This window comes from Dermochelys coriacea, chromosome 8 (assembly GCF_009764565.3).
Source record: "Dermochelys coriacea isolate rDerCor1 chromosome 8, rDerCor1.pri.v4, whole genome shotgun sequence".
In the NCBI taxonomy this organism is placed as follows: Eukaryota; Metazoa; Chordata; order Testudines; family Dermochelyidae; genus Dermochelys; species Dermochelys coriacea.
In genome coordinates this window covers 5,496,585-5,568,673 of record NC_050075.1, presented here as the reverse complement: position 1 = coordinate 5,568,673, position 72,089 = coordinate 5,496,585, and positions in this window count along the sequence as shown.

The window sequence follows — 72,089 nt, the reverse complement described above, 5'->3', positions numbered from 1 at the left end:
GTTCAGTTAATCACAGGCATTAACTGCGATTAATTGACAGCCTTAATGGGGATGGCAGCACTGCCCTGCCTCCCATGGGTTTTGGGAGGAGAGATGCATTATAGTTTGTGAAGCACTTTAAGAGTTATCCCATAAACCCATTTTTAGATGGAAGCATTTGCTTTGCTTGGGCAGTGCACTGAACACACCCTTTTTTAACCCAAGCCCTTTTGGTGTTCCACCACATGCAGTGTGGATACATGTGGAACTGGGTTGAAGCACATTACGGAATACAGTACAGCATGCTGATAGTGTGTGTTTACACACTTCACTCACTGTACAACCCACTAAAGTAACTATTTTGTTTAAAGCGGGTGTGGATAAAAATGTTCCATGCTGCCTGTTTTTATGGCAATAAAAGGCAGCTTTCACAGGAGGGGGAAAACACCCTCCAAAAAAGCTAATTTTGCCACAAAAATCTGTTCTCATTTGAAATATGATAAAATTCCTCCATAAAGTCACAAAAATCTACTACGGCAAATCTATGAAATTTCATAATTTTTTCCCAGGTATAGAATTTAATCTTTTTACATAGATACAAACAAATCATAGAATAGCAAAAATGGTTAGTTTCACATAGCTTGGGCTAAAAAGTCTTTCCCCCTTATTAACTTCCAGAATAACAAACTCTTCTTAAAATTCTTTGGAAAACCAACTGAAAGAAAATTGTTCCCTCCCACAGGAATGAGTTCAGGCCTTATTTTCTCTTGGAAATCCAGAGTGTGAAAAACAAGCAAGTAAACAATACATAGAAAAAGAAAAAAGCTCTTGCCAATACTGTGTGCTGAACCTCTGTACATGACCTCACCTAAGATATTCAGTATTTTGTTCAGTGACAGCAGAGGTGTTTTTAATCTCAGTAATGAAAAGAAACTGAGTTGAAAGGGGCAAGAATGTCAGGAAATTAGCAGTGAGATAGTGAGTCAACAGCTCGTGGGCAGTGTTACACTCAGATTCTTCTCTGAAAAATTTCTCACCAACTCTTTGTTTCTCACCACTGCTGATACCTGGAATGTAGCAGAAATGGTGGGGGAGTTTGCACAGATTTGCCACCCGCATATTAGCCACTGTGCTGTCTAACTCCTTTCTGAGCCAATCCATGTTGTGGTAGTCTGGAATCATATTGAGCTGAAGGGACTTGAAAGAGATGCTCTTTATTCAATGACTAGTTCCATCAGCTTCTGCATAACCAACCATGGCTTCCGCAGCATCCTCCCAAGCCAGTTAAAGATACAGTTCCCTGCACCATACATTAAATACTGGCCAGCAGGTGATGGCTACCCACAAAAAGTTTAGAAGAAAACAAAAGTTTTCATGAAAAACTTTCTTCAAAATATTTGCTTTTCTTAAATTAAAAAAAATTAACATTTTGGGGGTGTTTCCAACAAATGAAATATTTCAAACTTTCCGTTGGTGGAAATTTTTTAAAAAAATGGTTTTACAATGAAAATCCTAATAATTTCATTGAAACACATGTCCTGCAGAAATATTCTGTTTCCCCCAAAAGCCAATTTTTGTAGAAAAATCATTTCAAGTAAAGGATGTTGACCAGCTTGATCTACCACTGCTACCCACTGATGTTCATGACAGTGGGAAATATTTTCAGAAAAACTGCCTTTGAGTTCAATGTTTTGGATTCTGGCTTTCCTTTGCACCCTTATGATTTCCTTCTGATCTCACTTATCCCAGTTTTGCACCAATGTAGTCCAGTGACTTCAGAGGAGTTACTGCTGATTTACATTGGTGTAAGTGAGAAGAGATTCAGGCCCACTATGCTTATGCTAATAGAACTGTGTCCTAAAACACAGATTCTTTTCAGAGGAACCAAGAACAAGAACTTTTCTGTTTAAGAAGCAACTTCTCAGAGAAGCTTTAACATTCAATACAAATAAGAAGTTAATACCTTTTGCTATTCCAAAGAATTAAAAGCGTATTTGTTAAAATAAAAGTTATTTAATCAGTTATAACTGTGTCAAGTGCTCATTTCCTGAGACAATCCCAAAGCCAAATTGCTTCTAAAGAGACCTTTAACCTTCAGCTCATTTATCAGAAGACAGGGCTCAAACTGTTCATTTCAGGATTCAGGCTTATGCCAGCAGATAAATACAACAGCTGGTAATTGAAGTCACATATTCAAATTACCTGGAATCCAAAAAGGAACAGTATATCCTTTGTACACATGGGTCAGGTGTTTTCTGTGAGGGGATCTGATGGATTTTATTAACAGGGCAGTTGGCAATCGTGGACAAAAGAAAACAAATCAAGTTGAAAAGAGATTGAGAAGATCCGACGCAAGTTTCTGGGAGTGTCCGATTAAAAATCCTTGCAATGCATGATTAAAGGGCTGTGGTTAGAGAACACAGTAGGAATAGCTGTGGTAAATGGTTTACTTGCATTCAGCTTTTTTTGTGAACTTTTCTGATAGTAAACTCATTTGGCAGATATTTGACCAAAGAGGGAAAAAAAACAAAACAGGAAAAACGTTTATGATTTGTAAAAACAATTTCCACCCACACCCTCAAATTTTCATCCAGAGATAGTTGAAATTTTTCATTCAGGTAAATAAATGGGGACATTTCCTACCTGCTTTCTTCCCCAGCCCGCTTTATCAATTTGCTAGAACACCACAGGAAACAAACACGGAACAGGGGTGAACACAGCAAATTTATATGAACATTAAAATGAATATTCATGGAAATATTTGTTTCCAGTATTCGCCCAGCTCAGGTTCCACCATCATATTATGTCTAAACACAGGGGTGGAAAAGTACGGAGAAGTGAAAAACAGAAGGGTTTGAATATCTGGATTAAGTTAGTGCCTTCTGTAGAGTAGCTATCTGTAGTGGGGGAGTCACCCTGCTTTGGCCCTGAAAGGGTTAAAAGCCAGCCCTTGCAGAGGGCCGGGGCTGAGAGCCAATAAGAAAAGGCTGGCAGGCAGCCAATCAGGGCCAGGCTGGGCCCTATAAAAGAGCTGCTGGGCCAGAAGGGAGGCAGTCTCTCTCCAGCCTTGGAGGGAGAAGGGCCTAACTGCCGAGGCGAGGCGAGGCGAGGCGAGGCGAGGCGAGGCGAGGCGAGGCCAGCTCCAGCTCCAGCTCCAGCTCCAGCTCCAGCTCCAGCTCCAGCTCCAGCTCGGCAATTCCCCAGGCTGAGGCCTTGTTTAAGGCCTAAAAGGGTATCGGGCTGAAGAGGTGTAACCCGGGGACAGGCAGAGGCAGCTGGTCTGACCCCCTTGCGAATGATGAGTGGCCATTACAGACAGCAGTTTGCCCCAGTGAGAGGGGACTAGATGACAACTGGCAGTAGCCACTGCAAAAGGTGGGTATAGGGGGTTGGGGGTTCCCCTGGGAGGAGAGACCTGGATTGTGGGGGTACTGCTGTGTGCAGAACCCCAAGGGAAAGGGGCACTGGGGTCTGGGAGGGACATGGGGCCTGTGGCAGATGAGACACCAACCAGCAGGAGGTGCTTGGAGTGCTGGAAAAGAGCTAATTCCCAGACAACCAGCAAGAGGCACCATGGTGATGCTGCAATCTGCTACGCTATCCTATACCTTTTGGCAAATCTGGTATTATAGAATTTTCTAATGGTACTAAGCTGGGTCTGAATTCACTCATCTGGCCCAGCTACAGCTTGTTGGTCTTGTCTGCTCACAAGACTTCTCAGAATTGCCCAAAAGCTTTGCTGAAAAATTAGAAAACACAAACATTTGTCCTTCAGAAGAACAGGCACCTTCTCAGTGAGTTAAAGGGCCATTAACTTCAGGTCAACTCCCTGGAGAGCATGACTGACTTAAAAGATTTTTATAAAGACAGTAATATCATAATCTCACCTCTTCAAAAGCTCTCGAGTGAAATAACTGCTCAAAGAAGAAACACCTCTAGCAAAGGAAAGAGCTATCATTTCACTTGTCTTAAAATGGGCCAAAGACTAAAAATATCCAACAGCCAGTCTTCTTTCCTTACTAAACATTGATTACTAAGCGGATAACCACAGAGTGAATAAAATCTTTACCTCTTTCAAGAACTGAGATCAACAACTTCTTCTTTGTATGACCATCGTGCTTAGGAATCCTGGTTATGGACCATGACCAGCGATGAGCTGCCAAAAACTGAAGAACCGGTTCCTTCAGTCACTCTGGGTCTTCGGTGGCACTGAAGGACCCACCGCCGAAGACCCAGAGTGCTGCCAGGTGAGTAAAAATTACCTAAAGTTAACCATGTGCTTAAGTGTGTTCTTGTTACAGTATTCAAAAGCTTTCTAGTTGCCTCACAGGACACTGTGTGGTTCCTTGTATTCTTTAACAACCGGTTCTAAACCGGCTTCAAAATTTAACAATCGGTAGTGCGAACTGGCTCCAGCTCACCACTGACCATGACCCCATTGTGCTAGATGCTGTACAAACACGGAACAAAAGGCCTGGTTTCCTTGCCAGTTAGAGACACGCCTGGAAGGTTTTGTATATTTTATGGGAGGTGAAAGATGACGACTCTACGGATGATGTGGACTATATCCTTAGATGCCAAAAAGGCTTCCACAAGGACTGATGATGGGATAATGATACCTCAGTGTAGAAATAGTTTTGGATTAAAATTCAGGAATATAATTAAAAGAATATAATTCCACCTGTGCAAGCAACCCAGCCCCAACTGGAGCTGGAGCCTGAGTTTGCAATTGGGCCCTTATACACCTAAACTAGAATCCGCACTGGTATTTCCCAGGATCTCCTATTTTTGATATGGAGCGATGTACTGTCCTTAATAAAAATATCTGCAAGAGTGCCAGGACCTTATTCTGATCTCACTTAATTGGGTGTAAGCCACTGAACTCAGTTGTCAGAGTAGCAGCCGTGTTAGTCTGTATTCGCAAAAAGAAAAGGAGTACTTGTGGCACCTTAGAGACTAACAAATTTATTAGAGCATAAGCTTTCGTGAGCTACAGCTCACTTCATCGGATGCATCCGATGAAGTGAGCTGTAGCTCACGAAAGCTTATGCTCTAATAAATTTGTTAGTCTCTAAGGTGCCACAAGTACTCCTTTTCTTTTTGTGAACTCAGTTGTGTTACAGTCCTGGAAAACTAGTGTAAATGTGATCATAACCACATGTATTAACATTTTCCAGTTCACTTTGAATAATCTTAAATCCGGTATTTTGCTGTCTTGTGCAAACTTTTTTTTCCCCTCTGTTCGTGGAAAATGCCCATTTGCTGGGGATAGAAGGATCTTGGAGCTGCAACATCACTTAAGTTTTTACAAGCAATCAATGTCTTAAATGGCTTCAATTACCCAATGTCTGACGAATGGGAAAACGGAGTGGAGAGTGCCACACAGACAGAATAGCAGCAACAGGCGCTGCTTGCCAGTTCAACTTTTCCCTTTTTGTTTAATTGATGAGTCACTTGCAGTATCTAGCCAAATGGCCGTTCAGAAACTATCTAGTGCTTTGGGCTCCACCTGGTGGAAAGAAGAATACTTCTGATAACGTTGTAGAGCACTGGTGCCCAGGCTCAGGGCCACACACCTTGTTGCACAAAGGCCAAGGGGCCACAGCCTACACTGTCTGGCATGTTCTGCTGCCACTCAGGCAGGGCAAAGTGAGCAGAAACCACCCAACAGTCCTGTGCGTGGGTATGTCCCCAGCTGGCACAGAAGAGGCATATATTGCACTTATGGTATATTACACAGCTCCTCGGTGGTGAGGAGTGGCTGGTGCACGATCTGCTGTGGCTGCCCCCAGCTGGTGTATGGTCACTTAGAGACTACAGCTAGCCTGTGCAAGTTAGAGCAGCCCCCAGGGCTGGAGCGGAGAATCAGATTGTCAAGCTCAGCTTCTCCTGTTTCTTGGAGCTGCCCGGGGTGGCTATCTGGGGGAGGGACTCGGGGGGGGGGTGGGGGAAGCATCTTTTACTGGGCTGTCCCCAAGGCTCAGGCAGAGCCAATCAAGCGCCTGCTTGGCCCTCCATAGGAATCCCACAACAATACAGAAGTTAGTCCAATAAAAGATATTGCTTCATCCACCTCGTCTCCCACAACCTGGCAGGCAAGTAGACAAGGGAGTAGCTGGAGCGGCTTTCTCCTCTGCAATGCAGCAGTTGGCCAGTGGGGGTGCTGCTGAGCAGCTGCAGCACCAAAGGAAGAGCAGTTGTTGAGTGCTTCTCTGGGGGTCCCACCAGAGCTGCTCTGGGGAAGCAGTGGGCAGGCAGCTCCCCCACAGTGATGGGACTGAGAATCCCAGAGGGCAGCTCAGGGAGCACATCTTCAGTTCATTCTCAAATGCACATTTCCTCCGATTAGCATGACCATCTGTCCTGTTTTTCAAGGGACAGTTCCATTTTTAGGGGACTTTTTCTTATATTGGCGCCTATTACCCAACACCCCCTGTGCCCTTTTTTCTCAGTTGCTATGTGGTAACCCTACCACTGATACACAGCCACCCTCCAGGGACACAGTTTGCACTTCCTTGTGTAGACTATAGAGCCTGTGCAATGAACACCCACCCATTACTTAGCCTAATGCTGGGTGTTCTCCCCATTTGTAGGGCAGAGGAGCACAAAGCAGAGCCTTTGGGTGCTTGGCCCTAATAAGGTAATGCCATCTCTGGAGCCTGCTCTCCCCTTCTCCTTACATCATGGAAGACCCACTGATTATGCCCCGTGTGCTTCAGGGTCCCAGGGTTAGGAGCAGGTGATGGGGATGACCATCCCCTGTGGCCTCATCATCTGCCTCATCCCAACACCAGGGGAATTCACAGTGGGAGTTAATGCCTCACTTCCCTGAGGTGGATTATGGGGAAGCTGTCAAACAGGGCACATAGGAGCCCTGCCACAACAAGAAGCACTAAGTCTTCATGTGGATGGTCAAATTTCTGACTGACCTGAAAAGATTCCTAGGTCTCGCTACCACAGGAACAACGAGGAGTAAACTCCAGGAGTAACCTGCCCCACAGGGTGCCTTTCAGCAAGCTTGCCTGATGGGGAGAGAGAGAGTTTCTTTATGACAGAAACCTGACCCACCACATTCAGAACTCACCATCAACTCGTTCTGTACAGTATAGGCTATGGAGCAGCCATCAGCTGACAATTGTCTTTGGCGAATACCAACCAAGGCATGATCGGAGGCTGTAAAAGACTCTTGGTCTGGTTTCCAGTGCTCTAGAGTGGCAAAACAATAACCTCACGACCTTCGAAGATGATGGGCATTTAAGGCAGATGCTCGATAAAGTAGGATTCCCCCTTGGGGACAATGCTTGTAAATGAAGCTGTAGTAAGAATGCAGCCACCAGATGTCACAGTAGGCTAAGTTATTAAATGCCCAAGATTCAGATCACACAAACACAACTCCCCTTGTTTTGAATAGGCCCAACAACCATGTGTCTGAAGGCAATGCTGGGACCCTGTGTCTTGTTTTCAAGCAGTGATGAACACAAAAGGTGGGAAAGTTGGGTCAGCGTCTAGGCCGCTGGATATTTTGGTCATGTGAGTCTCTAAAATACAGATTTTGATCTAAGCCCGACTAAGGGACCAACAAAAAGAGTCGAGTTAAATGACAGAAGGAGACAAAGACAGGACGTGGCCATTCACTCTCGGTAATTGCCTATGCCAATGGGGAGTTACAGCAGCTACAGGAACTCCTCACTTAACGTTGTAGTTATGTTCCTGAAAAATGCAACTTTAAGCGAAACGATGTTAAGTGAATCCAGTTTCCCCATAAGACTTAGTGCAAATGAGGAAGTTAGGTTCCAGGGAAATTTTTTTCACCAGACAAAAGACTATTATTTATTTATATATATACATGCACACACGCACGCACGCACGCACACACACACACACACACACACACACACACACACAGAGTATACGTTTTAAACAAACAATTTAATACTGGTACACAGGGATGATGATTGTGAAGCTTGGTTAAAGTGGAGGAGTCAGAGGGTGGGATATTTCCCAGGGAATGCCTTAATGCTAAATGATGAACTAGCAATTGGCTGAGCCCCCAAGGGTTAACTCTCACACTCTACAAGGCAGTAGGAATGGAGGGAGGGCAGACAGAGACACACACCCTGTGTGTGTTTGAGAGGTACTGATGCGCATTTCACCTTTAAGTATGAAGAGTGGGGTCAGAAGTACACTACCTGGTTAACTAGATCAGCAAGCTGAGACCTACCCACAGCTGCAGCTGCTGCCTAAGGCAGCAGCTCCCTCAAGCCGTGTGTGTCCCCTAGTCTATGGAAGATGGGGTTAGCGGGGTGCAGGAGCAGGGGAGAGGGAGACACCCTGACATTAGCCCTCCTCTTCTTCCGCTCCCCCTCCCCCCCAGCAAGCAGGAGTCTCGGGGGAGCAGCTCCAAGGCAGAGCGCAGGAGCAGCAAATGGCAGTGGGGGGAGGACAGCTGAACGGCCGGCAATTAGTAGCCTGCTGGGCGGGTGCTGCACAGGGGACTTAGGAGAGCAGGGAGCTGATGGGAGGTTGCTGGCCCACCCTGGTTCCAAGCCCCCACCAGCTCGCTGCAACGGGCTGCTCTTCCTGCAAGCAGTGGACAAAGCAGGCGGCTGCTAAACGACGTAGAAGGGAGCATTGCACAACTTTAAACAAGCATGTTCCCTAAATGATCAGCAACAAAACAACGTTAACCGGTACGACTTTAAGTGAAGAGTTCCTGTACTTAGTTTCCTGTCCTGTGCAAATGCCTGTTTGCACAGATCAGTGTAGGGTGCCCCCATCCAAAACAACAGGCAGACATACATTCTTGGTCCTGCACCCATTGCCCAAAAGCAGGAAAATTTGGCCATAAAAACCTACTCGTTCACAATCACACCTTTGTGGCCATGGATCAATACCACCACCACCTCTTGGCAAGTCTTTAGGGCTTTATATGTTCAAAGTCTCTTGTCAATGTTAATAAAATAATCTTTACACCATCCCTCTGAGTGAGGTAAGCAAATATTATTGTCCCCCTTTTACAAGTGCGGAAACTGAAACACAGAGAAAGAGCTGCTCAAGCCCACCCCACAAGAATCATAGATGAGTGACTGAGATCACCGGCGTCGCTCCTGGCTTTTGGCCTTACACTCTGTGCTTGCAGCAATGCTTCCTAGGAGAGTTCCTGTCACATGTACTCCCATAAACACAACCAGGCATGCACCATCTCTTTCTTTCTGTTTCACAGCCACCTCCTACCCTCGCTTCTTATATAAAGGGGGAAATTCTGTTCTGGGTGCATCACAGAACTTGCAGCCCATAGGCAGGGGAACAGTAGCAGCTTTAAGGTGCTGTTGGGCCCGGGGCACCTCCAGGAATGAGGTGGCACCCAACATAATTTAGACAGCCATGGAAGTCTGTCTGAGTTATGGCAGCCCCCAGGGGAATTTACACTGGTTCAACCCTTTTAGCTGGCATAAAGAGGCCAAAGCAGGGGTAGGAAGTATCTCACTCCTACTTCCATTCACACTGCTGCTGAGGATTATGGTGTTTCACTTTCTGCTCCCAAGAAATGGTTTCTCCGGTAACATACTCACCAATTTCATTATATAATATATTTAAGTGCTAAATAGAAATGTTTTAGCATCTCTCCCTTGTCAGGGTTGTTTTAGCTTGACCTGGACTTCCTTCTCTGTGTTAATTTGCTCCATTCTTTATAAGATGTTTAGCAATCTTATAAGTGATTTTTCTCTATTATTTCTGATTCTTTTGCTTGGGTTGAAACCTGTTAACAAGCAGGATGTCAGGCAAAGGGGCATTCGTTATTGTTGTTCATGCCCAATTATGCAAACGAGCAGTGGATTATCATTATAGACCTGTCCAGCTGTCATGTCGGATAATTTCTTCTACCTTTTTGGGGATTTCAGTAATGATATTACCATGCAAGGAGAAACAGCCCTGGCACACTGGTGCATTTTCTTATTTCAACCTCATTATTGGTAGACACTGACTTTTGGTCATTCCAGTAAATCATATTTGGGGGTGGGATGGCAGATGGTGCCCTGCCTAACCCACTGACGGTAAATCTATTTTAGTCTATTCTTACCATTCACCCAGACATTGTTTATGGCAAGTATGAGAGATGCTCCAGTTTGGTCCTGATTTGCAATCCATTGTATTAGCTCTTCTACACAAAACATATATGAAATGGCAAAGATTTTTTTCCCAACCAAGTTTTTTCTTCCCCAGCCCCTCCCCAATTTCATAAAACCTCTCTTCCTTTTGAGCATCAGAGGACACTGCTCTTCCAAAAGCTGGACCAGAAAGCTTGAAAAAAAAGTCCTTGTAGAATCTGATCTTTACCTGCTGTACACTGAAGTCAATGAAGTGGTGCCAAGATGCACCAGTGAAGGGTCTGTGTCCAAATCCACACCTGCAATTTTGTGCACATACAGTTTTATGCCTGGAATCAGGGAGTCAGTCATGCACCTTCCCGGCTGGCAAGTGTACACTGGTGTGCTGAATACAAGATTTCATCTGCATTTAAAATTTTAGGTGCCAATTTTGAATTTGGGTTACATTCTCTTTTAAAAGGCAGTGCACATGGTGAACTAAATTTTACTGAAAGTACCAGTGTCACTTATTCAATGCACACAACCTTTTCCTTTTGTGGTTGATTTTTGAACGCAGTTTAAATTTACAGTGAAACCCCATTTATCTGATCTAATTGGGACCGGGCTCTGAGTCCTGGCCAGTAGGTCTCAGGCTGTCAGCCCTGGGCAGCTGGTGGTCTGGTTAATACAGAGAGCTGGATAATGGAAGCTCAGATAAATGAGGTTCTATTGTATTTCAATAAAGCATTGTCTTCAACTGATACTATATATATAGGGAAACTAAAGTTCAGCATTTAATTTTAATCATGGAAAAACATGGATTTTATGGTTTTTATCAAAGATTTTTTTTTAAATCACAGAAAAGTAGGATCCCTGCTTATATCTACTTTCCCAGACACAACAAACTGCCTGGAGCTGCCTTCATCAATCCCAAATGGTCACACTCACCACCATCACTCTTCATTCTGCAAACATCCCATGAGGAACCGTTACCATCTTCAAAAGAAGTGTTTTCACTAGCCAGTCACCTGCTGCCAACAACTTCTACTTTGTCAGACAGCTACCAGCAATTCTGTCAGACATATCTGTTGTAATCCCCAAGTGGCACCAGTTTTAATGGAATGTCAGCATACATTTGCCACACGGGATTTCCCAAGATTGACCCAGCAATGCCAGGTCTTTTGATATGTTGTGGTTTATGTTATCAGGAGACTATATGACTTTTTCACCCCTTCTTGCTGGGAGTTCCTCCTGCAATTGAGCATCATCACTTACCAATGGGAAATGATCACAGCTTGTTCTGAACTTTGACAGAAGTCATACAACATCTCACAACCATCAAGGAATGAATACATGTTCTCTCTATACCTATCTGGACAGCCTCATAGTTGACCAATTCCTTTAATGGTCTTGCCTTCACTCCTAAAGTGGAGCCATCCTAGAGAATATACAATATGTTGTAGATATAATGCAGAGTAGATGATTTTTGGTGTATAATTCTATGTTAGAAGAAGCTTATTGTAAAGTCAAAAAGTTAGGAAACGACAGGATTAAGGTTGCCCGTATATCCTTAATTTAGCCTCCTCGTGTGTATGCATTATGATACATTCTGGAGTTACATGATCACATACGTTTGCCACAGTGTGTTCTAGTAGACTTGAACCTTAGCCCAGGGCACTCACCTAGAATGTAGTAGATCATCAGCTATTCTGAAGTCGGGGGTCTCTCTCTCTCTCTCTCTCTCTCACACACAGACACACACACACACACACACACACACACACACAGACACACACTCTTTTGGTTTTGTTTCTACCAATTGAAAAGAAATATCAAAACCTCCATTTTTTACAAAACTGAATTCTTGTTTTCCAGCCAACCGTAACCAGGACTAGGTTGGGTGTAGGAGTCACTGCTCTGGGGTGTGTGTAATACTCAGGCAGCCAGACACACCAGCCAGGCTGCATTGCAGTATTGATCGTTGTCTGTGCACACAAGTATTTTGTCAGTGTCTGCACTTTCTGACACCTCGTGATTCTGCTTTTTAGAGAAATCACAGGTGTCATATACTTGTTAGATGGATACTACAGCGATGGATGCTATAGTAAATTCTAACACAGACTGATCTTAATGGAGTGATGGTGAGATACACCAGATGAAGATCTGGCCTTTAGTTTCTAATCACCCAGTGGGGGTTTCTCTTGCTGCGTGACTGACAGATTCTCCAAGCCCATGACTTTCATTGCTAGAGGTCAGAATCCAAAGCCGTTAATACTTATCAACTCTTTAGCATCTTTCTTTCCCTGATCTCTGTAACCCTTTCACATTGACTGCAGAATGGTTTCTCCAAAATGAAGAAATCATTTTTTTCTATAGAGATTGTTTTCTTGTGTATAAGGGACATGTGGGTGCTGGGGAAATATATGGCTGGACCACTTTGTAATCCCCTCCCTGCCTGCATGTGCAGAGATAAAACTGCTGCCACAAACTGATTTTCTCTGCTGATTCATTCACAACATCATGCAGGCTCTGGATTGTAATTACTTTGTCATAATTATATCACTTGAGTGGCACAAAAGCGTGCTTGTATCTGATAGGATAAAATAGTTCAATTAATTTTTAACAGAGGGAAACGCTGGTAAATGCTTGTCATAGCCCTACCAAAGACAAAGAAATCTGTTAATGTTAGATTATTGATTTCTGTTCACTCCTGGCTTTGTTAATTTTAATTCTTGCATTACAACAATCATTTTTCATGCAGTTTGGAGCTTCTAACCCAGTGCAGTGCATAAAAAAGGCTTTAGTGGATTATCAGTTGAAGGGTAAGATGGACCTAATGGCAAGAGGTGCAAAGTGTGGGCCCGACTCCTGAGCTGGTGGAAATCAGACCAGATCTGCTGAGATCAGTGATGCAATGGAGATTTACATCAGTGGAGGATTTGGACCTCTGTACTAATGGAAGTAAAAGGTTGGTGGGTGAGAGTGGACAGGGAATAGATTGTTGCTATCTCCTTCTAGGCATTTCTTCTTTACAAATCTAAACGGGTGGCTGCAAAATTAAAATTTATATGTGAGGCAAGGGAATCCTAGAGTGAAATAGAAGGTAAGTGCTTCAGAACTGTCTTTTAATGACAACGGTTCTCAATTTTCCAGTTCAACACTTTTCATCATTTGTTTTCCTTGGGTTTATTTCTATCAAGTTCTCAAGGGGAAAATCCCACATTGTGTGTCATGATGGTTTTTCCTTGAGTGACCTCAGTATTTGGTGTGTTCTGTGCTTCCAGATAATTCACTGCCCTCAAAAATCTCAAAGAAAGGTGGATGACTAACAAGGTTGGGGGTAAGTTAATTTCTTTGTCATCAGAAAACTTTCCACTGTGTTACCATGGTTACAAGGCATTTCACTATACCAGAGTGGTAATTGGTCAAAATTTTCCATAACTGATCTGAAAGAGCTTAATAAAGAGTGGGGGATAAAGGTTAGAGATTAAGATTAGGAGCTAAATTTAGGGCCAAAGCATCTCCTGTTTTAAAATCATATGAAATGTAAAACATGACATTAAAACAGAGCTATTTTGAGATCATCAGCAACCATCGGCTCTCAGGGTATATCTTCATCTTCATTGCAGAGTTTACCGAGGTTAGCCAAGGCTGGGTGAGAGCATCCACACTGCTATGTGATGCTCAAGTCATACCCATCAAGCTCTGGCACTGCAGTAACCCGAGTTAGGAGCTAGGATTTCTCATAGTCCCTAGCTCTTCACTTGGTAAAAAGTCAGGCATATATGTCCCCACAAAGGATTGTGGGAAAGCACTGGAAGACTATCCACACCCATGCTCTGCAATCCAGTTTACAGCCTGCATCCACACTGCAAAGAAGGTGGATTAAAGCCTGTGTTAAAGTGAAATCTGGGCTCTAGACTGTATCCTCAGCTGGGCAAACAAGCCCAGGTTTAAAGCACATATAAACATGGATAAAGGCTTGTGTGTGTAGACGTTAAGGGGGCTTGGGTAAAATTCAGATAAGAGCTTAACTCTGCAGTGAAGACATACCCTCAGGGCATGTTTGATTAATCGTAGCTAGGATGCATGACTAGTGATAGAGAGACATCAAAATATTCAGTGATGCTGTTTGATTAGGTGTCCAAAAAATCTCATGAAAATATGTTTTCTAGATTCTCAGAATGTGATCTAAAACCCATTGAAGTCAATGGAAAGATGGTCACCATCAGGTCCTACAAAGGTGGGCAATTTGGACAGCCATTATGTCCACCTCTGTGTGTGTACACCTCCTAGCACAATGATCTCTGAGAACTACTATAGGCAAGATTTTGAGACTTCTTTTGTTCAGGCAGCGCACAAGAACAGCTTTTCAGCATTCTGTCTATCTTAGGTTTCAGAGTAGCAGCCGTGTTAGTATGTATTCGCAAAAAGAAAAGGAGTACTTGTGGCACCTTAGAGACTAACAAATTTATTAGAGCATAAGCTTTCGTGAGCTACAGCTCACTTCATCGGATGCATTTGGTGGAAAAAACAGAGGAGAGATTTATATACACACACACAGAGAACATGAAACAATGGGTTTATCATACACACTGTAAGGAGAGTGATCACTTAAGATAAGCCATCACCAACAGCGGGGGGGGGAAGGAGGAAAACCTTTCATGGTGACAAGCAGGTAGGCTAATTCCAGCAGTTAACAAGAATATCAGAGGAACAGTGGGGGGTGGGGTGGGAGGGAGAAATACCATGGGGAAATAGTTTTACTTTGTGTAATGACTCATCCATTCCCAGTCTCTATTCAAGCCCAAGTTAATTGTATCCAGTTTGCAAATTAATTCCAATTCAGCAGTCTCTCGTTGGAGTCTGTTTTTGAAGCTTTTTTGTTGAAGTATAGCTAAACTACTATATGCCACAAGGGGCCACAACAATGGTTCCCGTAACCCACCCAGCAATATTGTTAATCTATCCAACTATACTCTTAGCCCAGCGGAAGAAACTGTCCTATCTCGGGGCCTCTCCTTTTGCCCCTCCACCCCCACGAACATGATACAGTTCTGTGGTGACCTAGAATCCTATTTTCGACGTCTCAGACTCAAGGAATATTTCCAACACACCTCTGACCAACATATTAACCCACAGAGACCTTCCTGCCAACACTACAAAAAGAAGGATTCTAGGTGGACTCCTCCTGAAGGTCAAAACAGCAGCCTGGTTTTCTACATAGACTGCTTCCGCCGACGTGCACAAGCTGAAATTGTGGAAAAGCAGCACCGCTTACCCCATAACCTCAGCCATGCAGAACACAGTGCCATCCACAGCCTCAGAAACAACTCTGACATCATAATCAAAAAGGCTGACAAAGGAGGTGCTGTCGTCATCATGAATAGGTCAGAGTATGAACAAGAGGCTACTAGGCAGCTCTCCAACACCACTTTCTACAAGCCATTACCCTCTGATCCCACTGAGAGTTACCAAAAGAAACTACAGCATTTGCTCAAGAAACTCCCTGAAAAAGCACAAGAACAAATCCGCACAGACACACCCCTGGAGCCAGGACCTGGGGTATTCTATCTGCTACCCAAGATCCATAAACCTGGAAATCCTGGACGCCCCATCATCTCAGGCATTGGCACCCTGACAGCAGGATTGTCTGGCTATGTAGACTCCCTCCTCAGGCCCTTCGTTACCAGCACTCCCAGCTATCTTCGAGACACCACCGATTTCCTGAGGAAACTACAGTCCATTGGTGATCTTCCTAAAAACACCATCCTAGCCACTATGGATGTAGAAGCCTCTACACCAACATTCCACACAAAGATGGACTACAAGCCGTCAGGAACAGTATCCCCGATACTGTCACGGCTAACCTGGTGGCAGAACTTTGTGACTTTGTCCTGACCCATAACTATTTCACATTTGGTGACAATGTATACCTTCAAATCAGCGGCACTGCGATGGGTACCCGCATGGCCCCACAGTATGCCAACATTTTTATGGCTGACTTAGAACAACGCTTCCTCAGCTCTCGTTCCCTAATGCCCCTACTCTACTTGCGCTACATTGATGACATCTTCATCATCTGGACCCATGGAAAAGAAGCTCTTGAGGAATTCCACCATGATTTCAACAATTTCCATCCCACCATCATAGAATCATAGAATCAGAGAATATCAGGGTTGGAAGGGACCCCAGAAGGTCATCTAGTCCAACCCCCTGCTCAAAGCAGGACCAAGTCCCAGTTAAATCATCCTAGCCAGGGCTTTGTCAAGCCTGACCTTAAAAACCTCTAAGGAAGGAGATTCTACCACCTCCCTAGGTAACGCATTCCAGTGTTTCACCACCCTCTTAGTGAAAAAGTTTTTCCTAATATCCAATCTAAACCTCCCCCATTGCAACTTGAGACCATTACTCCTCGTTCTGTCATCTGCTACCATTGAGAACAGTCTAGAGCCATCCTCTTTGAAACCCCCTTTCAGGTAGTTGAAAGCAGCTATCAAATCCCCCCTCATTCTTCTCTTCTGCAGACTAAACAATCCCAGCTCCCTCAGCCTCTCCTCATAAGTCATGTGCTCTAGACCCCTAATCATTTTTGTTGCCATCAACCTCAGCCTGGACCAGTCCACACAAGAGATCCACTTCCTGGACACTACGGTGCTAATAAGCGATGGTCACATAAACACCACCCTATATCGGAAACCTACTGACCGCTATTCCTACCTACATGCCTCTAGCTTTCATCCAGATCATACCACTCGATCCATTGTCTACAGCCAAGCGCTACGATATAACCGCATTTGCTCCAACCCCTCAGACAGAGACAAACACCTACAAGATCTCTATCATGCATTCCTACAACTACAGTACCCACCTGCTGAAGTGAAGAAACAGATTGACAGAGCCAGAAGAGTACCCAGAAGTCACCTACTACAGGACAGGCCCAACAAAGAAAACAACAGAACGCCACTAGCCATCACCTTCAGCCCCCAACTAAAACCTCTCCAACGCATCATCAAGGATCTACAACCTATCCTGAAGGACGAGCCATCGCTCTCTCAGATCTTGGGAGACAGACCAGTCCTTGCTTACAGACAGCCCCCCAATCTGAAGCAAATACTCACCAGCAACCACACACCACACAACAGAACCACTAACCCAGGAACCTATCCTTGCAACAAAGCCCGTTGCCAACTCTGTCCACATATCTATTCAGGGGATACCATCATAGGGCCTAATCACATCAGCCACACTATCAGAGGCTCGTTCACCTGCGCATCTACCAATGTGATATATGCCATCATGTGCCAGCAATGCCCCTCTGCCATGTACATTGGCCAAACTGGACAGTCTCTACGTAAAAGAATGAATGGACACAAATCAGACGTCAAGAATTATAACATTCAAAAACCAGTTGGAGAACACTTCAATCTCTCTGGTCACTCGATCACAGACCTAAGAGTGGCTATACTTCAACAAAAAAGCTTCAAAAACAGACTCCAAGGAGAGACTGCTGAATTGGAATTAATTTGCAAACTGGATACAATTAACTTAGGCTTGAATAGAGACTGGGAATGGATGAGTCATTACACAAAGTAAAACTATTTCCCCATGGTATTTCTCCCTCCCACCCCACTCCCCACTGTTCCTCTGATATTCTTGTTAACTGCTGGAATTAGCCTACCTGCTTGTCACCATGAAAGGTTTTCCTCCTTCCCCCCCCTGCTGTTGGTGATGGCTTATCTTAAGTGATCACTCTCCTTACAGTGTGTATGATAAACCCATTGTTTCATGTTCTCTGTGTGTGTGTATATAAATCTCTCCTCTGTTTTTTCCACCAAATGCATCCGATGAAGTGAGCTGTAGCTCACGAAAGCTTATGCTCTAATAAATTTGTTAGTCTCTAAGGTGCCACAAGTACTCCTTTTCTTTTTGTCTATCTTAGGTACTTATTCGGCCCCCAGTAACATAGCACCTCACAATTGCTAACGTATGTATCCTCACACCGCCTCTGCGGATAAGAAAGTGTTATGAGCCCATCTTAGAAAAAGGAACTTAGGCATGGGGACACTAAGGGCTGGATTCACATTTAGGCATCACTGGCATTCACAAAAGTACCACTCAGCTGCTACCTAATCCTGCAGGTGCCTAATGACCTGAGTCACCTGTTTCTGCCAGTGAACATGCAGAAAGCTGCTTAAGTTCTGATGGCACTGAACAGCTCCGCACCTAACTCCTTCCTAGCTAGGTTTTGTCACATATGCCTCGAGGCCTGGATACAATTGGGCAGTGCATACAGATAGGATTTATAAAAAATTATGAATCTCCACCACAGGTTGGGCTGAAGTTTGACATGGAAGTTATAGGGGTTATGAGAGAGGCTTATCTTAGCTGCTTCCCCCAGTCCTTTCAAGTAGCAGAGCAATAGGGTATGCAATTTTATGCTCACTGGTAATAACTGCACACAACTATTTCCTTGAGGGGAAAGAATGACATATGGAAGGGTCAGCAACTCGCCTTGTTGCCAGATTGTGAACAAGCAATTTAGGGCTGACAGGAAGTTAGCATATGCATGTAGGCAGTGGCACTAAAATTGACCATGGATATGCTTTAGATAATGACAAATCTGGATTAATAAAAGGGTGAAGAGATCACTTGTATTGCAGCCTGCACAGCAATGTCTCCGAATAGAGAGGATAAGGCACCATCTAATAGAATAGAGGAAAACAATTGCTTTCTCAGAAATCCAAGAATAGAGAAAAGAGAAAATTCAGGTCAGGCTGGGGTTTTTTGTCTTTTAGTTTGACTTGTAAAACATCTTGGTAATACTTTTAGTTGCTAGGCACAAATTCTATGAGATTGTGTTTGACTAATATGGTATTTGTTAACTGTTTAATTGCACTGTAATGATGATGATATAGCTGAAGGATAATTAAATATTTTTGCAGTAAGGGTCATGTATTTGTGTGCATGTATTTATTGCATGCCTAATTTATGCATGCAGGGCTTAATCCTGCAGTCATTGAAGTACTGAAGTTAAGCTGCTGTTGAATATAGTGGTGCAAGATCAGGCACATAATTTCCCAAAATATGTGCACAAATCAAGTATTTGTACATTACACAGGAAGTCAGAGTGTTAGTTTTGGGGGTGAGGGTGGGGAATGCCTTTAATTGTGCTGTACAAGGACAGTGCTAAAGAAATTCTAAACAATAGGAAGATTTTGTCCTTTGAAAGTTAAAGTTTCCCAAAGTGATCCTCCACCTCTTATTAAACTTGAACTAAAGAATGGGAAGGAAATTTGAACTGCATTTTTGAGCCAGCCTAGCAGGATTGTCAGTACAGTCCGTACTCTAACTGACTGAAAAGCAGCCCTGAGCCTTGTCCAGAAAATGAACAGAAAACAAAGTTGCAAGGAAACAAAAAACCAGAAAAAGTTTTCCTGGTTCCCTCAAGCTGACTTTTTGCTGGGTGATTGCTGAGAGTGTGTCAATGCCTATTTGCATATTGTTTGGGATCTGCAAGTTTCAGCACTAAAACTAAAAGTAAGGGAAGCTTCCAATGCATTTGAAAATTAATTTCACATAATCGGAGCAAAGCGGAAGTCAACAAGCTGAATTTAATTACTATGCTGACAGCTGGTAGGCAATTAATCCCCTCAGACTTTCAAGAACTATCCTGTTCCCCCCCCCCATTATCTCTTTCTCAATAATTAGAAACATGCTGCAGGGTGAAAACTGGCCATGGTGCACATTACCACTTTGTCATGAAAACCACATCCACCTCAAACTACTCACTGAGGCATCAGTATCTTCATCAGCATAGACATCCAGGCCATCTCTGGATGGAACGTAACCATAGGCTGATGAACCTCTGTCTCTGTTTTGTGTACTGATTCTCACCATGTTTCCCCCCAGGCATCTATCTAAATACGCATCACAGTTCATTCATGGCAGGGACTGCTACTTCACTTATATGACCTTTCAGATTTCTAGGCTGAGTAATAAAAACAGGCAGAACAGCTTTTCAAAAATGTCTAAGTGAGTTGGGTATCTAACTTACTTGGGAACTTTTGAAAATCTCACTCATGAGGCCTGATCTCCCACTGTTCTGCACATTGGGGGTCATTTACATCTGGGGAAAGTGCACATGAAACACTCCCCAATCAGAATGGTGGCTGTACACACTCACTTTACACAACTGCAAACAGCTCCACAAGGTGGAATACAGTGAAATATCAATGGGCCCCTAGTGTTTTTTCCTCTCAACTGGAATAGGTGGTCTTGTACATATGGCTAGGTAGAGCTGAGCAAAATTCAAAATTTCTAACCTTTGGAAATACTGATTTTTTTCAACACTTATTTTCATCCCAAATTGGGACATAAAGTTGAAATATCTCCCCCCCGCCCAGGAATGGAATATTCTGAAAAAAATCAGTTTGAAAACAGATGTTTAATTTTGACATTTTCAATCAAAATGAAACATTTCAACATTCCAAATCAAAATGTTTCATTTCATGTTGTTGAACTGACCCACAATGTTTCATTTCAATATGAAACTGCATTTCCCCATTATGGCACATTGTCTCATGGGAGTTGTCATTTGGGAGCCTGATACCCCCATTCTCCCTTATGGACCTGGCTGGCTATCTCCCATGGTGTACCATGCAGCTCAATGAGAGGGGTGTCCACATTGCATTATGGAACTAGTCCAATAGGAGAGAATGGAGGCCCTGAACTACACCTCCCATGAGGAAATGCTCAATAGGGAAAATATAGTTTAATGTTTTTTTTTGAACTGATTAAAAATGAAACATTTTGGGTCAGTTCAACAAAATGTAATATACTATTTTGGGTCAAACCTACCAAAAACAAAATGACAGGTTTCAGAGTAGCAGCCGTGTTAGTCTGTATTCGCAAAAAGAAAAGGAGTACTTGTGGCACCTTAGAGACTAACAAATTTATTAGAGCATAAGCTTTTGTGAGCTCACGAAAGCTTATGCTCTAATAAATTTGTTAGTCTCTAAGGTGCCACAAGTACTCCTTTTCTTTTTGCAAAAACAAAATGTTACTTCAATTTTGTGGAAACTGTTTTCTGTGAAAATTCCTCACCAGCTCTGTTGGTAGGAACCTATTTCGACACCAACATTTTTGCTTTGTTGCGATACCTTATGTAAACATCATTTTATATATTAAAGACAGAGAAAAGTAAAGACTACTCCAAAAATGGTTAAGATAAAGCACAATTGACTTTCGTAGAGACAACTTGTGTGGGATCACATGCACAAGGTCTGAATTCAAACACTGTTTTTCTTATACATATAAGGTCAAGTCCTGGCTCCTTTCTGTAGCCCATTGGTGCTTGCCTGGATTTTGCAAAGGGGCAGCAAAGTTGAGTATGGGAGAATTGCTGGGTGATGTAGAGCTGCAACGTCAGCTCTCTGCTACCCACCTCACAACCTACAGTATAGGGACTGTGTTGGGGCCATAGGGGAGTGGCCAGAGCTGTGTGCCATCTTTGGTTACCCTCTGGGCTTTACTGCAGAAGAAGTCTGAGTCCTTACATTGTAAGTCATTGCAGGCATAGCCCCACTGTGTGCAACCTTACTGCACTTAACAGAACTGAATTTAAGGACAGACTCTATTCCCAATAGCTTTTTGTGAACTTCTGGAATTCAGTTAATGATTTGTCTGTAAATTAGAGTTGCAAATGGCAATTTCCTGTGGTAATGAAGTTATAGAGTGTTCTTTATGGTTTATTAGGGCACTAATAAACCACACTCAGCGTGCGATAATGCCACATAGTTAAATTAAAGACTTACTGATGCCTTATAAAATATTTTGCACAATATTACTTCAGTATTCTTTGATGTTGTACCCTCTTATTACCAGGCTGATCTTGCTCCATTCTCTTTAGATATAATTCTGTCTATATATTTTTCTATTTGTCTCCCCTCATGTTGCATAAGTAATAGAGCTGGTCAAATACTAGCAAAAAACCTTAATTTGCATTTGGAACTCTGAGCCTAATTCACAGGTTTCAGAGTAGCAGCCGTGTTAGTCTGTATTCGCAAAAAGAAAAGGAGTACCGGTGGCACCTTAGAGACTAACAAATTTATTAGAGCATAAGCTTTCGTGAGCTACAGCTCACTTCATCGGATGCATTTGGTGGAAAAAACAGCATTTTTCCACCAAATGCATCCGATGAAGTGAGCTGTAGCTCACGAAAGCTTATGCTCTAATAAATTTGTTAGTCTCTAAGGTGCCACCGGTACTCCTTTTCTTTTTGAGCCTAATTCAGTTTACTGTTGTTTATAGAGTCACATTTTTCATGTACAAATATCTAGAAAACCACCAGCTATTCAGGAAATGTTAGCAAATCCTGAAATTTCCACAGATTTTAGCGTAAAAGATCATTTGCCCCGGCCCCCAATACACACATGCACACACAGAGGAAATCCCTTATTTGTTAGGTATTGTTTATTTGTTGTCTATTTACAAACATTCAGATAGCCAATCAGGGAGCAGAAACAAAGCCATGTGCCTTACATGACTAATGCAAATAATGAATAGCTGATCAGATTTTCAGGAGGATTTTGCCCTGCTGAAAATTCTGATTTTTTGTTGAAAATTTTTCAGAATAATTCAACCAGTACAAATTTCTATCCATTTTGGATGAAAAATGGATCTTAGCTTCTTTAGATTTTATCCTTTTCAAACTCAACTTTGACAACTTGAGCTGTGCAAAATGTTCATCTCAGACACAGCAACAACGTGAACTCTTGTTTCAGTTCAATTTACTGAAGGGCTTTCAAAGGTTCCTGAACCTTTAAACTCTGGGCTATTGAGGGCTTCACATCTAAAGCAGGTGATCTTCAGTGCTGTGATATGAGTTGCATTTATCTGCCCTTAGACTGCCTTCTCAGTGTAGAAATACAGATAAGGAAAAGGGGCTGAAACCTTCAGAAATGTGTATGACCCACCGCTAAAAGATGCACAGTGTAGCTGCTGTTTGTTGGCAGGAGAGAGCTCTCCTGCCAACAAAAAACTTCCACCCACTATGAGTGGCAATGGCTTTGTCAGCAGGACTGTGCGCCTGCTGACAAAGCGCTGTTCACACCGGTGCTTTTCATCAGTAAAACTTTTGTTGTTCGGGGCAGTGGTTTTTTAACACCCCTGAACGACAAACATTTTGCCAACGAAGTGCCCGTGTAGACAAGTCTATGTGGAATCTGCTGTATCTGAGCTCGTCACTATATGGAGACATGCTTCTTACACTAGGCAACTTCCTTTTCCCCCAGGCTATTGCAGACTTTCTCTCCTTGGCTTGATTGAAGGTTTTACAGAGTGGACCTAACAGAAGACAGAGATGGTTCAGCAAACACTGTCTCATGCTCTCCTGTGAAGACCGGCTCAGCATCATCCAGAAGCCTTGCAAAAGAAATCCTCACTCCCTCCAGATGTCTGTGAAAATCTCATCCACTTTAAGACTTACTTCCATTAAGGGACTTGGGGCCTCTTCAGGTCTCAAGGTTAGCAGGTTCTTAGGACAGCCAGTGCTTCCTAGTCATCTCTGAAGTTGCTCTTCCATTGGGATGCAGAACTCTTCCCTTCCCTGTGCTTATGCATTGTTTTCTACACACTGCAGGATTTTTGCAAGCAAGCAAGCAAGCATGCTTTACAGGCTTTCCTGAAGCTGGACATTTTCTTTAGTGAATGGATAAGTCAGCAGGAAATGGAGAGCCAGCTGCCATGTCCTGCTACCACAAGGCAGCTTCTCCTTGTCAGGCACCACTATGCCTAGCTTCAGAATTCTACTCCAGAGCTGCTCTTTAATTAGAGAGCCCTCCTCAGCTGGAATCTGCATAGCAGGGGTTGGCTGGGCCAGAGTGATGCAGCTTATCAGGAATTCTCATGTCCTCAGCAGGGAATAATTTAGCCCCCCTCTCCGCCCCAAGATGGCAAGGCTCAGGCTTCGGTCCCCTTTCCTGGGATCATATAGTAATTTTTGTTATCAGAATGGGGTTGCAGTGCAATGAAGTTTTAGAACTCCTGATCTAGGAGGTTTCAGCTTCCACCTCCCTTAAAAAAACAAACAAACAACCTTTCTGAAACAGCCCAAGAAATAGCCTCACAGGAAAAGCGGCCTCTAGGACTGGCTTACATGGGGAAACGGAGTTTGCTAAAACGTGGAACGCACATGGAACAGTATTTCCAGTTCTGCAGGTTGCCTTTCATCTCCGGCAGGTTTACAGTCTAGTCACACATTTTCCCTAAGAGCTACAGACAACAGTGTTTTCCTGCTGTTCTTAGAGCCAGCTATGACTTTCCAGCAAAAGTAATTTAACCAGACACAAATCTTCTGGAGATTTTAGTAGCAGAACTAGGTGTAGATTTATGACTTCATCTGCCAATGAAAGTGTTAGCACTGAACAGTCTGAAGGGCTGCCAAATGATGGATAATCTAATCAGCACTCATTGTTTTTTGGGTTGCTCCTTTCCCATTCTTCTGGTAACATTCTAATCAGGTGACAGTAAACAATTTATGTTTAACAGCGTGTTAGGTTCTAGGGCACTGCATGAAAACACAACGTAAATTCTACTGATTTATCCTGGAAACCATTCTGGATGGGTCTATTAGCTCCAACACAAGATAGAAAATGGCTTGAGTGCCTATAGGTGGAATAACAGAGGAGTCCAGCAAGGAGAAATCCAAGAATCAGCCAAGCCCAGGAGCAAACTCCATTAGGAATTGTGCTCTTGCTGCTGTTTAAGTTAACGATAAAGGGAACTGCAGGAAATTTAAGTTTGAACTCTATCCTTAGGAAAATGCTGCAAACCCCATCTGCTTATAGTGGACTAGGCTCTGAAGATAGGTTACAGCCCCTTTGTGCCACTCAGGTGATGCAAAGGGTTTGATTATCCAGCTGCAAACAGGAAGCAGAAAATTCCTGTCAGAGGACTGCCCCGGCCCATCCCTTCTCACTGCAGAGGGTATAATGGGGGCATGGAGGGAGTATGGTGATGTTCCATTAGGCTGGGGCTACCTCAGATGATACCAGGTCCACTATAGATCCTATGCTATAATGGCAGAACTTAGAGCTTCCCAAGAGCAGCTGTCAGCATTATCTGGATGACCATGAGATGATCAGGGATCATAGAATATCGGAGTTGGAAGGGAGTTCAGGAGGTCATCTAGTCCAACCCCCTGCTCAAAGCAGGACCAATCCCCAACTAAATCATCCCACCCAGGGCTTTGTCAAGCCTGACCTTAAAAACCAAAAAGGAAGGAGATTCCACCACCTCCCTAGGTAACATATTCCAATGCTTCACCACCCTCCTAGTGAAAAAGTTTTTCCTAATATCCAACCTAAACCTCCCCCACTGCAACTTGAGACCATTACTCCTTGTTCGGTCATCTGCTACCACTGAGAACAGTCTAGATCCATCCTCTTTGGAATCCCCTTTCAGGTATTTGAAAGCAGCTATCAAACCCACCTCATTCTTCTCTTCTGCAGACTAAACAATCCCAGTTCCCTCAGCCTTTCCTCATAAGTCGGATCCCTCACCCTCTCCCTGTGGAGCACCAGTGCAAGACAGAAACTGCCCCCATTGTGGCTTTCTGACCTCTGAGTAGGCTATACAGTCTCATGGCTACATGGGTAAATTAACATCCCTTTCCCATGGCCAAAGCAGAGCAATTTGGAGGGATATTTTTGCCTCTTTCAGAGTTGTAATTGTTCCCACCTTTTTTCTCTCAGCTGAACTCCAGTTTCATGAGTGACCCTGCAGGGTCCAAGGAGGTGTAAATAGAATATGAGAAAGATGCAGCTCAAAACAGTGGCCAACCACTTAAAAAATCAGAAGTATTTGGTCACTCTCCAAGCTGTGAAAGGTTTCAGAGTAGCAGCCGTGTTCGTCTGTATTCGCAAAAAGAAAAGGAGTACTTGTGGCACCTTAGAGACTAACAAATGTATTTGAGCATAAGCTTTCATGAGCTATGGCTGTAGCTTATGCTCAAATACATTTGTTAGTCTCTAAGGTGCCACAAGTACTCCTTTTCTTCAAGCTGTGAAAGCAGCTTCATATATACAACCTGCATCACCATGGCTGAGTGATCTGAGCTGTCCGAGGTGCTGGACTGAACCCAAGAATCATTTTAGTCAAGTGGAACATTTAGAACTCTCTTAATGGTGCAAACAGACTTCATTCTTCCAGGAGGCCTCACTGTCAGCCCTTGTTAGCACCTAGGAGCTGTTGATTGATGTATGAACAGTCTGTCAGCAAGCATCGGTAAACAGGAACTTTAAGAAAGGAAAACATTGTGGAGAGAAATTAATATTTTTCATATCATGAGTCATATGTGCTTATGCAGGTTCTTTTTGCCATGAGCAGAGGTTCAATCATGTATAGTTTAGGGGGATACTTGTGTGTCCCTTGCCAAGAGTCAAAGGGAGTAGGACCAGGAGGAGAGAGAGAGAGAATATCTTGGAAGTGACCTTTCTGTCTCCAAGCAACTGAGACTCTGTTAATGACAGCTGGGCTAAGCTAAGATTGTAAATCAATTTTTGATTGCCTTCACCTGTGAAAGTATTACTACTTAGGCTAGTGCAAGTGATAAAGTAGCTTAACAACTGGCCTGGACAAAGCAAGTGATTTTAATAGATGCAATGCTATCTTCTTCAAAGGGTGATAATAAGGTGATATCACCGATCCTGTTGAGTGTGAGGGCATCTATCTGCCTAGCACTGATATACTCGGTCCTATCTGAATTTCTCCAAGGGCTAGAAATAACATGAAAATTTCTTGCTGCTCTTCCCCGCCCCCCATTGCTTTCCCAACATCCCAATAGCTACATCTACTGACCCTTTAGTCGTGGTCTGTTTGTTCCTCTTGGAGCTGGACATTTTAACCTTGCTGGTTATGAAGAGCCATGTTTGTATCTGAAAGAATGTTGACACCCTACTGATGATTCATTGCCCAAGCTGACACAAATTGATGGCAATTGCAGGTTAGTGCACTCCCACCATATGAAATTGCTTTATCAAAGCACAAACCAGTGCAGGAAAAAATGCCCTTTTATATATCTTCCTCCACCAAGTTCCTCCCAGACAAATCTTTACTCCGACGTTTAAAGTGTTAAGTACACCTGAAGGTAAACACTGCTGAGTGTAAAGTCAATGAAAGCAAGTACTGGACAATCCTGACTTGACTTTCAAATGTGCTGAACAACTGCCACTTCCATGGATGTCAGTGGGATTTCTAAGGGATCAGCACTTCAAATAGCCACTGTTGATCATATTAACAACACAAATAGCTTAGGTGAAAAAGTTGTTCTGAACCAAACAGATTCTAGCACTCCTGAGACCTGAAATGAGATTGCAGCTTTATCCTGTGCTCTGTATCACAGTGGTGCTGATAATACATAACTCATAATTAGGCAGGGTTTGGGTGGCCTGGGGGTGGGGGGATTGGTACTGGAATGAAGCATTTCAAATCCTACTGAGGTTGGTAGCAACCCAAAATGCATATTATATCCATATTTGCTGGGTATAACAGATATGACCAATTTATCCATCTTTAATCTTATCTCGTGTATTTATTGATGATTTTAAGGTGGTAGCTTCTATTAATCTGTAACTCCAGGCCTACACTCTTGAATACATGACTAAACTATTCATGTCAAGCTGTGATTGAAATGCTGATTGAGTCTCCTTCCAGAAAGATGTTACTTAGATCTTTAATAATGCAAGAGACTAGCTAATGGAAATATATGCAAGAACTTGTCCATCTATATAATCTGATGTGTCAACATATTTATACAGCCCTGTCACCATAGCTTCTGAGTGCCTTTTGTTTAATTTAGCTCTAGCCCAGTAATGAGAGGGTTAATCAGTACACTTGTGGAGGATTTGTTGTGCTGTACATCATGGTGACACTGTCTCTGGTGTTCTTTATAACCAGGAGGACAAGATCCAATGGGACCTCTCGCCCTTCTTTGCTTGCTCCCATGTCATTGAAAATGAGGTTTCATCTGCTGTGCCTAGAAACCACTCCCACAGGGTATTGGTTAGATAGGTGACCACATGTTGCTACTGAGTCCACTGTAACTACTAACTTATACAAACAGACCTGTCTCTATGTCACTTTGACCTCCTACCCCATTGGTCTCTTTACTCCTCTCTTGATTATGGTCTAAGCCCTTCCCCACCCTATCTGACCTCAGAACCTACCATCCCTGACTTGCTCACCTTGTTGTTCCAGTCTTGGCCTCTCACCTGACATTCTGCAGCTAAGAGCCACTCTCTCACTTTTGTTCCCTCATCAATCAGAGACATGCTGTGTGGCAAAGCCACTGAGGCAGTTCTTCTCTTCAAAATTCACCTGCAAAAGTTTGTTTTCTCTTTAGCTTGTGCCTGACTTTCTCTTTCGAGTGTTTGAGAGCCTTTTTTAGGAAGGGGAATATAGATAAATTGCATGATACTGCACTGATGCACCCTCTTCATTCTTCTGTGGAGTCTCTTAAAACCACATACACATCCTTCAGCAACCCCCCGAGGCTCCCTTCTCAGAACCCATTCGTTCAAACTGTTCTTGAGCTGATGTCCTCTGTCACCTGGGCATGTGTGTGCTGGAACTTAAGACCTCAGAACTGGATTTGCATCCTAGAACACATCTTCCGATCCATCCCAGCAGTGACTCCGTGCTCAGAATATGGGTGGGTGATGCTGAAAGAAAAATAGACTGACAAGTGGAGTGTGTATTCAATTTTTCTTCTCTTTCTGGCCTCATAATATTATGGAATGGATGAATAGAACACATTGACTGTAAAGGCCAAGAGCAGAGACTGTGTGTATTAGCTCCAAGAGCAGGAGTGATTCATTTTGTTTGAAGGTCAGACCCTGATTCATGCTTCTGCAATAGACTTAATCCCTATGGACCAGATCCTGGGAAGTTCGGAGCACCTGAAAGTTCCCTTGATGTCAATGGGACCTGAAGGTGCTCATTAATTGCTCTGCACATTGCAGACTTTGCATGTGGTCTTGTCAAACAATTAACTTCCCAGCAACCTTTCTGGGAAAAAACCTTAATTCTTATCTTCAGTTCCCATAAATGCAATCAGAGATGAATCTGTACCTGTTAATGAGGGAGAAATTTCATTAACCTGCCCTTTCTGTACTGAACTGCACCTTTTTTGAAGTCTCTAAATCTGTTTGGTCTGCAAAATTGGCTGGAGATCTCATGAGAACCAGCTGTATCGTGAGATTTCTGATAAGCCCTGCTTCCAGTCAAGACTGAAGTACTGCCAAAGCAACCTGTTTCATGCCTGCAACCAGAAAATGCAGAGGAAGGTGAAAATGAGATGAAAAAAGAAGGACTTCTCATTTGATCTGGCCCTGTTCATCTTTCCCTGTTGTCAATATAGGTCACTTAGTAGCAATAGTACCTCTGAACTCCATGGGTAAGTCCCATGTTGGGATGCAATCAGTACAGTACTGGAGGGAGAAGGTGCTGAAGTCAGGGCCGGCTTTGAAGGCCTCCAAATCTTGTGACTGCAAGTCTGCTAATATTTTGGTGGATTACCCACTTTTGCTTCCTGCAATGCTGATATTGTTGATAGGGCATCGTAGAGTCTTTTGCAGGAGGCAGCTTTTAACTAGGTGCAGAGGTGGTGCTTCTGCTATGCTACATAATGCAATATCTGCTTGTTCCTTAGAGACAGCTGATCCATTCCCATACATAACAGGGGCAGGTCACAAGCAGGCAGTGAATGGAGTCAGAATCTGGGGGAAGTGGGAACGAGGATGCTGTTCTGTCTCTGCTACAGTGCAGATGAGCAAATAGTGTCCTTTCTCCAGCTAGCTGGCCCACCACTCTGGTTCAGAAGTTTCTGCTCTCAGGATAAAGAGATGCCTTTTCAGCTAATGGGAACTACATAGCCCAGAAGCCTTTGAGAATGGCCCTGAAGGTTCTGTATTCATTGTTTTTGTGGATTTTGAGCCACATTCATATCTATTGATAATGCTAAATTCTTGACTTATCACCAAACAAAGATATCCTTTTGGAGGAGGCCAATGAACCCCAGGATTGCTTTGACTTTCATTGTTGTGGATGGTTTTAGCACGATCATCTCTGCTTCTTAAACAAGAACTCTTTACAATTATTTTTCTGCCATGTTGTGTCTGGATGATGTACCCTGGAGGCTGCTGTTTGCATCTGAAGAAATACTCTCAAAATGAGTTTGACAGCCATGCTACTCACAGGGAAAAAAAGTCACCCATGCAAAATTACTGCTGCTCATTGATGTTGATCTGTCAGGAGATACTGAGCCCCAATCCAGTGTTTGAAAATGCTCTGGGTTCCTGCAGCTGGAACACACATTTGCAAGCAGTTTTAGAGTGCCCTCTTCTAATCTCGACCTACCTGGCATGGAATTCTAACAAACAATCAAGTAATTAACACCAGTACTAACACTGTTTAATGCTTTTCTCATACCTGACATCTCAAAATGCCTGAGTGCTTTACAAAACGTATACTATGTGACACCAATGACATGCAGCCACCTCTGGGGTAGATGGTATCTGCTAACTAGTGCATTGATTGCTGCACAACAACAATAGAAAAGGGGAAATTTTCGCGAGGAGGAGGGAAATGTGACATGGGATCTTTAAATACCTATGGAGAACAGACGTGATTGAGTATTCTAACTTCTTATTGAGAAACCTTCCACACAGTAAACCACTTGGTACTTTGTTTATCTACTGCAAGGATATAGGACTAAGTCAATGCTGTTAGGATTTTTAGTACTGGAGGATATTATAATCCTAACATAGATCTTCAAAGCCCTATTGTTCTCAACAACACGAAATAATAGCTTATATATTTCCTATACAGTAGTAGCAAAGAAATGCTTTGGCCTTTAATCAGAATCTGAATGAAAGCCAGTCATCTTCCTTCAGACTCCTGCTGTCTCGCATCTCCAATGACAAAGGATTAACTCATGGTCCAAGGTATTTATACACATCAAACAGGTTGCTGAACTATCAGAGGTTATTCGGAGCCTAACATATTTCTAAAGTGCAATGTGGAGGAGATAATAAAGAAAGGAAGTGACCCAGATCAATTAGAAGTTCTTAATTGAAAGCCATGAAGCAGCTTCATGACATGTCCTCTCTCTCTCTCTCTCTCTCTCTCTCTCTCACACACACACACACACACACACACACACACAGAAAGTTATATGAAAACTTTGCAGTTTGCAACATTGCCTGCAGCTGATTTTCTCAGCACAACAAATTTATCCCCTTAAAAAAGGTAAAAGAAAAAAAAATTTCCAACCAATTATATCTCAACCTGCATTTCCATGTTTTCTCCTCTAGATGACACTGTCTCTACTTGGAATCCAGAGCTGGAATACCAGGCGTCATTCAACATTAGCAAAGTCATGTGGGAGAAAATTGCACAGCACCTGCATGCGCTATTCTTGTTTCCAGCCATTTCCACACAGTTCAGAGACTCACTTATTTGGGGACTAAAATTCTCTGAATCTCAATGGTCTCAATAAATAGAATTTAAGATGTGAGCAAAAATGTACAGATGTTATTTTTTAAAATAATCTTTTGAGTTATCTAGCACTCTTTGCAAGTATCATGGGGCTGAATTCTGCTCAGTAACTTACAACCCTGGGACAAACCAAATTATTTCAATTAAGTTGCCGGGGGATGTAAGTCAATCTAAAACTGGGCTAACATTGCTTACAAGTTAGAAAAATAAAACAAACCCAAACTAGATGTTCACAGAAGAAGTGTCTTTCATTTAGATTTTAAAACAAAAGAATTAATTCACTGGGTCTCTCTGGGGACATAGAATTCAACCAACAAAGGATCTGAAATTCAGGTCTGATTCTGATCTCACTGGAACTCATTTGATTTCACCAAAGTTACAGCAATATAAATTAAGCGGGATCAGAATCAGTCTCTTGGTATGTGGAATATGCAGATGGTATGAATGGATTAATTAGCAATAAATCATGACACAAGAAACAGGATCTCACTGGGGAATAAACAAATGTAGCTCCTTTTAATGAACATCTTACCAGTCAGCAACAGAACTTTAAAGCTTCTTTCTCTTTTCATGGTAAGCAGCTTAAGGGCCAAATTTTGTTCTCCATTTCACTAGTAACAGTAGAATTTGATCCATTGGATTTCAATGGAATTGCTCCAGGATAACAGAGAAGAATTTATACCTGGAATTTAGAGAGGCTAATTCAATGCACTTTAAAGCCATTGGGTGTCTTTCCACTGACATCAGTGGACTTTGAATGAGCACGATGGTCTGGAATTGTCTGTAAAGATGGGAGAGAGTCATGACACTGTTGAATAATTGAAATGTGAGCTAGTCAATCTGTGGATCTAAATTTCAGTGGTGGAAAGGGTTAAACATTTGTAGACATACACATGGATGGGTGTGATGGAGAAGCTTAGTCTTGGAGAAGACTCCCATGTGAGGTGCCGCATTACTAGGAAATACAGTAAAAATTAGTTGTAAAAAAATTTCTCAATTTCTCATGTGTGTATGTGAGAGGGTGCGGGGGTATTTGTTGCTCATTCCCTCCTGTGCATTGCCACTTCTGCATTGCAGTGTCGTAAGGCCAATATCGACCCAGGTGTCTATAAACTGCTCATAATTTTGCTCTGTGTAATGAACAAACTTTTCCTCCCTGAAATGGAATTAATTTGGCTTTATTTACCTAGATATACATATTGCAGATGTTTGAATTTCATTCAGTTTTCACAGTCAGAGTAACTGGGTCAGTTTAGTTTCTAGCTTATGTTCATGCAGGCAGAATTCTGAGTGATTATAGCAGATTTTTTTAACTGGGTGCAATGGGATGAACCCCAAATGAAGAACAATTCAGGGTGAATATTGGGGTGCAGGAGGGGGGATAGCAGGAGTTACCCAAGAGTGAGGTCTAACAAAAGTGTGTGCAATAGTCTTCATAGCAACATGTTAGAAGCTTAAGCCATTTAAAACTGGACTAGACAAAACCCTTGAGACTTACTCTGGGAGCAGTCCTGCAGCCACAGCGTCTTTCCATGATTCTGGGAAAGAAAAAAAAAAGTAGAAAGAAAGTGGCAGAGGATAAAAGAAGAAGAAAGCACCTCCCTTTTGGAGACTCAGTTGAAAGTAACTCAACCATCTTCAGGAGATGCTTTGTCTCTCTAAACTGAAGCTTTGGGGAAAGGCCTGTCTCTTCCCACAAAGAACTGAAAATTGAGGGGAGCAGCCTAGGGAAATATTGGAGATGGCTAAGCTGCATCTGTGGGTCCTGTGGTAACTATTCCTGCCCAGACAAGCACAAACTCAAGAGCAAATGCTGCTCATGGTTATACGTATGATACACAACAATACAGAATTTGTCACCCTGGGTCAAATTCATACCTGATCTGTCTCCTTTGACATCATTGGCATCACCCCAGGGATGGATTTGGCCCCTACATATATATCTCATAGGAACAAAAATATGCTCCTTCCTTTCTTTTCAATGGTTGATGTATGCCTTCCTTTTCTCAAGGTTTTTATTCTCTCAAATTATGCCCTTTCAAATTCTCTGGTTTGAAGGTGAGTAATAAGCCTGCAGTCTCTCCTATCAGCATGCTACCCACCCCTATAAATACTCTTGACTAGCTTGAATGTGTCAAAGAAGTGCTGGCTCTTATCCTATTACCATACATCCTCTCAGTCTCCAGATGGATTCACAGGAGCATCCTCAATTCTACAGTAACTTGGAAGAGAAAAACACCAGTGTTACATTCTGAAGACATTCTCTTCCCCTTGCGGGAGGGGATATTGTGGGTGTTTGAGTAAAACAACAAGGATGTCCCCTTACTTCTCTCCCCACAAGTTATTTTTGAAGCTGCCGTGTGTACTGCCAGGTCTGGATTCACAATGCATTGCTGCATCTGCAGTAAGGAAGGGGTTTGGGAGAAGTTGTGGGAGAATCTGGGGCAATGCTCTCTTGCAAGCCCCCTGTGACACTGCACCCCATATTCTTCATAGGCATATTATTATCACAGAATCATAGATATAATTATGATATAATTATAGCATAATTATGATGCATTTTGTACAAGACAGGTCATGTGAGGTGTCATTGGAAAAGTTATGACTTGCTGAATATGATTATCCTATTTGTATGCATGTATAATTTTTGGATCTAAAGTTTTGAATATTGACTCTATCTGTACAGAACTGTACTGTACTGTACTGAACTGGGGGAAGTGCTAGACCCGGGCTAAAGGGATTTCTAGCCTGTGTATGAAGACCTGAGAAACCCACGCTGTAAAGCTAATGCAGCTTGTGCCTTAAGAATCTACAAGTCTACCTGTACCATCAGCTAGGGTGAGAATCTGCTAGTCATATCCAATCTATCTAGTATATTAAGCTTAGGTTGCATTTTCTTTATTTGCTAGGTAATCTGCTTTGATCTCTTTGCTATCACTTATAATCACTTAAAATCTATCATTTGTAGTTAATAAACTAGTTTTGCTTTATCTGAACCAGTGAGCTCGGAGTGAAGTGTGTGGGAATCTTAGCTCAGAGGGGCTGTTGCATATTCCTCTCCACATTGAGGGGGAGGTGAACTGGACAATAAATTCATACTGTTTGGGGTTTGGACCAGGGTAGGATGGAGCACTGTGGGGTCCTAGGCTGGTCAGGGAGCCTGCATGTAACTGCAGCTGTGTGTGTCCACCTGCTGGATGGAAGTGTAAGATCAGAAGTGTCTGCAGCTTGTCACAGAAGCACAGTGTGAGAGGGAGCCCAGGCTGGTGAGTCAAAGGACTCAGCAGTACCCCAGTTTCAGGTGGCACCCCAGGGGGAACCAGTCATGCCCTTGTCAAAATTCTTCCCTTAGGTTTATGTGAACTGCAAGCTCTCTCTCACTGATCCTAGTCTCCCCAGCAATGGGTCCCCTTGTTGTACAATATACATACAGGAAACAAATCCTGCTGTATTTGCTTGTAATGAGACAGATCAGCTTGAGTTTTCTTCTTTCAGAGCTTTCTCCCCCTGTTCACAAATTCCATCCTAAGCATTTCAATTCTGTCTCTACACCAACCTAATATTTCCCTGTTCGGTGAAGTTGACATGTTGGCCTGGAGACAATCCAGGCCTCTTCCGTCAGCACCCATGTGGTCTTGAAAGCATTTAACTCCGAACTCTGTGCAGAAGGCTTATTAAAATGTTTGATCCATCTGTTCTGGGAGGCTCAGTGAAGCTACAGCCAGTATCTTTCCTTTCTGGATTCCTGCCACACCAGACTGTTGGACCAAAGCTTTTAATTTCAGAAATACATAGAAATGGTGTTTCCATCCCATAGCAAGGGGCAGGCACCTACAGCTGTCTGTCACCTGTGTATACAAGCATAGAAAACCAGTTTGGCAGACTGGTTTAGTTGGGCTTTTACAGAACAGACTGGGCACTAAGGTGCTGGGCCAATACTACCATGAGGTACCCAAAAGAGCAAAGAAAAAACTCACCCTTACTTAAATGTTGTTGCTCTTAATTTCACAGGAAATCTGAAGCTTTGTTTCATAGAATCATAGAATATCAGGATTGGAAGGGACCTCAGGAGGTCATCTAGTCCAACCCCTGCTCAAAGCAGGACCAATCCCCAACTAAATCATCCCACCCAGGGCTTTGTCAAGCCTGACCTTAAAAACCAAAAAGGAAGGAGATTCCACCACATCCCTAGGTAACCCATTCCCGTGCTTCACCACCCTCCTAATGAAAAAGTTTTTCCTAATATCCAACCTAAGCCTCCCCGACTCCAGCTTGAGACCATTACTCCTCGTTCTGTCATCTGCTACCACTGAGAAGAATCCAGATCCATCCTCTTTGGAACCCACTTTCAGGTAGTTGAAAGCAGCTATCAAATCCCCCCTCATTCTTCCCTTCCGCAGACTAAACAAACCCAGTTCCCTCAGCCTCTCCTCATAAGTCATGTGTTCCAATCCCCTAATCATTTTTGTTGTCCTCCACTGGACGTTTTCCAATTTTTCCACATCCTTCTTGTAGTGTGGGGTCCAAAACAGGACACAGTACTCCAGATGAGGCCTCACCAATGTCAAATAGAGGGAACGATCACGTCCGTCAATCTGCTGGCAATGACCCTATTTATACAGCCCAAAATGCCATTGGCCTTCTTGGCAACAAGGGCACACTGCTGACTCATATCCAGCTTCTTGTCCACTGTAACCCCTCGGTCCTTTTCTGCAGAACTGCTGCCTAGCCATTTGGTCCCTAGTCTGTAGCGGTGCATGGGATTCTTCCATCCTAAGTGCAGGACTCTGCACTTGTCCTTGTTGAACCTCATCAGATTTCTTTTGGCCCAATCCTCTAATTTGTCTAGGGCCCTCTGTATCCTATCCTTACCCTCCAACGTATCTCTCTCTCTCCTCCCAATTTAGCGTCATCTGCAAACTTGCTGAGGGTGCAATCCACACCATCCTTCAGATCATTAATGAAGATATTGAACAAAACCGGCCCGAGGACCGACTCTTGGGGCACTCCACTTGATACTGGCTGCCAACTAGACATGGAGCCATTGATCACTATCCATTGAGCCTGACAATCTAGCCAGCTTTCTATCCACTTTATCATCCATTCATCCAGCCCATACTTCTTTAATTTACTGGCAAGAATACTTTGGGAGACGGTGTCAAAAGCTTTGCTAAAGTCAAGGAACAACATGTCCACTGCTTTCCCCTCATCCACAGAGCCAGTTATCTCATCATAGAAGGCAATTAGATTCGTCAGGCATGACTTGCCCTTGGTGAATCCATGCTGACTGTTCCTGATCACTTTCCTCTCCTCTAAGTGCTTCCTTGAAGACCTGCTCCACGATTTTTCCAGGGACTGAGGTGAGGCTGACTTGCCTGTAGTTCCCAGGATCCTCCTCCTTCCCTTTTTTAAAGATGGGCACTACATTAGCCTTCGGAACTTCCCCTGATCGCCATGAGTTTTCAAAGATAATGGCCAATGGTTCTGCAATCACATCCACCAACTCCTTTAGCACTCTCGGATGCAAAGCATCTGGCCCCGTGGACTTGTGCTCGTCCAGCTTTTCTAAATAGTCCCTAATCCACTTCTTTCTTCACAGAGGGCTGGTCACCTCCTCCCCATGCTGTGCTGCCCAGTGCAGTGGTCTGGGACCTGACCTTGTTTGTGAAGACAGAGGCAAAAAAACCATTGAGTACATTAGCTTTTTCCAAATCCTCTGTCACTAGGTTGCCTCCCTCATTCAGTAAGGGGCCCACACTTTCCTCGACTTTCTTCTTGTTGCTAACATACCTAAAGAAACCCTTCTTGTTTCTTTTAACATCTCTTGCTAGCTGCAACTCCAGGTGTGATTTCGCCTTCCTGATTTCACTCCTGCATGCCGAGCAATATTTTTATACTCTTCCCTGGTCATTTGTCCAATCTTCCACTTCTTGTAAGCTTCTTTTTTGTGTTTAAGATCAGCAAGGGTTTCACTGTGAAGCCAAGCTGGTCGCCTGCCATATTTATTATTCTTTCCACACATCGGGATGGTTTGTCCCTGTAACGTCAATAAGGATTCTTTAAAATACAGCCAGTTCTCCTGGACTCCTTTCCTCCTCATGTATTCTCCCAGGGGATCCTGCCCATCACTTCCCCAAAGTTGTCAAAGTCTGCTTTTCTGAAGTCCAGGGTCCGTATTCTGCTGCTCTCCTTTCTTCCTTGTGTCAGGATCCTGAACTCAACCATCCCATGGTCACTGCCTCACAGGTTCCCATCTACTTTTGCTTCCCCTACTAATTCTTCCCAGTTTGTGAGCAGCAGGTCAAGAAGAGCTCTGCCCCGAGTTGGTTCCTCCAGCACTTGCACCAGGAAATTGTCCCCTACTCTTTCCAAAAATTTCCTGGATTGTCTGTACACCACTGTATTGCTCTCCCAGCAGATATCAGGGTGATTGAAGTCTCCCATAAGAACCAGAGCCTGTGATCTAGTAACTTTCATTAGTTGCTGGAAGAAAGCCTCGTCCACCTCATCCCCCTGATCCGGTGGTCTATAGCAGACTCGCACCACAAAATCACCCTTGTTGCTCATGCTTCTAAACTTAATCCAGAGACTCTCAGGTTTTTCTGCAGGTTCATACCGGAGGTCTGAGCAGTCATACTGCTCCCTTACATACAATGCAACTCCCCCACCTTTTCTGCCCTGCCTGTCCTTCCTGAACAGCTTATATCCATCCATGGCAGTATTCCAGTCATGTGAGTTATCCCACCAAGTCTCTGTTTCCCTAATGCCTCCCCTTTTCTCCTTTTATTATGAGAGATTCATATCAGGATGCTTCCAGAGAGCCAACACAGTAGAATGAATCTCCTCTGTGTGTGCCTTAAAGGGACCCTGGACAGCTGTTCCCTCTCCATCAGCCCTGTGAAAATAAAGAGTGTCTGTATGCAAGAGAGAGAGAGATGCAAGTGAGGTGGCTGGAGGCCTGGAGAGGGAATGGTTTATTACTTTAAATGGAGACTGGAGATGGACATGTGTCATTAAGTTGAGGTCCAGGATCAGATCTGCATCGTAATTTCTCTGTGTCAATCTGAGGTCCCAGTTGAGCTTATTATGGAGTGAGACCAGAATCATCTTCACGATTGCTGCTAATAATTGCTGAATGTCAAAAAACAACAAAACAAACAAACTAAAAGGTCTGAGGGCTGTACAGGTAATAAATAGACAGTCTGTCACCTTGAGGACCTCACAGCTTAATGGGAAGATAGAGAAGATAAAGCTCCGAGTTGGAGTGCTCTCTAAGGCGGGGTGGGTGGGACAAGAGATGAATAAGGCTTAAGCAACACAGCTCACACAAAGCTGCTAAAGGTTGGAACTCATGGATGATACAATGATAGCCACAAACGCAAGCATCCTGGTGCCAGTGACCCAACCCAGGTCATCAGAAAGCTACGTGCAGGTGACAGTGCCTGGTACTCAAATCTCCTATTGTCCAATTATTAGTCTCTGGACAATGGTGTGATTGACTCTGTTTAGCTTTGATCTCCTCCACTGCCCCTGCCTTCATGTCACCATTGTTTCCTTTCTTTCTCTCTCAGCCTCTGTGTGGTACTGCCTATTCCGCCTGCCTATTGCTGGGTGACCACTGAGGTTTCCTGCTGGAGCTGTGCATGGTAGTGATTTTGCAGTAGATATAGTGGCCAGCATTTGACCATGCTCTTCTCCTCTTCTCAAGTTGTCCCTGAGCTGTCTTCACAGCCACTATTTTTAATGCTTTCCAGGGGCAGGTAACATACCTAGGTACCCGGGCTCAACTACCTGGGTAGATTAATTGTATTGCATTTTCCTCCAAATGTTTTTTTAATTGCAGTTAGGGTACAAGTTAGCCAAAAATCAGTCACTGCAAAGATCACTGTTAATTTGATTAGGTGTCCGGTTAACACAATGCAACAAGGAATCAGACATTTTGGGATTATAAGATACTCCATTGTGATACTGATAGAGTGTGAAAATTCATACCAAGTGGGATGTGCTTTCCAAAATTACTACTACCATAAAAGCAGCATCTCCAGAAGTGTTGCGTGTTGCACGCACAATTATTCCTCAAAAAAAAGTTTCCAAATTTGTATCAATAGAATCCTCCAAAGCAAATGTTTCTATACTCCCCACTACAGGTGGGGAAAAGACACATCTTGCTTATACAAGTTTCATAGATTCCAAGCCAGAAGGGATCATTATGATCTAATCTGGCCTCCTGCAGAACGCAGGCCATAGAACCTCTACAAAATCATTCCTAGAGCAGAGCTTTTAGAAAAACATCCAATCTTGATTTAAAAATGTCAGTGATGGAGACCCCATCATAAGCCTCAGGAAGTTGTTCCAATGGTTAGTTAAAACTGTTAACTCTCACTGTTAAAAATTTTACATTTTATTTCCAATCTGAATTTGTCTAGCTTCAACTTTCAGCCATTGGATCATGTTAGACCTTTCTCTGCTAGACTGAAGAGTCCATTATCAAATATTTGTTCTCCATGTAGATACTTACAGACTGTAATCAAGTCACTCCTTAACCTTCTCTTTGTTAAGCTAAATAGATTGAACTCCTTGAGTCTATCACTATAAGGCAGGTTTTCTAGTCTTTTAATCATACTCATGCATCCCCTCTGAACCCTCTCCAATTTATTAACATTCTTTTTGAACAGTGGACATCAGAACTGGACACAGTATTCCTGCAGAAATTGCACCAGTGCCAAATACAGAGGTGAAATAACCTCTTTACTCCTACTTGAGATTCCTCTGTTAATGCATCCAAGGATTGCATTAGCCCTTTTGGCCAGACTGTCGCACGGAGAGCTCACGTTCAATTGTTTATCCACCATGACTTCAAAATATTTTTCAAGTCACTGCTTCCCAGCACAGAGTCCCTCCAGCCTACCTTTTTTGTTTCTAGCCATATTAATATTAGCTGTCATATTTAGCCATATTAAAATACATTTTGTTTGCTTGCATCCAGCTGACCAAATGACCTGGATTGATCTGTATCAGTGACCTGCCCTCTTCAGTATTTACCAATTTTTGTGTCATTTGCAAACCTCATCAGCGATGATTTTATGTTTTCTTCTAGGTCATTGACAGAAGTGTTAAATAGCGTAGATCCAAGAATTGATCCCCGAGGGACACCACTTGAAACATACCCGCTTGATGATTGCCCTTTTACAATTACATTTTGAGATCTATCAGTTAAACAGTTTTTAATCCATGTAATATGTGCCATGTTAATTTTATATCATTCTATTTTTAAAAATCAAAATGTACCAAGTAAAATATCTTATAGAACTCTAAGTATGTTACATCGACACTATTCCTTTGTCAACCAAACTTGTACTCTCATCAAAAAAGATATCAAGTTAATTCTTGTCAAACTATTTTCCATAAACACATGTTGATCAGCATTACCCTCAATTTATTCTTTACTAATTGAGTACCATATCAGCCACTCCATTATCTTGCCCAGAATCAATGTCAGACTGATAGACCTACAATTGCCCAGGTCATCCTGTTTACCCTTTTTATATATTGGCACACCATTAGCTTTCCTGAGTATAACCCTGTTTTTTTGATTCCCTGAATCTTCTTGAAGCCCTTTAAAAAAGTATTTTTTCCCTAGTGAATTGCGTGCTACTTACAGGTGCTGGACTCATGATATTTAGAAGTGAAATCTTCTGTTTTTCTTCAGGCAGTAACAGTGTCGTCTTCCCTTTTGCTGACTTGCCAATGTGACTATTCACTGATACAGATGGACCGTATCTAGGGATGAGAACGTAATTCAAGCTCCACAACCATTTGACCTATGGCCTTGGATAAAACTGCCAACATGGAGTCCCATTCGTGCTAAGTGTGGTGGGTTTGAGGTGGAGAATGTGGGACAGGATAAGATTTTTTGGGGTGTTGAAATTTCCCTTGGAAATTGGACAAAGACCATCAACTTATTTCATAAAGGCTACAAGATAGCAAAGAAGATGCTGCCAACCTGGCCTAGATACAACTAAGAACACAGATGTGAAAGTCTCTGTATCCCCTTCCCCCTGAGATATCCAGTCCCTCTTACTCGAGACATATCAAACTGTGATGCTTCCTCTCAAGGATAAACAGCAAACCAGAATACCTTTGAGAAACCTGTCTGGACATTGTAAACCCACTGAAGCATCTTTCAGAGAGAAAGCTTAAAACGACAAGACTACACATGATTGTCCCAGATGATGCAACTGGCTGATCCTGTTTAAAGTCCTGATTGCATGGAGTGAAAAATACTTATTGCTCTAACACATTGACTATATGAGTTTATCTGCTTGATGATGGTAGAATTTGCTCCCCTAACTGGACTTTGGAAATTATTGAGACATTAAGGAAAATACTGTGTTGTTCAATTGTATTTCCCTCCCAGAAAGTGTCAGTGTGTAGTTGTTCATGGTGGCATTTAGGACAAGGGAATCTCTTTCTCACTCTCTATTTGTTTGCGTGTGTTTATTGTTGCCTAAATGAGAGCAAGGAAAAATCTCAATACTGCTGTGTAAATTATGAGGCAATATTTAAGTATACCATCTAACACCTCCTTTAAATGGGGACTTAATATTACAATTCAAGCAGATACACAGAGACAGAGGCTTCTGTTGCCCGAGATATATTTGTTTGTTTGTTTTAGAGGTAAAAGAATGGTATGTTTTACAGATACAGCTGTTAAGGATCAAGATTGCCTAAAGGCAGCAGCAGGTTCATTTAAAATGCAAATAAGCTTCCACAGCATTCAGTTGTTTAGATTCTACAGGCTTCTGTTATTTGAAATTAGTGGAGATTTTACATGGCATAGCTGTGTAGCTAACAACATTTTCTGCTCAGTTTAGTTATGACCAATTGGAAATGTTCACCCTTGGGGTCTGAGAGCTTCTGCCAGACTGGAGCTTCTGTTTTGTCATACAAGGGGGTAATTAATAGCACTGTGATGGGCTGGCTCACTGGCAACATTTCCTAGTGGTTAGGTCACTTGGTTCCCCACTTGCCTCTGGTGTTTCTCACTAGCAATTAGTACTGCCATTGCAGTCCACCTTCGGTGGGTGGTGACTCGGCCCTCCAGCCAGGTCACCAATTTAGTCCAGCTCCTCTCCAGAGTAAGAGAGTCCCAGGGAATATATAACATTCTATACCCTTCACATTGGAAGGGGCCTTCAGTCCATCTACTGCCTCATCCCAGCTGCAGTTTTCAGAGTGTCAGCCCCCTCCTTATCAAGGTGACCCACAATCTTGGGCATCCTGAGAAAGAGTCACAACAGGATCAGCTCCCTGTGAAATAACAGCTAATGTTATAAGTAGCAAGAATGCATACGTGCATAGCCTTGGTCCGGAAAGAAAGGCTATTCTCTTGAATTACCAATGAGCATAACTATCAGTTACAGATCAGAATATACCTATAAATGATATGGGACAGACCAAATCCTATACCCCGTATGTATGCAAAAGACAGAGATATTTACACAATCTCTATGATTATATTTGGTCTAGAAAGGGAGGTCTAGCAGGCACTATGGTATGCAGGACAGCTGGCCTACACTTATAATTGGCACCTGATGCTGCAGTGACTACAGGACTTGATCACAGGAGGTTCTGAGCATCTTGACAGTCTGATCTCACAATAGAGAACACCACTGGTTTCCATGGAGATTCGCCTGACCTACACTGGTGTGATGGACATCAGAAACAGGTCCGCGGGATTTTAATGGGGCCTAGCACATTACAAGATGGAACACCCAATGAGATTTGCAAAAAGAAAAGGAGTACTTGTGGCACCTTAGAGACTAACAAATTTATTAGAGCATAAGCTTTCGTGAGCTCACAAAAGCTTATGCTCTAATAAATTTGTTAGTCTCTAAGGTGCCACAAGTACTCCTTTTCTTTTTGCGAATACAGACTAACACGGCTGCTACTCTGAAACCTGCCAATGAGATTTGTCATCATAATGATGGAGCAGGTTCAACACAGAGGATGTGTGGACACAGAAAAGAGGAGATAAAGGTAAATAAGCAAAACGGGTTCTTCTCACCGGCTTAGTTCACTTGTTTGGAGGTTTCTGGTTCATGAAATGAACAGGGTCCCCCTTCTCCTTTCACAGAAAAGGGAAAATAAATGCATGTTTGATGGAAATTGAACTTGTAGTGTGGAACCTGACAATTACGCCTGCTGGAGTGGGAATGAAGAGGTCGCTTCTCTGCACAGCTAGAGATGGTTAAATGTTATCTGTCAGTCTTCCTGGCAGTGCCAGTCATCCATTTGTCAGCCCTAACAACAATAATTTCCTTGTCAGCACACTGGCCTTTGAAAGCAATAGAGTTAGATGTAACAGCCTTTCAGCAGGTTTCCTACAGTTTCCTCACAGAATCAGCTAGTGAGACTGGAGCAAGGATCTTTCTTTGAACACATCAACTGAGGTATCCAGAGTGCAGAGGGAGCTGGGGTCCACACTAAATCTTGGTTCCCCAGTGGAGATACTTATGCAAATATAGGTCAAAATCTTGTGTGAGTGGTGATTTTGGGCACCTCCAGATGCCCATCCTCAGATTCCTTAAAGGGGCCTGATTTTCACAAGGTAGCTGCTCCGCACTAATTTTGGGCATAGAAAAATTGAGGCACTTGAAATCGCTACTTGCTTTTGAATATGTAGGCCTTCACCTGTGAGTGATGTGTATAATCATCCTCACAGAGTTACTAGAGAGAGACTGTGAATGGCTTCTGGTCACAGCTGTAGCAGAAATGCAATATCTGCTCACTTTCCCGCTTATTTGCTTTAAGAGTAGGGCCCGAGCCTCAATGTTTCTGGATTCAAACTTTCCCAACATTTTTCAAAAGGGAAGTCTGGGTTTGTTACCGATCCTCATTTAATGCGTTATCCCCATTTCTATTGGGCCCGAGTTCTGATCTGGCATTTAATATCCCAAACGTTCAGGAGATGCTTGGTTCAGGTCTGTTGTGGTTATATTGATTTTAAGTTAATTCGTTCGTTTTTAATAACCCAAATTCTGAGAGGCAGGATGGTCCAGTGGTTAGAGAACTAGCCTAGAACTCAAAACACCTAAGTTCAGTTGTCGACTCCACGACAGATTTCTCTTTGACCTTGGGCAAGTCTCTTAGCCCCATGTGCCCGAGTTGCCTCTCTAAAAAAAATGGGGATATCATTACTACATTACCTCACAGGGGCGTGTGAGGGTAAATACATTAAAGATGGTTAGGTGCTTGGGTCCTATTTTGATAGGGGTCAGGTAGATGATAAGAGAGAGAGAGATTAGGGCCCTGACATCAGGTAGAAATTGTATAGAGCCTTGTATAGCTGCAAGATCTCCTCTGGCAGTGAGATGGAAGCTTGGAGACACAGAGAACGGGAGAGGTGACCTTGAAGAGAAAAATGCTGGAGTTTAAAGTGTTTTGCTTTGGGATCCAACCCGGGCAGTTCACCCAAAGGGGCTGGCAGTGTCTGATTATATCAGCCTTGTGAAATTTGACTTTCCTACTTCCCCAGGGTAAGAACTCTTCTTGACAGGTGGGTAAAATATTTTTTTCCAAGAGGATCATCATCATCCTGGTAAAGTGGCTGAGCAAATTTTGTGCATAGGCAGGGAAATGTTCTTGACAATTTTTTAGGCTGGTGTGCGTGTGTGTGTGTGTGTGTGTTCATTCCACAAGATGAAATCATAGATCTACTAAGAGAGAGAACATATTTTATTGCATGATTAATAACTTTTTATAATGGTTAAAGAACTCTAAAATATTTCTCTCCTGTCCTTTTTTTTTTTGGTTAAGATGCTAAACTTTTTACGATGTCTGAAAACCGTTTCAAGATTAATTCTCCTACCCAAAAGGCTGGTTGCTCTTTATAAACAATTGTTTATATGCATCCAAAGGTCTAGAATGACACAGTTCAACAAATCAAAAGAGAAATTGTAAAGAAGAGTATAATTTCTGTTTCTGTATCAACCCATTTCCTCAATATATTATGGGTTGCATTCTATCCCTTCATTGAGAGTTGCATGCTCCTGTTATGCATAACCAAGGAGGTGGGTGGAAGATATTTCCACGTGTCTGAAAAAGAAATCCTTATTTGCATGTAATTAAACTAACATAGAAAAAACCTAAGCTGTGATTCTCCCAACAGTCTTCCAAACACTTTATCCAAAAGGAACTCAGTCTGCTCAGTCTGTCATCTTAAATGAAAAAAGACTCTGATTTTTTTTGTTTGTTTTTGTTTTTAAAGATAAATCTTTTCCTGGAATGCAGCCCGAACTTTAGAAAAAATAAGAACATGCAAGATGGGTTAGAAAAATAAGTTTGCTTTTCTATGGTGAAAGATTTTGAGGGCAGGAGAGAAGGGCATTTGCTTTTGTGATTTACTAATATATTGGGTAAGCTAGGTGCATTGCCTTGGCAAAGTCTGCGGCGTTCATTTTAAAAAGCTTGGGCTGACTTTTTAAGAAGTCTATGATGAATGTAGATCCTGAAGATAGATATGTTGCTTTCCTTCCCCTCTTCATCCTAACCTACTTTACTGATTTCATGTATTACAATGAATCTGGTATTTTGGTTTATTTGTTGTATGGAAAAAAATAAAGAAAAACTATACAAAAATTAGAAAGCTGGTAGGGACTAGGCAATTTTTATTGGATGGAGGGTGCTGTTAAAGTTTATTGGAACTACACAAGAACCTGTTCAATGATAAATGATTTACTCTTGCCAAGGCCTCCTGATCAAAAGACAGAATTATATAAGGGTCAAAATTCTATCTAAGCACAGTACATTTATTTTTCATTATGGAAAAAAAAATTAAAGGGTACATCAGTCCTGCCTGTAGCAACAGATATTATCTCCCAACACTGGCCTTGGGACTGAGTGTGTCATTGTCAATGCTTGATATCTTTGCTTTACAGACTTCTTCAGTGAAACAAAATGTAATATAACAAGCACTTAGGAACAATGATTGTGGTTAAACAGAATATGTGAAAAATGGTAACAAGCTTAGAAAGAAGTGAGTGTTAACAAGAGCTGTGCACAACTTTTAGAATGAAACTCTAAATCCAGGCCAAAACTCATCCAGTTCCAGAGTTTATTGTGAAGCGCAAATCTGGCCCATCTTCACTGAAAAGGCTCCTGAACTTAAACCTGGTCAAGACTCGCAGACCCAGAAGCAGTTCATGTTTCTTGATACTGATGAGCTTATTAACAATTACCTTCCTCTAACCTGCTCTTCTAGGACAAGGGTATCATACTGGACTACATGTAATGGAAAAATGGGAGCAACAGAAAGATCATGCCACATCTCAAACCAACACCCCAGGTTTACCCACCATGCTTGGAAATACATGTCTGCAACATGGTGTTAGGGGGCTTATTCCTTCACCCACTTACTTCCCTGGTCCTTCTCGCATGAACAGAGAGCAACAATACCCAAAGTCCAAAGGTGCAAACAATTCAATGTTTATTGGGGTGAACTTCCAGCAAGGATGATTCCAGTTTCCTTCCTTAGTGTCCCCCTTCCCAGCTCTGACACCACAGAGCCTTACCTGTGTCCCTGTTCCCATTCCCGCCCCTTAGCAAAACATGATTCCAGTTTCCTTCCTTAGTGTCCCCCTTCCCAGCTCTGACACCACAGAGGCTTACCTGTGTCCCTGTTCCCATTTCCCCCTTTACCTAACCATGATTCCAATTTCCCCACCCCCATTCCCTGTCCCTGTTCCCATTCCCCCCCGATACACCCCCACCCACTTCCTGATTGACTGCAGACTATATAGTAAAACTTGAGTTGTGCTTAGCTATACCTTAACCAATCATTTTCCTGAAATTTAACTAACCAATCCTAACATATTGTAACATGATTATTTAACCAATTACATCCCACCCCCTTAATTAGTTTACACCAGCAAAATTAATTATACAGCAGACAGAAAAAACAATCACAGAACCAGACAGAGATTATACAGACAAACAATGGCAAAGTGGGAACTATAATGACAAAACAATACAGAAGTGAGGATTTCACATCCCAGCTATGGATAAGTGAGTTCTTGCCAGACAGGATGCTCTCAGACTAAGTTTCCTTTTACATCTTCTAGGCACTTCCCTTTCTCTGGAGGCGATGGGCATTATCAGGACAGGACTGGATTCCTAACAGCCCCATAGCACTTGATTTCAATGGGACTAGTTTGGAAGCGGGTCGCTTCCCAGCTTATGGCTGCCTCTGTTGCTTAGCCAAAGGCCTTAGCCTAGGAACAGGGCCTCAGACTGTCACAGTGAGAGAAGGACCTTACGCCGGCAGACAGTGATTTTGATTCTTTCTTTTATACCTCTAACTAGCCAAGTGATAAGAATACACCTAAATTCTTAGAGTATAGGCCTTTACAGACAGTCCTGAATATCTATATCCTAACACATGTCAGAGTCTGTCAGGCTAGAATAGGCCTTATCAGCCATCAGCGACCCCACAGATAACTTGAAATAGACAATCCATAAAAGAATCCTCCTCGATTCTGAGAGTTCACCGATGACAATGATTACTGAGAAAATGGTCACGAGGCAACTTTAGTATCATCTGAACAATTCAGATCTCCTTGAATCCTGTCAAATTGGTTTTCCACCTGAGTATGGAGTGGAGACTTCATGGTCCCTGTTAGATGGTCCCTCCTCCTAGCGATGAAGAATCAGATGACTGTGTTTCAGAGTAGCAGCCGTGTTAGTCTGTATTCGCAAAAAGAAAAGGAGTACTTGTGGCACCTTAGAGACTAACAAATTATTTTAGTCTCCAAGATGCCACAAGTACTCCTTTTCTTTTTGCGAATACAGACTAACACGGCTGCTACGCTGAAACCAGTAGTTAAAGGCATTGAACTGAGGCTCAGGAGAATTGGGTTCAGGCCCTGGTTCTATCACAATGTCTCTATGACCTAGAGAAAACCAATCTCTCCTTAATTAATGTTTGTAAAGGGGGCTTAGAGCTTCTGATGAAAAGTGCTGTTGATATATAATTATAATGACATGTAGAGCCAAGTTCTGCTCACATTTGTCTTTGCACAACTCCAGTGAAGTCACGGGTTTCCAGAGAATACAAATCAACACCCTGTATTTGGTCCCTTGATTAAACTTCTTGGAAGAGTGTTTAATGAACATATTTTGTATTTTCTTTCTTTTCTGTTCAGGTTGAATGCTCTAAATTAGTCTTTACTGTAGCATTATTGAGAGTCACTATTATAAATAGTCTTGCAAATTCTGTTTGTTTAGGCAGCTAAATCTTGGAAATAGGCTTATTGTTAGTTGCAACACGGTTCCTTTTCTAAAGCTGTACTTAGAAACAGTAAAAGTTTGTTGAGGGAAATACATTTCTTAGGTTCAGAGCAACTGCCCATAGATTATACTCACCGAAGCAAGCAAAAACATCACATTGTGCTAATAAATCAGCTATATTCAATAATCAACTTTATTGTTCCCTTTTGCTTCATTTCCTTTGTAACCCAGATTTGCTAGAATATATGGAGAAGTCCTAGAACCCTTACTCACACAGGGTAAAAATCTAATTGATTTCAATTACAGTTTTGCTTTGATAAGGACAACGTACAAACTGAATTAGAGTTTTAGGTCCACAGTGCATTTAACCTGCTGCCCCACTGCTGGCTTACCCTGGCTATATTATATTTAGGCTTGGAAGGATTTGATTTTTATCAGCAAATGTCAGTAAACATTGATTTCACCATGCACATACAAACCAACAAAAAGTATTTCCATTGATAATAATCAAAATATCCAGATAGGTCAAGGAAGGAAATGGCTGTTTGAGAACAGAGTCCCACCTTCCGGGGTATAAACACATTGTAATGCCAGCATTAGTGGAGCTAGAGCAGGGGTTCCATTTAGGTAGCTTTAATTTTTTGAATCTCAACATCGACTGTCATTAAATAATTGTCTGAGCCCCTTTCCCCCACACTTTCCAGCAACAGCGAAAATTTAAATTGATAAAAATCTAAATAAAATGCTTAACCAAACATCAGTATTATCTATCAAAATTATATAAAACATTGGATTCTGCCATGCCTAATTATATTGCTATTGCTTCTCGACTCTTATAATTGGAAGAAAAGGTTTGCTCTGCATATGAAAACTGGAGGGGTTGATTTCCAAGTAGGTTAAGCACAAGGTGCAAACAAAAGTGCATTTTTTTCTCCTAGACTATTATTGTAACTTTACACTGTAAGTGAGAAGTAGTTTCACTGAGGAACCAGCTCCTTACAAAAGAAACTGAAGTTGTGCCTGGAAGCTGATTATTTTTTTAAAACAGATTTAGCCCTTTATCAGGGATCTGGGGCTTTAGTCACTGCTGGAAGGATCTGGGTCTTAGTTAAAGCTCATCCCTTTTATTTAAAGATTTCAACAAGGGTATGCTACTGACTCCCCTAGGACCGCAGCCTTTGATTTTCAACCTAGCCAGAGCTCCCTGGTTTCAAATTTATCCTTCCTCTCCTTTTTCTTTAAACCCCAATCTCCAAACTTCAGAGCCATACAATATTGCTATAAAATCCTTTAAATCATCTACATGCTATTTCATACCCCATCACTCCAGCCGAGCTGGCATGTTTTTAACAGCTTAATGAAAAAAATTCCTTTCCATGGAGGTTCAGCTATGCAAAATACCTTCCCTTCTCTGGCTGTCCATTGACTGATTGCAGCTATACGTCACAGGCCTCAAGGAAATAATCCCTCTTCCTAGGAGCTGCTTGCTGCTGGTGCCATGGTTAACCTTTAAAATCTTTCAAAAGATACTGAGCAGCATGTAATAGGCACTTAGTGCTTCCTCATTTCCATTCAAAACCTGAAACATATACTTCCTTATGCAAAGAGAAATCCTGCCAAGGTATTGTCTGAGGTTATCTATCAGAATAGATGAACTGTACAGGCATCGGGATCTGTGGTGATGGGACCATTGCACCTCTGTAACTAACACTTGTCATAAGCAAAGTTTCCAAGCAGACTGTAAAGGTCCATAGAGTAATAATAATTACATTGCAACTTCCCTGGCTCAGGGTTTACAGTACGATAACTCTTGTCTTGGATTTGTCTCAGGCACTGACTTTATTTGCTGGGGGTCTGAGCAAGAGAAAATTAGAGAAGATTTAATGTGATAATATGAGGCTATTTACTGTGTCAGCATCGGGAAGAAAGCAAATAGTGGTTTCCCTTTCCTCCACATCCAGTGTGACTTGCTCTTTCCCCTAAGGAAAGATGAGTAATGGTTACCTGATGTTCTGCTACCTGCAGTGTTTGTTTTAGCTCTTTATACAGTCTATTCAGTTTCTCAAGCTGGCAAGCAGCTGAGTTCAAATAGTTATCTGCATCCATTCATGGTGATCCTTATGCTTTCGCCTTCTCTCACTGTCTTGGCCCTGAGGCACCTGACTTAGTACCCCTCACTCAGTAGGCTACAATACACCTAGTTCTGAGTCTTTCAGAGATAGATTATTAGCTGAGTTTGGTTCCATACTATTCTCCGTAAAGCTCCGCAAGGCAAGACAAAAGATGGAGTTGGTTAGGTTAGCTCACCCCATATACTTCTCACATGTGTTCTCCTCCTCTTTCTGCCATTCCTCCCTGCTGAGCCTTTCCTCTCCTCGGGGACCTGTTCACGTCTGAAACACGTCCTGATAGAAACCAGGAGATATGGTACCAATAAGGATCTAAAGCTTTTCTGAACTGTCCAAACTTCAATCTTGGTCTAGAAATCTCAGAATTTTTCATAAGATACTTGAAATTTCTGTTCTTAGTGAGAAATGGGAAGTGAAAAGGATTTTACTTGAATGTTTTAAGACATAGTTCAATTTACTTCTATAAATGGGTTAAGTTTCAGGTGTAGGAGGGGGACATTTCTTATTCTTGCCCCAGAGGTCCCTAGTTTTAATTAATTTCTGAAGCGAGCAGAGAAATAAATTGTAATGCCCCTTTATTCATTAAAATTCTATACCACAAGTTAAATCCTATCTGGCCACTTTCTCCCTGTGATGAATCTTTCTAAGTGTCAGTCACACTTTATTACACTGGGCATCACACCTTATGAGAGTGACATGACAAATATGAGAGACACAGATAGAACAAAACAAGTAACGTCAACCCAAAACATTTTTTTAAATGTAAGATCCACATTTAATCAAAACTGGACAAATGTGTGGTGTACATGTTCAGGTAGTGTCTTTTTAGTTTTAACTAAATGCCTGTTATTTGTAGTGAAGATAGAGGCATTTGCTGTGTGTTATTGGGGTGTTACTGGTCACCTAAGTCACATGGTATTATTTCTGCACCCTTATTGGATAGCTGAAACTTTTTAAAAAGGACCATCACAAAGACCAAATGATGGATATGACACAGGGTGGGATGGTCCTTTAAGGAGTTGGGCTCAGTCCCAATCTGTGACCAACTAGCTGTCTGTCAGGTAATGAGTCTGATTTCTTTTTTTGGTACTCACGCAAGCATACATCAGCAAAGGCACTGGTTCCCTACAGCTGGACCAGAGAGAAATGAACCCGAGCCCAGAATCTTACAGACTAACTGCAAAACACAAAGATAGCAAACCATTCTTAAATGCAGAGCCCACCATAGCAGACAACGGACTCTGCACAGCTACTGCAAATGCTATACCTGCATCAGAGTAGGATGCCCCTTTCAGGGAGTTTGGCTCATCTGCCTGCCAGGTGATGGGTCTGAGGACACAGATCAGGTGATAGGAAGCCGGAAGGCCGCCTACTGCTAACAAAAGCAGCTCAGTTTAAAGTGAGACCTGCCCGGAGCAGAGACTCTGAGTCAGGAGGAAAGGACCTGGTTTGTGCATTGGATTTGTGTCGAACTGTTTGATTTGGAGAAATAAAACTTAGCCCTGAAGAAAAGGGATTGAAATCATCCTGCTGCTGATGCACTGGCCAATGAGTTAGCCTACCAGCATAGAAGATAGCAACTCCTCTTTTTCAAACAGCCTGGTTTGCACGCAAATACGGGCATTCATATGAAAAACAGCTGTTCCCCAAACTTCTGCACAAGCAAAAATGTCCTCAGATGAATATTCATAAACGGTGAGCAGAAGGGGGCCCCAAACATGGAGGCTGTGAAGAGCAGGTTGGAATTTGAAGGAATGCTCAGAAACACTTCTGCGGTGTTCAGCCAGCTCCGTTCAATACAGCATAACTGAGAGATGCTAGGATGATGTAATGCTGCAACACCACACAAACATGTTCGGGGCTTCTTGGAATGCAAAGCAAGACTTCCTTACCCATGAAGCAACAAATTCATCCTGATGTACTCCCATAAGGAAGCACAACACAATCTAATAGCCACATGTTGCAAAGGCAGTTCTGTTTGGTACTGGTCAGTAAAATGGTTTAAGTGGAAAGCAACCCCCAGATCCAAATCACAGTTTGTCAGAATATTCCTGAAATCTCTGGGGAACCCAGAAATGGCAACCAGTCACTGATCACTTAATATCTTCCTTGTATCATCCATACCCCCTCCGTACCGCCCACATACATACAAACCCTGCAAAATGTCTCAGTTGCCTCTGAGACTAAATTTGTTAGTCTCTAAGGTGCCACAAGTCCTCCTTTTCTTTTTGCGAATACAGACTAACACGGCTGCTACTCTGAAACCTTTCAGTTGCCTCTGTGTTTAGGTTCTATGCCTTTTCCCCATAAAATCCTGTTGCCTCAGAATTGGTGAGTGCGGAAAATCTGACCAGTCCTCCAATCAAGCATCCCATTAACACATCTGTATGACTGAAATAATACCTTTTGTCTACTAAAGCTCCTGATTCCTGTTGCCAGGCAACACAGCCCAGAGGCAACTAAACAAAGGAATGGGTGGGGGTGGGGTAGAGATCTGTGCCTCTGAGCACCAGCTGAAAGTGGCGAAACTCTGCTGCTTGGGCTATACTCATAGCAGTAATTGGGGGGAGGTTGGAATGCACACACTGTTCCCACTATTGATAACACTGCTTGCCAACACCAACGGCTTTCACCCAGAGGATTGTGGGTTCTGGCCATTTATTATTGATTTGTTTCAATATTACTGAAAGACTCTTGTGGCACTGCAGAGAACTGCAGAGCAGGGGGTGGGGATGGCTTGTCAAGATGTTATATACACCAGAGGAGCAAGGCAAACAAAGCCACCCTATGGAATACGTGGCAAAGTTTCAGAAAATGACCTGGGTGGTTAATCCACTACATAGTTATGCAAGAGATTCAGGTTTGATATCCACTCCTGGTATCTCATGGTAGCACATTCAGCCCCACTTTGATGACCAAATAAAAAGGAGTTGGCAGGGTCCCAGGGAAGCTCCATCCAGTTCTCTTCAGTGAGAAGTTTGGTGGCCATCACATAGAGACCCTAGGAAGGTTCTATTTAGTAGACAAATTTAAAAATTCCATCCTTGGATCTTTATGGAATCAGAGAGAGTCAGACAAAAAAGTAAATATATATTTGTTAGATAATTTATGTGGGGAAAATGTGGCAATTTCTTGATAAATCATTCAGTGATAATTATTCAACCAGCATTCCCTGAATGAGAATCCAACTGGGTAAAGAATCATCTCAGTGACGTCTTGTACCATAAAGCGTCTTTGATATTTTCTTTGAAGTCATTTGGATTGTATTTGGAACAGCAACTGTATGTAACACAATGTTGGGGAGATTTTACATCCTGCGTTAATATTAGTGTAACTGTCACTTGATGATTCAGATGACATGTGCTGTGCCATGGTCCTGATTGTGTTTTTTTCTCACAGGCATCTCCTCGTATTCAGCTGTATTTGGGATGCCTCTTGATCTGTCACCAGCCTTTACTGGCACTGTTCCTAGTGACATTTTAACATTTCTCATATTAAGCAAAGTGTGCAAAATGGCACACTTTATTCGTGTCCACAAAGACACAATTGCAGCTGGAGGAGAATCTGCACATCAGCTGTTTCTCTTTCTCTTTCCTTATTAGTGATTCAATTTTGCTGGTTTTATAGCCTGGAAAACCAAGTAAATAAGGCCCTAACCCGCAAACACACACATGGAAGAAGCAATTTAGCTCCTTTGTACAGCAAACAGCTACAAACAATGGAGGGAATGACCAAGGCACATGGAAGGTCAGAGCCAAGGTGTGCAGCCTGAGGGGTTTCCCTGACTCCCTAGCAGGGGACTGGTTTTGCAGCCTGTGTGTGTTAGAGGCAAAGTTTGTAGAAACATTTTGAATGTGACTGAGAGGAAGCCAAGAAACAGAGCTACTTGGGTGGCAGACTTAGGAATTCTCAGCAAGACAAATGCCTGCTGCTGCTGAGTCTCTCCACACAGCAGAGAAACAGGACTCTGTGTCCGTTCTTTGTAAATAAAGGTCATACCAAAGAATATACTTGAATCATAGAATTGGTTTCTCATTGTAACCAAAACAATCCCGCAAGGCCCTGAATATAGGATACCACTGCTCAGGCCAAAGGAGCAACAATATGTAAATTGGATAGTCTTGGGAGCACTCACTGTATTGTACTTACATGCCTCTAGCTTTCATCCAGATCATACCACACAATCCATTGTCTACAGCCAAGCTCTACGATATAACCACATTTGCTCCAACCCCTCAGACAGAGACAAACACCTACAAGATCTCTATCATGCATTCCTATAACTACAATACCCACCTGCTGAAGTGAAGAAACAGATTGACAGAGCCAGAAGAGTACCCAGAAGTCACCTACTCCAGGACAGGCCCAACAAAGAAAATAACAGAACGCCACTAGCCATCACCTTCAGCCCCCAACTAAAACCCCTCCAACGCATCATCAAGGATCTACAACCCATCCTGAAGGACGACCCATCACTCTCACAGATCTTGGGAGACAGGCCAGTCCTTGCTTACAGACAGCCCCCAAACCTGAAGCAAATACTCACCAGCAACCACACACCACACAACAGAACCACTAACCCAGGAACCTATCCTTGCAACAAAGCCCGTTGCCAACTCTGTCCACATATCTATTCAGGGGACACCATCATAGGGCCTAATCACATCAGCCACACTATCAGAGGCTCATTCACCTGCGCATCTACCAATGTGATATATGCCATCATGTGCCAGCAATGCCCCTCTGCCATGTACATTGGCCAAACTGGACAGTATCTACGTAAAAGAATAAATGGACACAAATAAGACGTCAAGAATTATAACATTCAAAAACCAGTTGGAGAACACTTCAATCTCTCTGGTCACTCAATTACAGACCTAAGAGTGGCTATCCTTCAACAAAAAAGCTTCAAAAACAGACTCCAATGAGAGACTGCTGAATTGGAATTAATTTGCAAACTGGATACAATTAATTTAGACTTGAATAGAGACTGGGAATGGATGAGTCATTACACAAAGTAAAACTATTTCCCCATGTTATTTCTCCCCCCCACCCCACCCCACCCCCCACTTTCCTCAGATATTCTTGTTAACTGCTGGAAATAGCCTACCTTGCTTGTCACCATGAAAGGTTTTCCTCCTTCCCCCCCCCCCCCCCCCCCCGCTGCTGGTGATGGCTTATCTTAAGTGATCACTCTCCTTACAGTGTGTATGATAAACCCATTTTTTCATGTTCTGTGTGTGTGTATATCAATCTCCCCTCTGTATTTTCCACCAAATGCATCCGATGAAGTGAGCTGTAGCTCACGAAAGCTTATGCTCTAATAAATTTGTTAGTCTCTAAGGTGTCACAAGTACTCCTTTTCTTTTTGTATTGTACTTAGTGACATTCAATTTCAAAGTGCATAAGCTTTAAGGAAATGTGAAGAAAATGCCATCCCTTGAAAAGCCCCTGCACAGATACTGTACTTTGAAACTTTTTAGATCCCACACTATGCTGTTTTCATGAAGATACGGCACACATCGTGCCCCCAAGACTATGCCTATCTCCAAGCCAGTCCCAATGGCAAATTTTCTCCGCAATTACTGTTATGTTAATATCCAGTACTGTAGCCTGGTAAGTAAAGAATCTCAGGAGACTGACATCTTCCTCCCAGATCAGAAGAAGAGCTCTGTGTAAGCTCGAAAGCTTGTGTCTCTCACCAACAGAAGTTGGTCCAATAAAAGATATTACCTCACCTGTCTCGTCTCGTCAATATCCTGGGATCGACACAGCTACAACAATGCTACATGTCTTTAATACAGACACCCATAACTTTGAAGAACTTCAATAGGAATAGATGGAATGAATGCAACAGCTCTGTGTCCGGGTCACTGTTGGTATGAATTTGCTCTTTGAAACATTTACAAATCTTTTAAAACTATTTAATAAAGCAATTCCTTTCCTTATCAATCCTATATACTCTTCCCTCAGCCTTCAAAGAAACCCATGCAGTCATTTGAAGTCATGTGCCATTTAGTCTTGTTATAATAATGTTGTAGTTATTTATTAGCATGAAATGCCTCTCCATTCCAAAGGAGATCTTTGCTGCAATATGTAATTTAATCTTTCAATGAATATATTTCCTTGAATAACAGTATATTGTTTGGTTTCAGAGTAGCAGCCGTGTTAGTCTGTATTCGCAAAAAGAAAAGGAGTGCTTGTGGCATCCGGTATGCATCCGATGAAGTGAGCTGTAGCTCACGAAAGCTTATGCTCAAATAAATTTATTAGTCTCTAAGGTGCCACAAGTACTCCTTTTCTTTTTGGGTATATTGTTTGACAGTTCCTAAATGCCTGAGTGATTTAAACATCAAAGAAGCAGAATATACACATTATTATCTAAGAGTCATTTAGCAATTCAGGATAATGGCCACATTATTAACAACAAAGTATATTTTTTAAGGCTGGATGGTCAGAAGTCTAAATACGAATGTTTGATATTTGCCTATTCAACCTCCCACTGGGATACATTAGAAAGGGATATTTGTGTCCTCATATTTTTATTTATTTATTTAATGGGGGTGGGGGGAGAGGTAAGAGTAGGGGGAATGGAAACTACTTGCTACTGAGAAATATTAAATGGACACTGATTTCCTTCACAATTTTTGAAAGAAACATGGTCCCAAATCCTCAAATGTTTTTAGGATCCTAACTTCCATTTTAATCAACAGAAGTACCTAAATTCCTTTGAGTGTCTGGGCTAGGGCCCTTTGTTATTGTAGCATTCAATCAGATTAAAAGTTGGGCTTCCAAACTTTGACTGCATCCCTTTAAAATGTCAGCGGGTTTGCAATAGCTTGCAACTGTGACTAAAACAGGGAAATTGCCACCTTGACATTTGGCAACAATGCCCACAAGTTCCACTCCTATGGTTGAGGGGCATCATCAGAATCTGTCCTTCAGAGAAGTCACATTCTCATATTACCTCTAACCTGTTCTTATTGGGTGAAATTATTATTATTGTTGGTTATTTCTGTTGCAGTCATCCCTAAGAGCCACATGCAGAGTTCAAGTTCAAGACCCCATTGTGCTCGGAACTGCACTGGCACAGAACAAAGATAGACTGGAAGCTCTGTGGTGTAGGGGCTAAGTACAGAGCATGCACAAGGAACTAATGAGTTAATTACTAACAGCATGGTAAGCAGTGGCCACAGCACACCAGCTGCCTAACCATGACAGATGACTGTTTTAAAAGGAAGAAATTCACCCCTGTGCATAGAGCCCACACTAGACCTAAGCTCCCCTTCAGTCCCAGTTAAGAGCAGTGGTAGTGATTATATTCCTTGACTTTAGCAAAGCTTTTGACACTGTCTCCCACAGTATTCTTGCCAGTAAGTTAAAGTAGTATGGGCTGGAAGAATGGACTATAAGGTGGATAGAAAGCTGGCTAGATTGTTGGGCTCAACAGGTAGTGATCAATGGCTCCATATCTAGTTGGCAGCCGGTATCAAGCAGAATGCTTCAAGGGTCAGTCCTGGGGCAGTTTTGTTCAGTATCTTCATAAATGATCTGGAGGATGGCGTGGTCTGCACCCTCAGCAAGTTTGCAGATGACACTAAACTGGGAGGAATGGTAGATATGCTAGAGGGTAGGGACAGGATACAGAGGGCCCTAGACAAATTACAGGATTGGGCCAAAAGAAATCTGATGCGGTTCAACAAGGGCAAGTGCAGAGTCCTGCACTTAGGATGGAAGAATCCCACCGCTACAGACTAGGAACCGAATGGCTAGGCAGCAGTTCTGCAGAAAAGGACCTAGAGGTTACAGTGGATGAGAAACTGGATATGAGTCAACAGTGTGCCCTTGTTGTCAAGAAGGCTAACGGCATTTTGGGTTGTATAAGTAGGGGCATTGTCAGCAGATCAACGAATGTGATCATTCCCCTCTATTCAACATTGGTGAGGCCTCATATGGAGTCCAGTTTTGGGCCCCACACTACAAGAAGGATATGGAAAAATGGAAAGCGTCCAGCGGAGGGCAACAAAAATGATTAGGAGACTGGAACACATGACTTATGCAGAGAGGCTGAAGGAACTGGGATTGTTTAGTCTGCAGAAGAGAAGAATGAGGGGGGATTTGATAGCTGCTTTCAACTACCTGATAGGGAGTTCCTATGGATGGATCTAGACTGTTCTCCGTGGTAGCAGATGACAGAACAAGGAGTAATGGTCTCAAGTTGCTGTGGGGGAGGTTTAGGTTGGATATTAGGAAAAACTTTTTCACTAGGAGGATGGTGAAGCACTGGAATGGGTTATCTAGGGAGGTGGTGGAATCGCCTTCCTTTGAGGTTTTTAAGGTCAGGCTGGACAAAGCCCTGGCTGGGATGATTTAGCTGGGGATTGGTCCTGCTTTGAGCAGGGGTTGGACTAGATGACCTCCTGAGGTCCCTCCCAACCCTGATATTCTATGATTCTACCCTCCTTGCGGTTGAACACACACACACTCCTACCTCTTTGTCTCTGTCTCTCTCTCTCACATGCATGCTCTTTCACACCCACATCCACACCCACGCAAAGAGAAAGCTCTCACATGCACAGCTTTCTCTGAAAATCCTCCTTCATAAAAAGCACCAGTTATTTGCTAGTCTTGCCATGGGAGTGCATGCCTCAGTCCTCTCTCACCCAAATGTTCTCTGTCTGTGCTGAAGGCAACCCAGAGTCACTGCTGGACATGAAAGGCACTACCTTTCATTTAGTATTGGCTGAAAAAAATGTCTAAACAAGAGCTACTTGCAAAACAGAGAGAGAGAGAGAGAGAGAGAGAGAATGTGCCTGCAGGGAAGGGAGTTTAAAGTGTGTGGGAGGAATATTGATTCTAAACTCACAGTAGTCTATTTTTCATAGGAATAATAAGAAGAAAAGAATAAGATGGTGTAATTAGGGCTAGAAATCACCATGATGACTGGGTGCTTGTCTGCTCTTTCCACTAGAAGTAAAATAAATAATTGGGACTGAATGGCTCACCGGATTAAAGTTTTCAAAAGCACTATGTGATCTAGGAGCCAAAGTCCCATTTTCAGAAATGTAAGATCCAGATATTTAAAGGTATGCTTCACTCAGTGTTGTGAGGCCTATGTGATTTAGGAGTTTAACCTTCGCTGAAAGTCAATAGGACTTAGAAGCCTAAGTTTCATTTTCAAAAGTGATGTAGGCTCTTAGGCCATGAGATTTAGATGTTACTTTGTTCAGCATTGCAAGACCTACATGACTTAGGCTCCTAAGTGCCTTAGTTGCTTTTGGACTTGGGTGTTTTTGGAAATTTTATCTACATTGTTCCTATTATTAGGTCCAACATCGGAAACATCACCACTGGTAGCTGGCTATAAGATTTTAATATACGTCCGTTGCTGGTTGGGCTTTGGAAAAAATCTTAGTCCAGTTCTTATCAGTAAGCAAATATCCAGATCACAAATGGCACCATCAAAATCAGCTTCTCTGTCAGGAATTCATGTAGGAGGCAAGGAATTGAACTATCATGGAAATGAGCACCATCAGGCAGCTGGTGAGGAAATGGCTCTACCTTCCCCAGAGGGCCAACACCGATATCATCTATATTTCTTACAGGAAGGCAGCGCCAACATGCCTCGGATGGGCAACCTGTACGACATGGCGGTGATCACCCATGCCTTTCGCCTCCTGACATGCCCGGACCTGATGGTGAGGACCATCATGGATGAAGCCGTACGGGACATGGTCAGGAAATGTATCACCAGAGCCCCCTCCAAGCAGGACATTGCCACTTACCTCAGCAGCTCCCTGGAGACTGAGTTTGGGAGGGAGGGGGGGAGACCTGTCCTCTCTCTGGTCCCGCACCTGCAACGCCTCGAGATGTCTAGGAAAGAGGATCGGCTGCCACTGGAAGTTGTGCGAGGAGCGCCGGAAGCTGGGAGTACTGGTGCCATGCATAAAGACCTCGGACCACACTGTCATCATGCCAAACAACAGAACAATGCTGGAAAGGACCCTGAAAGACACCATCTGTTGCCACTACACTGAGAACCTCAAGCAGAATCCGTGCCAAGGCAAGATGTTTGAGGTGACCAGAAAATGAGACACCAGCAACCACTTCCTCCCTGGGGGCAGCTTCATGGACTGGTGGTTGTAAGCACCACTCCAGAGCCTGGCATCACCACCACAACGCCATCCAGAACTGGCTGGTGAAAGCCATCCTGCCATCCCCGGGGAAGATCACCGTCGACTCCGCCATCCCTGAAATGGACAGCTGAGCGTGACCCGACATCGTTGTGACCGACTCAGAAAAGAAGGTGGTACTCATAGCAGATGTCACAGTGCCATTCAAAAACAGGTCCCCGGCCTTCCACGAGGCCTGAGCTCGAAGGTCTTGAAATACACCCCGCTGGCCAACACCCTGAGAGCCCAGGGCTACGAGGTCCAGATCCATGCCCACGGTCGTGGGAGCCCTGGGTGTGTGGGACCCCCACAATGAGCTGGTGCTGAGAGTGTGCGGAGTCGGTCAACGCTATGCCTGGCTCATGAAACAGCTTATGGTGTCTGACACCATCAGGTGGTCCAGAGATATCTACATGGAACACATCATAGGACAGTGTCAGTACTAGAATGAGTAAATGAGACCACTGGTCAGGGAAATAACTCAGCGTAGGTTATTAGTCTTCTAAGTACTAATGTTGTGGGAGTAATCAGGTGCATCAAACTGACATTAAATAATCTTACAAGTAATTGCACAGACAAAGTTATGCTCAAAATTTGAAGGCACGGAAACAAAAGTCTGTGCTTGAAAATTTGGTTGTATATATTTATGTGCACAATTAGGAGCAATTCTATAGTTTAAGGTATATTTTAATGCCTCCTCATTGTTTTCTTATAGAAACACAAAGCAAACGGCAGTATGTGGCTGTGTCACCTTAAAAAAAAAACAACAGTAGATATTCATATTAAAAAGAACAGGTTCCATCCCACACATCTATTAAAAAAAGAAAAGGAGTACTTGTGGCACCTTAGAGACTAACAAATTTATTAGAGCATAAGCTTTCGTGAGCTACAGCTCACTTTATGCTCTAATAAATTTGTTAGTCTCTAAGGTGCCACAAGTACTCCTTTTCTTTTTGCGAATACAGACTAACACGGCTGCTACTCTGAAACCTGACACATCTATTACAAATTGAGTTAAGAAGGGGACTAACCCCTGAAAATGACTATAGGGTCGACTCCTCTAGCTGTCTGGATTGTACAACTTTACTAGTCATCTGAGTTCATTGAGTGTCAGCACACATGGTTGTCATGAATCTGGATTTATTTCTTGCTATTTCATATCCCCTGTGGAAAATTACTTTCATTTTAAATCTCTTCATAGTTTTCTTAAATAAGGACATCAGTCTGCATGAAAGAAAATCTTTGACTTGGAGTTCACCATGTCAATTTCTAAAGCACATGAGTAACTGACATCATAGTCAGAATCATGTGTCATTTTGCAGAGTTCTTTAACTCTTCTCAGGGGACATCTTGATGAGAATAGTGCATTCTCTTCACAGCAAAGAGGGCTGCAACCTTGGTGACGCCACAGGTTGAGGCTGCTGCCATCACCTTTGGTGACATGATCCAAATCCATCATCTTTAGTGGCATGGGTCCAAATCTTACTAGGTCACAAAAGACAACCTTCTTGGGATCTTAGCCTCCATGGCTGTTTTCATCACAAAGGGAATGCATAATCGCATGCGACTGACAGTCTCTGCTCAGGAGTGGCCCAGAACGGGCTTACCAGGGCAAGTTTCAGGTCAGAATTGAGACGTTCTAGCACAGCTGAATGTGGATATACTGCAGATGAAGCTTCAGGTCTGAAATAAGATATATTTGTCTGGCACAATAGTGTAAGATATTTCAGATTAGGGCTGAGGTGTACTGGAAGAAGTGATACTATCTGTGCTGGGATCAGTAGAGGCGCCTTATCTAAAAGCCTTCTGCTTTAAATGGAAGGTGTCTGGCAGCCAAATATTCTCTATGAGGGGTTATCACATTCTGGGATGCAGTGCAGACTAGTGAGGGACTGTGTTACACATGTCCTGCAACCTTGGGTCTAGCTCCCAACCTGGACTGCTCACAAACAACCAAACAGCATGCAGATCACACCCTGAGTTTCTGTGTATAGCTGCAGCCTGCCAGCAACACTCCAGTCACACTCTGGCTTCCACCACCCTTGGTTACCGCTTGCAGAGTGACCCCAGCCCTTTCCTGGACAGCTCAGATATTAGAACTCCATTGCCTCTGTAACGGGTCAATATGCAATAGTTTGCAACTTTCACTGGAGTCAAACAATTCAGTTTAAACTGAACACTGGATTAGTTCTCATTAAAAAATAAAACACATTTATTTAACTACAAAGAGATAGGTTTTAAGTGAGCACAAGTATAAGGCATTGAAGTGAGAAATGGTTACAAGAGAAATAGTAATTAAAACATATGCTAGACTTGGTTCAAAGTAAAATCTTTGCCCCGTATTCTCAGCAAAAGGGGTGACCAACTTCTCAGGTCAGAACACCTCCCAAAGCCTGGTTCCTTTGTTTTCAAGAAAGAAAGACTAGCGAGCTCCCTGGGGTGTTTGATGAAACCTGGCTATCACATCATTTATCTATGATAGCTAAGTTCCAAGCAGACTGTGAAGGATCTCACAAAACTGGGTGACTGGGCAACAAAATGGTAGATGAAATTCAATGTTGATAAATACAAAGTAATGCACATTGGAAAACATAATCCCTACTATAATATATAAAATGATGGGGTTTAAATTAGTTGTTAGCACTCAAGAAAGAGATCTTGGACTCACTGTGGATAATTCTCTGAAAAATCTTAATGTGTAGTGGCAGTCAAAAAAGTGAACAGAATTTTGCGAATCATTAAGAAATGGATAGATAAGACAGAAAATATATTGTGTCTGTATAAATCCATGGAATGCCCACATCTTGAATACTGTGTGCAATGTGGTCGCCTCATCTCAAAAAATACATATTGGAATTGGAAAAGGTTCAGAAAAGGGCAACAAAAATTATTAAGGGTATGGAACAGCTTCTGTATGAGGAGAGATTAATAAGATTGGGACTTTTGAGTTTGGAAAAGAGATGACTAAGGAGACATATGATAGAAGTCTATAAATACATGATAGTTGTGGAGAAAGTAAATAAGGAAGTGTTATTTACTCCCTCTCATAACACACGAACTAGGGGTCACCAAATGAAATTAATAGGCAGCGGGTTGAAAACAAACAAAAGGAAGTATTTTTTCATATAACACTGTCAACCTGTGGAACTCCTTTCCAGAGGATGTTATGAAGATCAAGACTATAACAGGGTTCAAAAAAGAACCAGATAAGTTCATGGGGGATAGGTCCATCAGTGGCTATTAGCCAGGATGGGCAGGGATGGTGTCCCTAGCCTCTGTTTGCCAGAAGCTGGGAATGGGCAACAGAGGATGGATCACTTGATGATTACCTGTTCTGTTCATTCCCTCTGAGGCACCTGGCATTGGCCACTATTAGAAGACAGGATACTGGGCTAGATGGACCTTTGCTCTGACCCAGTATGGCCATTCTTCTCTTAGAGGCATCAGCTTGTACTTTATCCCCTCATAAGGCATATTCAGGGTGTGAGGGATGTATTCAGTCACAGGGATCCATCACTCTGAAATGCACTTCCCACATTCATCTCATTGTGCATGGATTTGAAGATTTCCTGGGTTTATTATATATTGAAGGAGATGGGAGTCTGCTGTCTCATTTGGGTGATTTCCTTGTTAATGGGGGAGGTGGGTCTGGTTTTAATGGACAAGTCATTTATTTGTATGGAGGTTTATCCTTATGTTTTCTATATTTTAAATAATTGTGCAAGAGCTTAGAACTTGACACAGGGGTTTATCAGATAAGTCCAAAACCAGTGAAGACATTTCATGATATTAATGTAAGAGAGGAGACACACGCCAGGGAAGCATGCACAGTGTTTGGCCTGTTCTAGACAGCGCTCTTCACTTCCATGAACACAAAAGAATATCATCAAAACACCAGTTGCAAAAGGTCTGAATTGTACCCATGCTGTTTTTTTTTTAAAAGAACTCAATGCCAACGAATGAAATCTGTTTTACTAGCAAGTTTAGCTGCTGCAGTATCATCGGTGAAATGTGATGGTCCCTTTTGAAGGTCAGACTAGATGGTGCTTTCTGGCCTTAAATCTCTGAGTGAAAACTCCTTCTATTCATACATCTCCATGTCACCTCATCGTCAAATAAAAGGGGCAGTTTGGTCTTCAGTACATGTTTATTTATTAATTGTATTACAATAGCATCAAAAGGGCCATAACCGAGATTGGGTCTTACTGTGTACAGACAGGGTAAAGGACAATCCCTACTCAATGAGTGTACAAGGAGGACTAGGGTATCTAGCTGAGCCAGGAACTGAATACACACCATGTGAGTACCAAGCCCATTACCTGAACTATAAGCCCAATTTATTTCTGTACTTTTTGGTCCAGAAGCAATCCTGAGACAAGCTGCAAAATGCTAAAGGCTTCACGCTTTGAAGTTCACCTTGAGGCAAATCCATTGGCTTCGCCAAAGCATTCCCTATTTATTGTCCAGCAAGGGCTTAAGTATTAATCAATTGATCATTTCTGAAGTTTAATCAAGTACAGGAGCTGTAATCAATCGGCAACCCAATGGAACACAAGGATGTTTGCTTGACTGCCCACCTACCCCCTCGAATCTTAATTAGCAATTATCTCTGCTGGGTGACCCTCTTGATCCTGCACAGTTTAGCTGAAGAATAGATATATCCAAGTGGTAATTTCACCTTTTGCCTCCGTCATTTGGTATTATTCTGAGTGTTTAAGTAAATTTTGAGCAGGGGGTTGGACTAGATGACCTTCTGGGGTCCCTTCCAACCCTGATATTCTATGATTCTATGATTCTATGAAATTCCCATCCTCTGCAGAGCTTGCTAGATGCGGAAATCTTTAGTTAAACCTGCAATTACTGTAATGAGAAAATATAATGAAGTTATCTTTAGGGCAGGGGAAAACCATGAAAAATTTTTTTCCTCCTCTCACTCTAAACCTTCATTCTCTCTCACCCACACACTGAGAATGTTGGCATTTTAATACAGCCTCTCTCGGCTTTCTACAGTGAAATGCGTTGAAGGGAGAACCATGGGGCTGGAATTTAATGTAAAGGCTTCTTGGGGCAGCCTGGAGCCTGATAACACTGGGAAGCCTAGCTGCAGGGTCATATGTGATCATATCCACAACAAGAGGCACAGGGTTGATAACTGGAAAATGCATTCTACCAGCCTACTCAGGCATTACATTTCATTTTATTAACTACCCAGGGTTCACTGCTCCCTTTCAGCCACTTCTGCAGCACTTCTGAGTGCCCATTGACAAAGGGGATCTAGGAAGAGCCAGAACATTTTTCTGACAGAGACCATGTGGCATCATGTTCGATCCTGTGAACTCATGCAATGATTTGGCTATTGAAAAAGTGGCATAAAAATGAGGAAGCAAATGTCCAAACCCACCAATGGATTCCACCATGCCCCTTTCTAAGGGGAGCTAAGTGCCTCTTAAAAGTCATTGAGTGCTCTCAACTCACATTCTGCACCTTCCTCTGCCACTCACTTCATGAGAGACACCGGCTACTCTGGGGCTCTGACAATCAAGAACCATCAGTTTCTTACTCAGTGATCTGGTGTCATGGGGCGTATTCCCCACACTGGCCCTGAGAGGATAAATTAGGCCAGGCAGGCCTAATTAACCAATTAAGCAACTAATTAACCAATTAACCAATTAAGGGAGAGATGTAGGCTACAAGAAGGCCACTAATTAGAAGCAGGTTCAGCTGGGCAGGAACAGGAGGGGCTTGTATAAAGCCCAGGAGCTGAGAGCAGAATAGGGCAGTGAAGAAGGCAGGTTGCAGTTACTCCTGGAGAGGAGGGAGTTGCGAGGCTGGTGTTCCCAGAGAGGGTGGAAGCCAGCTATGTAGGAAGAATTCCAGAGAAACAGCTGCAAAGGCTGACAGTACAGGTCTTGGCTGTATGTTATATGGCTGGCAAAGGTGCTGGAACTAAGAGTGCGGAGGGTGCCCTGGCTTGAAGTAGTTTCCATTATATACAGAGTTTACAATTTGGTTCCATGGCTCTCAGCACCCCCACTATGCAAATTGTTCCAGCACTCCTGGTCCCTGGGCTGGAACCCAGAATACAGAGTGGGCCTGGGTTCCCCTACCAGCCATTGGGTAGTGGCACAGGGCATTGGAGACGTCAGCCAGACAGCTTGTCTGGAAGGACTGCAATTTCCCCAGAAGGGGAAGAACTTAGTGACCTGGCTGGAGGGTCAAGCCATGGACTGGAAGCTGACCCTCCAAGAGCAAGAGGCTGTAGACCAAGAGAAGACGAGTATAGAGACCACTGAGTAGAGTGCAGCACCTGACAGAGCTAATCTCTAGGACGGCCAGGAGGCAGTGCCTCAAGCGGTGAGGGAACCCCATCACACCTGGATAAACTAAACTAACAAAGATTCTGCAAATGGAATTTAACTGACAATCTTGTTGAGGTGTAAACCAGACTAGAATTCATGTCCATCTTCCAAAGATGCATAAGATCTGTCATGAAGACACAAGGGTAACAGGTATGTGGAATAAAAAGGTGCTTTCTGACACATTTTTACCAGAACCAGAAGGAATAATTCAAACAGACACAGCAGTTTCAGGAATCTCTCCTTTTGTTTTTTAAAAGCTGGATTTGAAGCTAGGTTCAAAATTGCTAGGTTTGTAAAATTGACTTTCTCCCTGTCCTTCAGCCCATTATGGAAGATGAGGCCAAGTCTACTTATCTGTACAGGGCAGTGGAAGGAGACTGCATTAGCAGAGGTGTTTGAAGATAAATAGCAGTAATACTGCGGCTATATAAAGCTGTCATCAGCAATATTCCCATTGGGCAAGTGAATAAAATATTTGCTTTAAAACAGTGCAATATTCCTGGGAGAAGGACCCTAAATTATTCCTTGGGATAGCTCGCTGTTACAGAGGCATGATGGATGTCCACGCATTAAAGATGCCAGCTCTGGCCATTGGAAGTGTTGGAACAGATGAAGTATTTTGATGAAGTGCGGCAGTTCAGGCATATATATTGAAAAATGTATTGGCTCAAGAGGCAGGAAGTCTCGGGGGAACTCTCACCTGGTTCTCTCTCTTTGTATTTTTGCAATATAATGATGGGGAGCAAAACAAGATTTTCACCTCAACACTCAAAGCCCCAGATTCAAATATGCTGGGGGAAGAGTCTCATGCAAATGGCACAGTTCCATCTACTTCAATGTGGCTACTTCAGTTTATACCAGCCGAGGATCAGACTAAAGGGCTGTCAATGGCCACCCAAATCCTGCATGTGGTTGCAAACAAATAGGTATTTAAGCACCCAGATGACAATGTAACCCCTTAAGTGCGAGATGTGTCCATCCTATTTAGCACAGTGGGGTCCTGGTCCATGAATGAGGACTGCAATACAAATAATGAACAGAAGTAACAATATTTGAGCATAGGGCTCCTCCAGTTGAATGGGTGAAGATGGTTCCTCCTTCTCTTTTCCTAGGGTTTTGTTATCCTAGGACTGGTTCTTCCTTCTCCTTTCCTAGACTTATTTGTTATCAAACTGGATTTTGTTCTTTTGAATTGGCTGTTGGTCACTTCTCATTTGCTTCGGAAATTACTGATGCTCTAAAGCAGGGATGGGGAAGGCCTGCTGATTTGCACAGCCCAGGGACTGGAGACGAAGAACAGCGCAAAGGTCAAAGCAGCAGAGCTTGCTAATTCCTATTGTCTCTGAAAGGATTGCCATGCAAGGGTCAGGCAGGGCATTTTCTTCTAATAAAGAAGAAACAAGAATAGGAAAAATGGCCCAGCATACCACAAATTAATAATCAGGACAATGAGTGTAAGGAGGTTGTTGAAATAGCAAAAACTGAATGCACTCAGGAAGGGAAGGAAAATCTAATGAGCAGGGCTGCCTTTTTAGGGATGCATTTTCTGACTTCCACATGCAGACATCCAAATGCACTTCATTTTGTTCATTATAGAATAAGTGAAAGAGGAGAGAAAACTAGGACCCAATCCTAGTGCCTGGGGAAGCTTTGCCTTTGACTTCATTGGGGCCTTTGATGCAACATTTGAAGGAGCTAGATAGAAAAGGGCAAAACTGATAGAGGAAGAAATTGTATTTGGCAGGATTTAAAGAAAAGAAGATTAAATAATTATCGAATAAAATACCCTTGTATTTTATGTTCCCTTAATTACACATTGTAGAGCGGAGGGGACCTACATTTTTGCATGAAAAGAGAAGGTAAATTTACACTGAAGATATGCTGAGAAATTTGGTCTAGAGATTCCTACTGGCTTTGCCCCAGTGTTGAAATCTCATCAATTCCAGAGTCTCAGGGAGATGTCTTTGGGCACCACTGACATGGGTACAGCCTGATTGGCTCATCTGATATGTAATGCAACAGGCCAAGACAGCCAGGGCAGACCCTGCCTTCCCGCGCTTAATGAAACACCCCCCAAAAGTAGAGGACAATTGCACAGAAGGATATGCATGATGGGGGCTATGTTGTGGATCGAGGAGAGGAATTTGATAGATTGGGCCATGTTTGAGTTCATAGATTAGGAGTTGGAAGATGAGGCCAGGAGGAAAGAGGAATGTTACTACTGAGTTGAAAGGAGAGGGGCAAACACAGGAGTATCCCAACAGTACTTGAAGTTGTTGGCTAAAACAGCTTCCTGCCTTTTTACTAGAGTTGAGGCAACCAATTCTATTTCAACCAAGCTTGAGCCGAGGTTATATAGGAGAAGGGGCTGCCGCTTTTCCCACGAGGCCCCTCAGATCTTTTACTAAGCTTACTTTTAAAACGGTTATGTCAAGTGAAAACTCTAATGATAATAGCGAAACCGTCTTTCATTTACATCTCTAATGAAATGGCTTCTGGATCCCTAGAGGGAGAAAGGAGAATTGGTTCTCTCTCTCAATTATTTTTCCAGTCTATTAAATTGTCTAAACTCTGGCTTCTCGAAAATAAATAAATAAAATAAAACCAGATAGAATGAAAGAAATAGAAGACTCTGCTTATCTCCTCTTGCACCATTGTTCACCGTACTCAGGAGACATGTTTAGCATCATGGCTTTATGACCATAAGAGAAAACAAAGATACAGCAAGAAAGCTTGCAAATATAAAGCCCCATTGTGCACAAAATGGATCCCCCAGCTTTTTTTTTTTTTTTTTTTACAACAGCCCTTCACTAAATAAACAGTGGGCTCCTACACACAGGAAAGATGGGCATTAAGGAATGCTGAGGGTGGGAGGAGGAAGAGGGATAATTGACTTTTAGGACCCAGAGCATGGTCGTCTTTTAACACTCCTGTTTTTCCTACTAATTAGTTGCAAAAGCAGCTTGTTCCTGATATACAGTAATGTCAATGGATTAATTAACTTACTTTTGGTTGTACTGGCAATATCAGAGTGCCATCTCATAGTGGGATTCGGTTTTGAAGTGCTGGCACTTATGGCAGAAGGAAAGGAACACGTCTGGTATCCTAGGTCTAGCCCAGAGGGCTTCGTAGGACCTGGACCAAATGGTTTTGTTTTTTGCTTGTATAGCCCCTAGCAAAATTGTTTTGCCTCATGACGTTAACACAGAGAAGTTAGATAAAAACAAGTAGTCTTGCTGGAAGGTTGCAAAGTAACACTACTTTATTTCTTAAATTTTAGAACAACGCACAAGAACAGAGACAAACCAGACTGCCCCCAACAACAGAGAGGACACCTTACTCAGACTAGCTCACTGGTGACGGACTACTACTAGGGCCGGGCCCAGACTGCAGACTTCCCTCCCTAACAGAGCCATGAAAAAACCCTGAGCATCTGAAGTGACAGGTTAGCATTTCAACAGATCACAGCACTGGGGTCTTAGTTCATGGCTGGGGCTCCTAGGTGCTACCACAATACAAATAATTAATAATAATAATTGAAAGGGAATTTAGTGAAGAGTCTAGTGGAGACCTCAGTTGTACTCCTGGCTCTAACACGGTTCTGCTGTGTGATTTCTGGCAAATCACTTCACAGTCCTGGGTCTCTATTTTTCCTCCATGTATAAAATGGGACTAATAATACTCGCTAACCTTCTTCCATCATGTGTCTTGACATCTAGGTATTAAAAGTGCTACATCAGAGCTAAGTATTATTGTTGATTAAAATGTACTTTTTGCATGGTTATAAGTCCCAGGATTTGCTAGTCCTCCAGCAAAAGAATGAGGAACGCGGCCTTAGAGAAGCAAAAAGGGTAACCTGGAAAGTCAGCAGTGGGCGATGCATGGTAACATTTATTCTTTTGTATTTTTAGTGAGGAACATTGATATAGACATGGTAGCAGCTCTGTGCTCTGGAGCATACAGCATATTATCAGGCAGTGTAATGAAGAGCCACACTGTGCTGAAGATGATGTAACTTTCTATTAGGACAAAATAAATAAAATAAATACACACCTCCTTTAAAATGGGACAAAATATGGATTCACATGGTCAAGTTCAAGGGCATGGGGATTAATCCGGTACAAAAGGTTGCCATAGCACAGCTCCTAGGCTACCCTCCTACTCATCAACATATGGGGGTGTGGTCAGGGATAATGGGCATGGCCAGAACATCTCTATGCCTCTGTGGCCACTAGCTGTAGGAACTGGGCTGGCACAGAAAACAGCTGCAGGATCAGGATGAGGGCCTAAATGTCTCCTTTTGACCTCTACCTTCCCTTCTGTGGTTAGTCTTCCTTGGGCTCAGCTGAGAAATTTGCCCACCATACGAGCAGATTTACAGCTACGCTGCTCTGTTCTGTCACCTACACGTCCTTCCCTTCTTGCTGAAGCTTTCAAGATGCCCTGGGTACCAGACTCTCCCAGGCTATTTGCAGGCCAGCTCTGGCTCAGAGCCTGCACAGTGACTCGTTGCCAACT